The sequence below is a fragment of the Somniosus microcephalus genome, unplaced genomic scaffold (genome assembly GCF_052327205.1).
Source record: "Somniosus microcephalus isolate GS21.2 unplaced genomic scaffold, FLI_Smic_1.0 unresolved_chr4, whole genome shotgun sequence".
Lineage (NCBI taxonomy): Eukaryota > Metazoa > Chordata > Chondrichthyes > Squaliformes > Somniosidae > Somniosus > Somniosus microcephalus.
Genome location: NW_028225182.1, coordinates 1,740,597 through 1,812,685, shown reverse-complemented (window position 1 = coordinate 1,812,685; position 72,089 = coordinate 1,740,597). Strand labels below are relative to the sequence as shown.

The window sequence follows — 72,089 nt, the reverse complement described above, 5'->3', positions numbered from 1 at the left end:
GCTCGCGGTGTCCTGGTCTCTCTCCCTCGATGTGACTCTCTCTCCCTCGATGTGAACCTCTCTCTCTCACTCTCTCTCTGTACCTCTCTCTCTCTCTCTCTCTCACTCTGTAGCTGTCTCTCTCTCTCTCTCACTCTGTACCTCTCTCTCTCTCTCACCTCTCTCTCTCTCTCGGACTCTCTCTCTCTCTCTCGGACTCTCTCTCTCTCGGACTCTCTCTCTCTCTCTCTCTCTCACTCTCTCTCTCGGACTCTCTCTCTCTCTCTCTCGGACTCTCTCTCTCTCGCGGACTCTCTCTCTCTCTCGGACTCTCTCTCTCGGACTCTCTCTCTCTCTCGGACTCTCTCTCTCTCTCGGACTCCCTCTCTCTCTCGGACTCCCTCTCTCTCTCGGACTCCCTCTCTCTCTCGGATTCCCTCTCTCTCTCGGATTCCCTCTCTCTCTCGGACTCCCTCTCTCTCTCGGACTCCCTCTCTCTCTCGGACTCTCTCTCTCTCTTGGACTCTCTCTCTCGGACTCTCTCTCTCTCTCGGACTCTCTCTCTCTCTCTCGGACTCTCTCTCTCTCTCGGACTCTCTCTCTCTCTCGGACTCTCTCTCTCTCGGACTCTCTCTCTCTCTCGGACTCTCTCTCTCTCTCGGACTCTCTCTCTCTCTCGGACTCGCTCTCTCTCTCGGACTCTCTCTCTCTCTCGGACTCTCTCTCTCTCGGACTCTCTCTCTCTCGGACTCTCTCTCTCTCTCGGACTCTCTCTCTCTCTCGGACTCTCTCGGACTCTCGGACTCTCTCGGACTCTCAGACTCTCTCGGACTCTCTCTCTCTCTCGGACTCTCTCTCTCTCGGACTCACTCTCTCTCACACTGTCTCTCTCAGACTCACTCTCTCACATACTCTCTCTCTCTCTCTCTCAGACTCAGTCTCTCACACACTGTCTCTCTCCGACTCACTCTCTCCCACACTGTCTCTCAGACTCACTCTCTCACACACTGTCTCTCTCCGACTCACTCTCTCACACACTGTCTCTCTCTCAGAATCACTCTCTCATACACTGTCTCTCTCAGACTCACTCTCTCACACACTGTCCCTCTCAGACTCACTCTCTCACACACTGTCTCTCTCAGACTCACTCTCTCACACACTGTCTCTCTCAGACTCACTCTCTCACACACTGTCTCTCTCAGATTCAGTCTCTCACACACTGTCTCTCTCAGACTCACTCTCTCACACACTGTCTCTCTCAGCCTCAATCTCTCACACTGTCTCACTCAGACTCACTCTCTCACACATATATAAGATAGGAGCAGGAGTAGACCATTCGGCCCCTCGAGACTGCTCCGCCATTAAATGAGATCATGGCTGATCATCCAAATTCAGTACCCTGTCCCTGCTTTCTCCCCATATTCCTTGATGCCTTTAGCCTTAAGAAATATATCTAACTCCTTCTTGAATATATTTAATGAATTAGCCTCCACTGCCTTCTGTGGTAGAGAATTCCACAGGTTCACCACTTTCTGGGTGAAGAAATTCCTCCTCATCTCAGTCCTAAATGGCTTACCCCTTATCCTTCGCCTGTGACCCCTGGTTCTGGACTCCTTGGCCATCGGGAACATCTTCCTGCATCTAGTCTGTCCAGTCCTGTTAGAATTGTATATGTTTCAATGAGATACCCTCTCGTTCTTCTAAACTGCAGCGAGTATAAGCCCAATCGATCCAATCGCTCCTCATACGTCATTCCTGCCATCCCAGGTATCAGTCTGGTGAATCTTCACTGCGCTCCCTCCATGGCAAGAACATCCTTCCTGAGATAAGATGACCAAAACTGCACACAGTACTCAAGGTGAGGTCTCACCAAGGCCCGGTACAACTGCAGCAAGACATCCTTGTTCCTGTACTCGAATCCTCTCACTACGAAGGCCAACATACCATTTGCCTTCTTAACTGCATGCTGCACCTGCATGCTTACCTTCAGCGACTGGTGCACAAGGACACCCAGGTCTCCTTGCACTTCCCCTTCTCCCAATCTATTGCCATTCAGATAATAATCTGCCTTCCTGTTTTTGCCACCAAAGTGGATAACCTCGCTTTTATCCACATTGTACTGCATCTGCCATGCTTCTGCCCAATCACCCAACCTGTCCAAATCATACTGGAGATTCTCGGCATCCTCCTCACAGCACACATGCCCACCCAGCTTTGTGTCGTCTGCAAACTTGGAGATAATACATCTAGTTCCCTCGTCTAGCTCATTTATATATATTGTGAATAGCTGGTCTCTCACGGTCTCTCTCAGACTCACTCTCTCACACAGTCTCTCTCTCAGACTCACTCTCTCACACACTGTCTCTCTCAGACTCACTCTCTCACACACTGTCTCTCTGAGACTCACTCTCTCACACACTGTCTCTCTCAGACTCACTCTCTCTCACACTGTCTCTCTCAGACTCACTCTCTCACACACTGTCTCTGTCAGACTTACTCCCTCACACACAGCCTCTGGGTCTCTCTCTCACACACGGTCTCTGTCAGACTCTCACTTCTTAGGCAGTCCCTTGGAGCAGAGGATGATTTGCTTCATTACTGATAATTAGTTCTCAAGTAACTGATGAGTCCAATGCAGGACCTACAGTCTCTGTCACAGGTGGGGCAGATAGTGCTTGAAGGGGTGGGTGGGTGTGGTGCCTGGGTTGACGTGCACTCCTTCCACTGTTTGCGCTTGGCTTCCGCTTGCTCCCGTCGAAGAGACTCGAGGTGTTCGGCGCCTTCCCGGATGCTTCTCCTCCACTTTGTCTGGTTTTGGGCCAGGGATTCCCAGGTGTCGGTGGGGATGTTGCACTTTTTCAAGGAGGTTTTTAGGGTGCCCTAGAAGCGTTTCCTCTGCCCACCTGGGGCTCCCATGCCGTGTCGGAGCTCCGAGTAGAGCGCTTGTTTTGGGAGTCTCGTATCGAGCATGCGGACGATGTGGCCCATCCATCGGAGCTGATCGAGCGTGGTCAAAGCTTCAATACTGGGGATGTTGCCTGATCGAGAACACATACATTCATGCGCCTATCCTGCCAATGGATTTGCAGGATCTTGCGGAGGCAGCGTTGGAGGTACCTCTCCAGGGCTTTGAGTTGCCTGTTGGACATGGTCCATATCTCTGAAGCATACAGGAGGGCGGGAATCACGACTGCTCTGTAGACCATGAGCTTGGTGCCGGGTTCGACGTCCTGGTCTTCAAACACTCTCTTCCTCAGGCGACCGAAAACTGCACCGGCAAACTGAAGGTGGAGTTGGACTTCATCACCTGCCTCTGAGTCTCACTCTCTCACACACCATCTCTCAGAGTCACTCTCTCACACACTGTCTCTTTTAGACTCACTCTCTCACACACTGTCTCTCTCACAGTCTCTCTCAGACTCACTCTCTCACACACCATCTCTCAGACTCACTCTCTCATGCACTGTCTCTTTTAGACTCACTCTCTCACACACTGTCTCTCTCAGACTCACTCTCTCTCAGACCCACTCTCTCTCAGAAGGTTGTGATTTCAAGTCCCATTCCAAAGACTTGAGCACATAAAGCTATGCTGACACTCCAGTGCAGTGCTGAGGGAGTTCTGCACTGTCGGAGGTGCAGTCTTTCAGATGAGACGTTAAACCGAGATCCCGTCTACTCTCTCAGGTGGATGTGAATGATCCCATGGCACTATTTCGAGGATGACCAGCGGTCCTGGCCAATATTTATCCCTCAACCAACATAACAGAAACAGATTATCTCGTCATTATCACATTGCTGTTTGTGGGAGCTTGCTGTGCACTAATTGGCGGCTGCGTTTCCCACATTACAACAGCAACTCCACTTCAAAAGTACTTTCTTTGTTATTATAGCGAGTGTCAGATATTCCTATCGCACTTTTGCCCTGAATTACATTGAATTTACAGCACAGAAACTGGCCATTGGGTCCAACTGGTCTATCGTGGTGTTTGTGATTGACACAAGCCTCCTCCCAGCCCTCTTCACCTCACCTTTCAGCATCTCCTTCTATTCCTTTCACCCTCAGCTGCTGATCAAGCTGCCCCTCAAATGGGCCTGTGCTGTTCGCCTCAACCGCTCCTTGTGGGAGCGAGTTCCACATTCTAACCACGCTCTGGGCAAAGAAGTTTCTCCTGAATTCCCGGTGGGATTTATTAATGGCCAGCTTGTATTTATGGAGCCTAGTTCTGGTCTCCCCCCACAAGTGGAAGAATCTCTCCACGTCTACCCTATCAAACCCTTTCATAATCTTATAGATCTCTGAGCTCACCCCTCAGCCCTCTCTTTTCTACAGGCCTGTTCTGCCTTTCCTGATAATTATAGCCTCTTAGTTTTGGGATCCTCCTTGTAAATCTATTTTGCATCTTCTTCATTGTCTCTCCATCCATTTTATAATATGGAGACCAGAACTGTGAAATTAAAGTAAAATGTGGTCTAACCAAGGTTCAATACAAGTTTAACAAATCTTGTCTGCTTTTCAATTCGATCCCTTTAGAAACTAACTCAAGGGCTTGGTTTGTTTTTTTTGACCTTATTAACCTGGGTCGCTACTTTTAGTGATTTGAGTATCTGTCCCCCAGATCACTTTGATCATCTGCCCCAGTTAGACTATTAATTTCCAAGCAGTCTGTGGCCTCCTTATTCTTCCTTTGAAAATGTAAAATCTCTCGCTTATCTATATTGAAATTAATTTGACAATTACACGTCTATTCTGCAAGTTTATTAATGTTCTCTTGTATTTTCTTGCAGTCTTTCTCAGTATTAACTAAACTCCCCCAATTTGGTGTCATCTGCAAATTTTGAAATTGTATTTCCGTTTCCCGAGTCCAAATCGTTTGTGTAAATTGTGAACAGTGGTCCCAGCACTGATCCTTTTGGAACACCACTTCCCAACATTTTCCAGTCAGGGTAGCTCCCCTTAACCCCGACTCTCTGTTTTCCATTCTGCAGCCAGCTTGCTATCCATTCTGCTACCGGTCCCCTGACTCCACATGCTCTGACCACAGTCATGAGTCTACGATGCGGTACCTTATCGAAGGCCTTTGGACAATCCTAATCTATTACATCTACTGTATTATCCTTGTCTTCTCTTTGTTACTACTTCACAGAATTGAATAAGGTTAGTCATGCATGACCTTCCCTTTTGAAATCCATCCTGACCATTCTTTATTACATTTTCTGTTTCCACATGTTTTTCTACTGTGGGTACATTGCAGGATATTGTCATACATCCTTATTGGCCGTATGTGGGGGTAACATAGATATTGTTGACATGAATCAACTGAGCGGCCTGCGGTTGGCGCTGTCCAGGGAGAGTATGAAAACTCGGGCACGGGCCCAACTTGCGCAGGACATACTTAACAGGAACTAGTGAAGGACACAACTGGACCTCCATCTTGTAAAACATTTGATTAAAGCTTTGTTTAATGCTTAGACCAAGTGCCCAGTAGTTTTCTTACGTCAATTATCATATTGCTTTCCCTGTTCTGTGGGGGTATTGTATGATATGGGATATACCTCAATCATCCATTGCCTTTATTACCTCTAGACTTAACGATTCCAATGCTCTCCTGGCCAGCGTCCCACCTCCCCTCCGTAAACTTGAGGTCATCCAAAACTCTGCTGCCCGTGTCCAAATTGCACCAAGTCCCGTTCACCCATCATCCCTGTGCTCGCTGACCTACATTGACTCCCGGTTAGGCAACGGCTCAGTTTAAAATTCTCATCCTTGTTTTCAAATCCCTCCCGGGCCTCACCCCTCCCTATCTTTGTAATCTCTTGCAGCCCCACAAAACTCCCTCCGAGGTATCTGTGCTCCTCTAATTCTGGCCTCTTGAGCATCCCTGATTTTAATCACTCCTCCATTAGTGGCCGTGCCTTCAGCTGCCTCGGCCCTAAGCTCTGAATTTCCTCTCTAAACCTTTCTACCTCTCTTTCCTCCTTTAAACCTTTGAACAACATTTTGGCCATTTACCCTAATGTGGCTCGGTGTCAAATTTTGTCTGAAATGCTCCAGTGAATCATCCTGGGAGTTTTTACCATTTTTACTACGTTAAAGATGCTTTATAAATACAAGTTGTTGTTGTATTGCCCTCATGTCAAAGCTTTGTAGAATATTGTCATATATCCCCATTGCCCTTATTGTGGTATTGGAGGATATTGTCATATATCCCTATTGCCCTTATTCAGGTATTGGAGGATATTGTCATATATCCCTGTTGCCCTTATTGAGGTATTGGAGGATATTGTCATATATCCCTGTTGCCCTTATTGAGGTATTGGAGGATATTGTCATATTTCCCTGTTGCCCTTATTGAGGTATTGGAGGATATTGTCATATATCCCTACTGCCCTTATTGAGGTATTAGAGGATATTGTCATATATCCCTACTGCCCTTATTGAGGTATTGGAGGATATTGTCATACATCCCCATTGCCCTTATTGAGGTATTGGAGGATATTGTCATATATCCCTATTGCCCTTATTGAGGTATTGGAGGATATTGTCATATATCCCTATGGCCCTTATTGAGGTATTGGAGGATATTGTCATATATCCCTATTGCCCTTATTGAGGTATTGGAGGATATTGTCATACCTCCACATCAGGGCAATAGGGATATATGAGAAACACAGGACATAGAAACAGGAAGAGGCCCTTCAGCCCATCGAGCCTGTCCCTCCATTCAATGAGATCGAGGCTGATCTGTGTCCTAACTCCATCCACCCGACTTAGCTCCAGATCCCTTAATACTCTTGGCGATGATAAATCTCTCGACCTCAGATATGAAATTATTATTTGAGCCGACATCGACTGCTGTTTGTGGGAGAGGGTTCCACACTTCTACCACCCTTTGTGTGAAGACGTGTTTCCTAAATTCTCTCCTGAATGGCCTGGCTCTGATTTTAAGGTTATGACCCCTTGTCCGAGACTCCTCCACCAGTGGAAAAAGGTTTTCTCTATCTATCCGATCAATTCCTTTCAAAATCCTGGAAACCTCAATCAACTCGCCCCTTAACCTTCTATATTCCAGGAATAGAAGCCAGGTTTCTGTAATCTCTCCGTATAATTTAACCCTTGGGCCCTGGTAACAATCTCCAAGGCCAGGATATCCTTCACAAGGTGCGGTGCCCAGAACTGTACACAGTGCTCCAGATGTGATCTAACCAGGGCTTTGTATAGATCGAGCAATCCCCCTTGTATTCTGGCCCTCTCGATATAAAGGCTCACATTCCATTGGCTTTGTTGATTATTTTTTGTACCTGATCACTATATTTTAGTGATCTCTTTACACAAACCCCTAAATGTCTTTGGACCTTCACTGTTCCCAGCTTTCCACCATTTAAACAATACTCACATCTGTCTTTCTTTGGTCCAGAATGGATGACCTCACATTTAACTGTGTTGAAATCCACCTGCCTCAGTTTTGCCCACTCAGTTAATCTATCAATGTCTCTTTGTAATTTTATGCTCCCCTCTACACTACTTACTGTGCCACCTATCTTTGTGTCATCGGCACACCTGGATATATGGCTCTCTATTATGTTATCCCTGTCATTAATAAATATAGTGAATAGTTGAGAACACAGCACAGATTCTTGTGGACACCACAAGGCACTTCCTTCCAATTCGAGTACATTCCCATTATCCCTACTCTCTGTCTTCTACCACCTGACCAATCTCCCAACCAGGCCAATAATTTGCCTTCAATTCCATGACCTTTAATTTTAGCTAACAGTCTCTTTTACGGAACCTCATTGAATCCCTTCTGGAAGTCCATATACAACACATCCACAGACATTCCCCTGTCTACTACTTCAGCTAATTCCTCAAAATTAAATGAGGTTCATTAGACATGACCTGCCCTCTACAAATCCATATTGCCTCTCTCTAATCAGCTCACATTTCTCTCCGTGCTCAGTCACTTTGTCCTTGGCTGTAGGAGATTGTCATGTATTCCTATCTCCCGTGTGGATGTATTACAGGATATTGTCAAACATCCTTTTTCTCCAATACAAGTTCAAGGTGAAGGGAAACAGTGAAAAAACCTTTGATTATATCTTTATTGAACCAAGTCAATCAGATACTGAAATATAACCCCTTCCATGCAGTGTATATGAGATATCGGCCCCAATAAAACTCACACACCCCAGAGATACCGGCTTTGCTCCTCAAAGAGTCGATTTGAAGAGTTCCCCTTTTTTATTACTCTGAGCTTCAGATTGCTGTATTCTTATATTTTTCATATTGGGACACGTGTGGGAATCCTAAACCATCACTCCCTCCCTGTGTGTATCCTGATGATACAGTGGTTCTCATTTGTTCGGGAAGCCTTGAATGTTTGATCGCTTCCAACCTTTATTGCAAAGACAACGTTTGTCTCTTCTCCACACGAGCAGTCGAAATTCCTGCTTCACACTCCCCCCTGCTGTGATAAAAGTCTGTCCCTTTCAGTGTGTGTCTTTCTCTCGTGTGTTTTAAACTTGCTCAATCCGGATGGACGACCCGGCATCGAACTCGGCACCAGCTAAGAACACGGCAACGGCACACCCAGCCTCGTCGAACCTGCAAAGTCCTCCTCACCAACATCTGGGGAATTGTGCCAGAATTGGGAGAGCTGTGACACAGACTAGTCAAGCAACAGCCTGACATAGTCATAATCACAGAATCATACCTTTCAGCCAATGACCCAAACTCCTCCATCACTATCCCTGGGTATGTCCTGTCCCACCGGCAGGACAGACCCACCAGGGGTGGCGGCACTGTGGTATACAGTCGGGAGGGAGTGGCCCTGGGAGTCCTCAACATTGACTCCGGACCCCATAAAAGTCTCGTTGCTTCAGGTCAAGCATGGGCAAGGAAACCTCCTGCTGATTACCACCTACCGCCCTCCCTCAGCTGATGAATCAGTGCTCCTCCATGTTGAACACCACTTGGAAGAAGCACTGAGAGTAACAAGGGCACAGAATGTACTCTGGGTGGGGGACTTCAATGTCCATCACCATGAGTGGTTCGGTAGCACCACTACTGGCCGAGTCTGGAAAGACATATCTGCCAGTTTGGGCCTCCGGCAGGTGGTGAGAGAACCAACATGAGGGAAAAACCTATTTGACCTCGTCCTCACCAATCTACCTGTCGCAGATGGATCTTTCCATGACAGCATTGGCAGCAGCGACCACCGCACAGTCACTGAGGAGACGAAGTCCCGTCTTCACACCGAGAACACCCTCCATCGTGTTGTGTGGCACTACCACCATGCTAAATGGGACAGATTCAGAACAGATCTAGCAGCTCAAAACTGGGCATCCATGCGGCGCTGTGGGCCATCAGCAACAGCAGAATAGTATTCAACCACAATCTGTACCACCAAGGCCTGGCCTGGTTCAATAAGGAGTGCAGAAAACCATGCCAGGAGTAGCAGCAGGCATACCAAAAATGAAGTGCTAAAAAGCGGAAGCAGCATGCTATAGACAGGGTGAAGTGATCCCACAATCAATGGATCAGACCAAAGCTCTGCAGTCCTGCCACATTCAGTCGCGAATGATGGTGGACAATTAAACAACTAACGGGAGGAGGAGGCACCATGAATATCCCCATCCTCAATGATGGCGGTGCCCAGTACATGAGCGCAAAAAACAAGGCTGAAGTGTTTACCACCGCGTTTATCACCATCTCACCCCCTCTCTCCTCCCCCTCTCTCTCCCTCCCCCTCTCTCCCTCCCCCTCTCTCTCCCTCCCCCCTCTCTCCCTCCCCCCTCTCTCCCTCCCCTCCCCCCCCTCCCCTCCCCTCTCCCCTCCCCTCCCTCCCCTCTCCCCTCCCCTCTCTCTCCCTCTCCCTCCACTCTCTCTCTCTCCCTCCACTCTCTCTCCCTCCACTCTCTCTCTTCCTCCCCTCTCTCACTATCCCCATCTCATCTCTCCCCTCTCCCACTCCTCTCTCCCTCCCCCACCCCCCTCTCTCTCCCTCACCCCCCTCTCTCTCTCTCCCTCCCCCCCTTCTCTCTCTCTCCCCCCCTCCTCCCCCCCTCTCCTCCCCCCTCTCCTCCCCCTCCCCCTCTCCTCCCCCTCTCCCTCCTTCCCTCCCCCTCCCCCTCTCTCTCCCTCCCTCCCTCCCTCTCTCCCTCCCCCCTTTCCCTCCCGTCCCTCTCTCTCCCTCCTCGCTCTCTCTCTCCCTCCCCCCTCTCTCTCTCTCCCTCCCCCCTCTCTCTCTCTCCCTCGCTCCCTCTCTCTCCCACGCTACGATTCACACTGTTGTCTCCCTATTTTGTCCAGTTTTAGATGTGGCCGTGTATTAATACTGTGTAATGTCGATGTAATGAGTAGACTCTGAGCACAGAGCTTCCTGTGGGGAATTGGGGGGATGAACACCAGCAGACTCTGCAGGAATTCCCACTGGGAGCACAAATTCATAACATCTACTAGTTTATGTCGATTAGATTTGATTGGCTTTCAGGGAAATAATTTTACATCAATTTAAACATCAACTCACAGCTGTATGACGGGGTTAATTATGAGGTCATTATCAGCAGTGAGGTCATCAGCTGGCAGGTCAGGTGACCGCTTGAGCCACAAGGCATCACAACCCGACCTGTGACTGGACTCAGAGCCGAAACCCTGTCACAATGGCCTTTTCAAATCAACTTACTGGCTGCTGGAAAACACAGCCGGTAAACTTTGTGTTTGACCGCGAGGAGAGCGAGTGAGAGATTTACAAAACACAATCACATCGTGTGAAGATCAGTGAGTAAAGGCTGAGAGCTCTGTGCTCCAGCAGACCGTGAGTTTATCAATAGGAGCTAGGCCGAGAAATTCCTTTCCCCGAGAATGGGTGCGGGGATCGGGATGGGCTCGCAACCCAGGCCCGTTCGGAGGACTGCAGGCAGTTTGCCAACTTCATGCTGCCGACACTACTGAGCGTCTGAACACTGAGCACGGGGGGCGAATAACGCCAAGGGCGCGGGTTCGATCACCGGACGGGCCATCAGCCTAATTTTACGGTTTTTGCGAAAATATAAAATACAAACTTTATAAGGAAGCCAATGTACACAGAATCTCACGGGGGATTTATTTGGATTAACATCCATTGCACCTTTGCCACCGGGGCTGAGAGACACATCTTTCTGTTTATTTGTCTTTCTGGGTTTGCTGTTGAAAGTTGAACAGGCGGCCTGTTCCCGATAATGGTCACAGGAAGGTGAGAGACAGACAGAGCGGCTCTGACCCCGCGAGATGGGCAAAAGGCTTCAGTTCAGGACAAATGCATCAATGAATTGTTCGCCCAGCACCGAGAGAGACAACATCCAGAGAAAAACACAGGAGGAAATCGATTTCAAGTGGATGCCTTCCCGCACTTGGTGCCGTGCTTTCGCGAACACGTCTGTTGTGTTCATAAGTAAAAAATATAATTTTGTCCGAACAGTTTGCCTGGCGCGAAATGATCTGAATTGCAAAGGAGCAGGCAGGAAAAACTGTGTTGCTGGCAGGCGGCTTGCTGCAGCTTCCCTGGTGGTCTAGTGGTTAGGATTCGGCGCTCTCACCGCCGCGGCCCGGGTTCGATTCCCGGTCAGGAAACAGTGCGTTTTCGGTCTGTTTGAATTGCCACCACACAACTTTCCACACCACTGCTGAATATCACTCTTCATGCAGCGATACCAAATACACCGGTTTCAAAGTCAGCAGGAATTGATTTCTGTCAACTTTTACACTGGCTGACTTTAAATGTTGCCAACATTTAACTGCAGCTCACAGTGTCAGGGCAGTCACAGTTTTTATCAGTCTTCCGTGTATCTTCTTGCCCACTGCATCTCCCGAACAAACTTACCTTATCACAGGCACGGCTATCAATCAATTCATTGCCAGTGTGAAAAATGCAATATTTGAAACTTAGCAACGTGTGCAAGACTGGAATCAGAGAGTCCGTGGCCCGTGATAACTTGAGCATTAAGATGTTCATTAGCCCTTCCTGTATTGCTCAGTAGCCCACTGTGTGAGGAACTAAGAACCACGGGCATTTTCACTTCTGTGTCGGGCTCAGCACCATACCTGCAGCTGAAGATTGAACTTGATTTGGCTCGTGATCAGTGCGGCTCAGTGAGACTTCGGCCCGTCTCTCCCTTCACAACCCATCAATGTGGAGAAAAGAACAGGGAATTTTACACATGTGTTGTGCTCTGTAACTTTATTTGAACATGTCATTGCATTTCACGCTGTGTCCAACACAGTGAGGTCCCCCGTGCTGTGTCAGCATTGTATCTTTATCAACACTGCAGCTTTACATTAACACAACCTGAGCTCCGAGATCTGGTCGGGTCACATTGCCCGAAGTGAGGAATGAGCGAGAGGGGCAATGCCGCCCAGGGTTAGAGAATGCTCCAAAAGAACGACAGAATAGGGATTTGATGTGAAGCCGAAATAGCTCAGTTGGGAGAGCGTTAGACTGAAGATCTAAAGGTCCCGGGTTTCGGTAGGTTTTAGTTACTTTCTGTCTCTTTCACTACGAGAGGAGCGAATGAGGAGAAATTTTACGCTCCTGATGCCGCGTTTCCCAAACGAATGGGAGTGAAACCACATCGGACATGCTGGATCCGGCTCCAACCGTCCGCTGCAGGTTCGAATCCAGTCGGGGTGCCGCCGTCTGCTCTTATACCGGAGCAGTGTTTGTGGGAGGGGCTGTGGTGCGATAATAAATTTTAGATGATGTTTGTTCGACCATAGAGCTGTCTTTCTGTTACTTTCGATTAACACACTGCCCAGTTGTATAAAGGAACAGTTAACAATGTTTAAGCGATGTGGTGTGTTCAATGTTTGTGCCGTAACTCGGTCACCCAGTGTGAGCTTGAAAGACAATCTCCCAGCCTGGGCTCGAGCCTGCCCAAGCAGAGCATTGTGGCCGGTTAGCTCAGTTGGTGAGAGCGTGGTGCTAATAACGCCAAGTTAGCGCGTTCGATCCCCGTACGGGCCATCGGAACATTTTTATAATTTTACGCTTTTCCCGCACATTTAAAATACAAACGTTATAAGGACGCCAATGCACACAGAATCTCCCGGGGGATTTAATTGGATTAACATCCATTGCACCTTTGCCACCGGGGCTGAGAGACACATCTTTCTGTTTATTTGTCTTTCTGGGTTTGATGTTGAAAGTGGAACAGGCGGCCTGTTCCCGATAATGGTCACAAGCAGGTAAGAGACAGACAGAGCGGCTCTGACCCCGCGAGATGGGCAAAAGGCTTCAGTTCAGGACAAATGAATCAATGAATTGTTCGCCCAGCACCGAGAGAGACAACATCCAGAGAAAAACACAGGAGGAAATCGATCAATCTAAAACGTTATAAATAATTCCCATACTTGATGTCTGTCTATTCAATCGCTAATCCTTCAGTGCCAGAAAATAACTCCTGATTAAATCGTTCAGTTCGAGAATGGCAGCGGAAAGTAACTCGAATGAATTGAAAACTGTCGAATCCCGGGATTGAATCCGGGACCATTATTAAATCTGTGGAGAGAAAAACAGAGTTAACGTTTCAGGTCGATGACCGTTCGTCTGACGTTAACTCTGTTTCTCTCTCTACAGATGCTGCCTGACCTGCTGAGTATTTCCAGTATTTCTGTTTTTATTTCCAATTTCCAGCATCCGCAGTATTTTGCTTTTGTACTTTTATAAATCTTCAAGTCGCTCCTCCCCACTGAGCTATTGCGTTTACGGAGCAACCTACAGTGTGTCATCCTCTCGGAGGGAAAGGGAAGGGTTTGTGTCCTGAACCCGCTGCGTTTACATCAAGCATCGAATTCACCTGCAGGCTGGAGGAGCAGAGGAAGCTGGAGGGAAAGAAGTGATAGGAGCAGAAGGAGAAGACATTGGAAACTGGCAGAATCTTGTGTCTGACTGTTGTTTCAAATGATGCAGGGCAGCCCTGCGTGGATTTGCAGTTTTCCCAGGAGCTGCATTGTTCGGTGCGTGCATTTTAGACATGGAAACATGTACATCAGGAGCTTGTGCTAATAGTTCACCTCACTGCATTTCAGGTAGATGCCTACCCGCACTTGGTGCTGTGGTTGCGCGAACATGTCTATTGTGTTCTCACCTAAAATGTCATTTTGTAGACACAGTTTGCCTGGCGTGATATATTTAAAAAGTGGACTTAGACTGAAATGGACGGGGTTGCTGCGGTGGGTGAAATATGGTGACGATCTATGGTTATTATCCAAGGCAACGCTGCAGGATCCTTTAACGAGCTCCCATGGATCCACTGAAACCAGCCGAATGTGCAGCTTTGAGAGGGGCTTTCTGCACCGTCAGGGTAGGAAACGGGAGTGAGGGCGGGACACTGTCGGCATCTGTGCTGAGTGTGAGTCTGTGCAGCATTGTACAGAGAAAATATACGGGTTCTGCGAGATTTTTCACTTTATTGAAATTTAACCACAAGATCAGTTGTTCCTTTTTTATATATTAATTCAATTTTAATGGGGAACGTTTTCAAAATGTTTCCTTCCGGTTACAAACCGGGTAATTTTCCCGTGTTATGCGACCGTGCTAACCACTACACTACGGAAACTCTGCCATTGGTTGGGCCAAGAACATCACAGAAGAGAACTGCGATCTGCAAACGCAGGTCCGGGATTAACTTTTGCATTAATACACTTTATTATCTGAATTTGACAAAGCTCAATAAACTCTTTAAAAAGGTGAACAATTCTTCTAATTGACGAATCAACTTTCTGTTTCAGACTGAAGGAAATCCTAACATGGCCACCGAGTGACAGGCAAAACTTTCATAAGTGTTTTGTCTTTTGCTTGTGATGAATTTTCACCAGTTCTCATTTTACAGACGGTATTTGAGGAGTTGGTTAAAAATGTTCAGTGTTTGTCACACCGGGAATCTGGTGCAGCCGTTGTTCAGTTTAACAGGGACCGACAATTGTCACCGCTTTTACACAGGGGAAGAAACTCGCCCCTGGAGGTTCACCTGGAGCAAGTTCCAAAATCATTCATCCCGCCCTGGAGCGGAACCGGGGGCATTTCGCGTGTAAGGCGAGCGTGATAATTGCTGCAGTCCCGAAACCTCTGCTCAGTTTGTCAGCCGCGAGTCAGAAGGATGTGTTAAGGGAGAAGGTGACCCGCTGACTCACCTCTCTCTGCACTGATTGAGATTGTGTCGCTTCTCCGTCAAACAACATCACTTCTGTCCCACACTAAAAGCTCTCAATCCTTCTCCTCCGCTCGCTTTCTATTCAAGTAATTGGACAATGAATCAGTAATAAGGTTCCCTCGGGGTTTTGCTGGTGGATTTACTGATAAACCGGGGAACTGAGAGGAAACTGGAGCACAGGCAGGGTCCTTGCGACAGACCAGTCCGGCTAGCCCAGTCGGTGGAGTGTCGGATACTTCATCCCCACGGTGGGGATTTTGCGCTTAAAATTTTTGGGCTGATTTTAAAGGCGATTCCCAGCTCGGTCAATGAGTGTTTCATATAAATGCGGTTCAACAAAATAAGAAAATCTCTCCTTGATTCCGGAATCTTGTCTCTCTCCAGCCGCTCGCTGATAAAGATTGAACTGACTTTAATTTCACCTTGGCTCGGGGTCAGTGCGGCTCAGTGGGACTTCGGCCCGTCTCTCCCTTCACAACCCATCAGGGCCGAGAAAACAACGGGGAATTTTACACACGTGTTGTGTTCTGTAACTTTTTATAAACACTTCAGTGTATTTCACTATGTCCAAGACTGTGAGGTCTTCCCTGGTGTGTCAGCTTCCGGTGTTTATAAACACTTCAGATTTCCTGATAATGTTGTTGAATCGCATTTTTTGAAAGAGTCATTGACCGAGAGGTGCCGGGGGATTTAGAGCTGGGGATCGCCGGTGAAACCAGCCCAATAATTTGAAACACAAACCGCCCCTGAGATTAAGAGTCTCAGGCTCTACCGACTGAGCTAGCCGGGCCGGTCTGACCCCGCGCACTGCTTGTGTTACAAACCATGAACCAGTTTCCCCTCAATTCCCAGCTTTACCAGTAAATCGGCCAACAAAAGCCCGAGAGAACCTTATTACTGATACTTTATCCAATCACTTTAATATGTGTTTTCTGGTTAGCAACACTTCTGCCGCCGGAAAATGTTCTCCTTGTTTACTTTATTAAAACTCTTCATGACATTGAACACGTCGACAAAATCTCCCCTTATCTTCTCTGCTCTGAGGAGAACAACCTCTTCTTCTCCACTACTCCACGGAACTGAAGTCCCGCATCCATCCTAAAGCGCAGTGCCCGAATTACACACAATACTCCAAAGGTTTGAAATAACTTCGTTCCTTTTGCCCTCTATGCCTCTGTCTGTAAAGCCCAGGATTCCGTTTGTTTTTCTAACACAGGACAAAATGCTGCGGATGCTGGAAGTTTGAAATAAAAACAGAATTCGCTGGAAATACTCAGCAGCTGTGAATGGTAGGCGAGTTGGAAAAAAGCGAATTGGCCTCAAAAATGCTGTATAAGGGTTTCATGCTGCAATGGGGAGCATTCTGGACTTTGAATCCAGCGATCTGAGTCTCGGTGGAACCAGGTTTCTTCTTGTCCCAGCTGGGGACAAATAAAACAAATTTTGATCGCAACTGTGTGATTGGCTGCTCAGCAGTGGCAAAGTGTAGACGCTGAAGGTGTGGATGAGAAAAGGCCGGGCCAAAATGGAATGGTGGAGTTAAAATTGTCCAGTTCTTCCAATATTGCTGCTGGACGGGGTTTGCAAGTAGCCTTGAGAGGGCAGTGATGTATCGCCATTGCAGTGCTGGTCCCCGACACATACTCCGTTCCCGAGCCACCGACTTCATCCCAATCCCTGGCCACTGAGACTGAACCAGACAGCTTGCAACCTTGGTATTTGTCCCCGAGATGAGCTTCTGCCCAAGACGGTCTACTTCCACCTCCGTATCATCGCCCGACTCTGCCTCAGCTGATCTGCTGCTGAAACCCTCATCCTTGCCTTTGTCACCTCCAGACTTGACGATTCTAATGTACTCCTGGAAGGCCTCCCATCACCCTCCCCCCATAAACTTCAGCTCATCCAATCCTCTGCTGCCCGTATCCTAACTCGCACCATGTCCCGTTCACCCATCACCCCGGGTCTCACTCGCCTACATTGGCTCCCTTCAGGCGACAGTTCAGTTTTCAAATTCTCGTCCTTGTTTTCAAATCCCTCCATGGACTCGCCTCCCCCTATCTCTGTAACCTTCTCCAGCCCTACACCCTCTGAGATCTCTGCACTCCTCCAATTCTGGGCTCTTACACATCCCCGATTTTAATCCTTCCACCATCTGCGGTGGTGGGATTGTGAGCTCAGGTCTCCAGATCATCATGAAGTCTGCGGCTGAGGAACAGTTTGTGGCGGGACCAGCACTGCAATGGCGATTCATCGCTGCCCCCTCAAGGCAAACTTCTCCACCAGCAAGCACCGGACAATTTTCTCCCCACCATTCCACTATTCCTCTGGAATACTGGTCGAGTAACAAACTCACTCTGCCGCCCTACCTCATAAATAATTGATTGAAGATTCGTTAATGAGCAGCGCAGTCTGAACCAGGATCTGTTAGAACAGTGAATTCAATGTCAAATCAGGCACAGAAAGCGAAATAAATAGAGCGAAATAAAGGTTGGATTTAGAGAGGGAGAAGAAAAATAGAAAAATGTAAAAACATTTTTATTATATAAAAAATATTCAACAACAATTTATATCTGAAGGAATGAGATTCCACACTTATAAAATATATTTTCAGTGCCAGAGAGGTTATTTGGCAGTAATTAAGACTGTTAAAAAGGGCACTTAGACTGAACTGGTCTGAGTTGCGGCGGTGTGTGAAATATGGTAATGACCTATCATTATTAGCAGAGGCGACTCTGCAGGATTATATTAAGATCTCCTGCGGATCCATTGAAACCAGTCGAATGTGCAACTTTGAGAGGGGCTTTCTGCACCATCAGGGCAGGAAACGGGAGTGAGGGAGGGACACTGTCGGTATCTGTGCTAAATTTGAGACTGTGAAGAATGGTGTGGGCTCAGATAATATACGGGCTCTATGAGATATTTTATTTTATTGATATTTAATTACAATATGAATTTTTCCAATTTCATATTTATTCAATTGAAATGGGGAAGGTTTCTTTCCAGTTTTGAACCGGGGTCCATTTATCGAACATAATGCTTGCGCCCGGGATTGAATCAGGGAGTTTGCACTTGTGAGGTGAACGTGATAACCACTACAATATGGAAACCTCTGTTTAGCTAAATATCCAGAAAGAACTGTTCAGCGAGAAGGTGAAATGCTGGATCCCAGATTCTGGATTCATTACCTTTCAGTAACATTTCTCTGGCCGAAACTGCACAAGTCAAGAATGTTCCTTTCAAAGTCATTAAACTCTCGAATTTCCGCGTCGCCCCCGAATCCTCTGAATCAGATGCCTCCAGTTTTTCCACTCAATCAATGTCCCTTTGCAATTCCCTGTTCCCATCCACACTAATTATTGTGCCACTGTCGATCAGTGATAATTGATAGTCAAAGTGATCAGGCCATGCTTGCTCAGTCGGTAGCAGTGCTCCTGGGTTCGTGCCCACGTTGGTTGAAGGTTTTTGTTAAACTTTTTCTTTGTTGCTTTTACGGTAAAGCCTCATGAATTAACCGACAATTTTCTTTGTCACAATGAAAGAAATACTAACTGAGGGAGAGTCAACAGTTCAATAATTTGTACTGTTACCCATATCTCATTTTACACACTGTACTTTAGGAGTCTGGTTTAAAATGATCATTGCTGATGACACCAGGAATCTGGGGAACTTTGGTCAAATTGAACAGGACCAGTTATTTCTACCATGCGCACAAAATAGAAGCAGTTCTGAATTTAAAATCCCATGGTGCTGACATTCAGATTAAACGCAGTCAGCGTTGAAATAAAGTGAAAGAATTTTACAGTGAAAAGATTTGTCAGTAAGTATTTGTGCCTTTAATTAAAGTTTGTGGCTTCTGATTCCCGCTCATGTCTCTTCTTCCTCTGTTGAATAAAAAACAAGGGATTTGACATTTGACTGCACTGCGCCTGATATCTGTGAGCTCATCCTTTATATTGAGCGGTTTTTCACTCCTTGATCGGCGTCAGCTTTAGCTCAGCGGTTACTTCGCAGCACCAACTTAATTCTAAGTTCGAGCCCTGTTTCACCGCGGGCGCTGCCTGGCGTTTTTTTTGTCATTTTCAATCTCCTTATTTTACACCGAAACAAATTGCAGCCGTGATTTTAATTTAGCAGAGTGATATTTTTCGAGGTCACCTTTATATGATTCAATAAGCTATTCTGATCCGTAAGTGTGACCGCGTTCGATTCCCGGTTAGGGAAGTAACTTTGACATCACAGGTTTTAATTAATTAAAGCGAAGAAATTTGAGTAAATAAATAACATGCAACTAATGTGAAAAAATAAGAAATGTTTTAATCGCCATTAATTAACCGACAGCCTTCTTTTGCAGAATGAAAAATATTATAATATGGTGACTGAGTGTCAGTCGAAACTTCAGTCATTTATTTTGCTCTTTGCATGTGCTGAACTGTTAACCCATATCTCATTTTACACATTGTAATTTAGGAGAATAGTTTAAAATGTTCATTGCTTGTGAGAGCAGGGATCTGGGGAAACTTTTGTTAAATTAATCAGGACCGTTTTCTTCACAGAAAAAATATTCTCTGACATAGTTTTTTCAGACCAAACACTGACCGATCTTCCTTAGACCCAAAGTGAATGATCTGACACGTGCCCACATTGAACTGCATTAATCACAGTTCAGGGGAGATTTAATAGAGTTGTTCAAAATTATGGGGGAAACAGTTTCCACTGGCAGGAGGGTCAGCGGGGCTATGGGGGAAGAGCAGCGGAGTGGGACTAATTGGATAGCTCTTTCAAAAATGCTCCATCAATTGTTCATTTTAATCTGCGATTGATAGATTTTTGTTAACCAAAGGTAATAAGGGATGATTCAAGTCAGTGAGACTCTTTATAATTGTTTCAATCATCATTAATCAACCCACAACATTGTGTTGCTCACTACAGGAATTGCTAACAGGTTTACTGGGTGACAGACAAACTGTAATAACTTAATATAGAATCATAGAATCAGACAGCACAGAAGGAGGCCATTCGGCCCATAGTGCCTGTGCCGGCTCTTTGAAAGAGCAATCCAATTATTCCCACTCCCCTGCCCTTTTCCCAAAGCCCTGCAAGTGTTTATTTTTCAATTATTTCCCCTTTGAAAGTTAACATTGAATCTGTTTCCACCACCATGTCAGGCAGAAAAATATTGACATTAATATTATCCAAGTCCCATTTCACACAGTACTTTCCATGCTTTGCATGCCATGAACTTTTATCACTTCTGATTTTACACACTCTAATGTAGAAGATGGTTAAAAATGTTCGGTGCTTGTGACATCAGCCATTGTTAGATTTAAATGGATTTCAGCCGCTTTCCTTGGAAATCTCTGCCCCAAACTGCTGCTGATGCTCATTCGTTGAGTATATTCAAGGCAGAGATCGATAGATTTTTGGACTGTAGTGGAATCAATGGATATGTGGATAGGCAGGAAAGTGGAGTTAAGGTCGATGATCAGCCATTATCTGATTGAATGGCGCAGCAGGCTCGGGAGCCATATGGCCTACTCCTGCTCCTAATTATTTCATTCTTATTTTCTTATGTCCTTTCACAGGAGAGCAAACTCGCCCCTGGACATGCATGAGGAGCAAGATCCAACAAAATGATTCCGCGTATGTGATAGCTCCCACACTGCGGAAACGTCTCCACATTCAGTACCGGGTCAGATGGGAATGCTCAGCGAGCAGGTGAACCGCTGAATCCCACTTTTGAGGGATGTCCCAAAGCGCTTCACAGTGGCGTCAAAAGAAATGAGTTGCACTTAGTAATTAAATATGCAGAATGTCAGAAGTGGGATTTGCACACACGCCTACCAGAAGAGACTGCGACCTAAACGCAGACGCTTTAGACCGCTCCTCAATGCTAGAAAACTCACTTGCTCACTTCTGCATTTAAAATGTTTCAGTCCTGGTGCTTGTTCAATGTTTCTCGAAGGCTCAGTGACTGTGTTATCATCTCCCCTGGGGATTTCCTGAGCCTGTGCTCGGTGTATGGGGAGGTTTGGCCCGGGTCACTGGGGTGGACAATAACAATCTGAGCTCTGGAGCTGGGGAAGAGCGAATAATTAATGGGTTTGTTTCCGTGTCTGAAATGTGCCTTAGATCTGTTGGTGTTAACCGAGGCCGGGGCTGCGAGATATTGCATTTTGTTCACTTTAAATCAGAGGAATATCCGCAGTCAGGAGCTGAAAAGGACCAAGAGCTGAAAAAACACAAGAAAAAAGAGAAGAAATGTCAGCAATTGTGATAAACTCTTCAAAGTGTTTTCTGGTAGTTTAGTGGTTCAATTGCTTTAATCACCATTTATTAACTGATAGCGTTGATTTTGCAGAATGAAATAAATGCTCACACTGAGGGACAGTCGAATCTTCAATAACTAAACTTTAATAATTTGTGAAACTTTATTCATTGATGAAGTTTTATCACCTATCTGATTTTACACACTGTGTATCAATTAATTTCACATAAATAATAGTCTCGAGCATAATGCGCCCGCTCGGGCTCGAAGCGGGGATCTTTCACGTGTTAAGCGAACGCGATAACCGTTAACCTACAACAACTGATACACAACTTCTCCAGAAAGATCTGTTCAGCGAGAAGGTGAAATGCTGAATCCCAGATTCTGGTTTAATTTCCCATCACTAACATTTCTCTGAACAAAACTGCACAAGTCAAAAATGTTCCTTTCAAACTCATTAAAGTCCCTAAATTCCTTCTCCCGAATCTTTTGAATCAGATGCCTCTGATTTTACCCACACAATCTATGTCCCTTTGCAATTTCCTGCTCCCATCCGCACTACTTACTCTGCCACTATATTAGTGTCGTTAACCTTGGTAATATATGCACATAGAAGACTTTTGGATTACCTTTTATGTTCGTTGTCATTCTATTCTCATACCCTGTCTTTTCCCTCTTATTTTCCTTTTCACTTCTCCTCTGAACTTTCTATATTTAGCCTGATTCTCAGATATGTTAGGGTAGTTGAAGCCCCCATTATCACTACTCTATAGTTCATAGTCATAGAGTCAAAACGGCACAGAAGGAGGACATTCGTTCCATCAATTCTGTCCTGGCTCTCAGTGGAGCAATCCAGTCAGTCCCATTCCTGCATTCGATCCCCGTACCCCGGTACGTTTATTTCTCTCAAGTGTCTATCCAGTCTCCACTTGAAAACATTGAGTGTCTCCGTTTCCACCAGTTCTGTCGGCAGCGAATGCCAGGTCCACACCAGTCACTGCATAAAAAAAGTTTACCGAACGTCCCCCCTGTATCTCTTGCCTATTACCTTAAATCTGTGTCCCCGAGTCCATTAACATGAACTAGTGGGAACAGCCTTTCCCCATCTAACCTATACAAGCTCATCATAATCTTGTACACCTCTATCAAATCACCCCATAACCGCCTTTGTCTTTAAATACTCCTGTGCAGCGCCTTGGGAGGAGTTACTACGTGAAAGGTGCTATATAAATATACGTTTTTGTTGTTATAATGAAAACAAATGCAGCTTCTCCAACCTGTCCTTGTAGCTAAGATCCCCCATCACCGTAACCATTCTGGTAAATCCCCTCTGCTCCCTCTCAAGGGCCTTCACATCCTTCCTCAAGTGCAGTGACCAGATCTGGATGCAGTACTCCAGTTGTAGCCTAACCAGTGCTTTATAAAGGTTCCACATAACTTCGCTACCTTTGTACTCATTACCTTTATTTATGAAGCCCAAGATCCCATATGTTTTTTTTAACCACTCTCTCCATATGTCCTGCCACCTTCAACGACCTATGCACATTAACTCCCAGGCTCCTCTGTCCCTGCACACTCTTAAAACTGTGCCATTAAGTGTATATTGCCTCTCACTGTTCCTTCTGCCAAAATACATCACCTCACACTTCTCTGTATTAAATTCCATCCACCACTTGTCTGCCCATTCTGCTAGGCTTTCTATTTCCTGCTGCAGTCGATTGGTATCATCCTCACTGTTTGCTACACACCCACGTTTGGTGTCGTCGGCAAATTTAGAAATTCTACTCTTTATTCCAATATCCAGATCATTTACAAATATCATAAAAGTAATGGCCCCAGCACTGACCCTTGGGGAACCTCCTCCAGTGTGAAAAAACAGCTATTTACCACAACTTGCAGTTTTCTGTCCTTAAGCCAGTTCCTTATCCAAGCTGCCACTGACCACCTATTCCATGAGCATCAATTTTGTTAACCAGCCTTCTATGTGGTACTTTGTCAAACACCTTCCTAAAATCCCTGTGGACAACATCCATTGCATTCCCTTCTGTGCAGTCTTCAGGGAACATCCCCATTTCTGTCCTTATTTTGGATGGAAGGTCATTGATGAAGCAGTTGAAGGTGGTTGGGCCTAGCACACTGCATTTCTTTCTTTTTTAAGCATTTATGGGATCTGGTCGTCGCTGGCAAGGCCAGCATTTATTGCCCATCCCTAGTTGCCCTTGAGAAGGTGGTGGTGAGCCGCATTCTTGAACCGCTGCAGTCCGTATGGTAATAGTGCTCCCACAGTGCTGTTCGGTAGGGAGTTCTAGGTTTTTCACCCAGTGACGATGAAAGATCGATGATATACTTCTACATTAGGAAGGTTTGTGACTTGGAGGGGAACTTAGAAGTGGTGGTGTTCTCATGTGCCTGCTGCCCTTGTCATTCTAGGTGGAAGAGATCGCGGGTTTGGGAGGTGCTGCCGAAGAAGCATTTGCGAGTTGCTGCAGTATATCTTGTAGATGGTACACACTGCAGCCACGGTACACCAGTGGTGGTGGGAGTGAAAGTTTAAGGTGGTGGATGGGGTGCCAATCAAGCGGGCTGCTTTGTACTGGCTGGTGTCGAGCATCTTGAGTGCTGTTGGAGCTGCACTCATCCAAGCAATTGGAGATTATTCCATCACATTCCTTACTTGCGCCTTGTACATGGTGGAAAGGCTTTGAGCAGTCAGGAGGTGATTAACTCGCCACAGAATACCCAGCCTCTGACCTGCTCTTGTTGCCACAGTATTTATGTGGCTGGTCCAGTTAAGTTTCTGGTTAATGGGGACACCAAGATGTTGATAGTGGAGGATTCGGCGATGGTAATGCCATTAAATGTCAAGGGGAGGAGGGTAGACTCTGGCTTCTTGGAGATAGTCATTGCTTGGCACTTCTGTGGCGTGAATGTTACCTGCCACGTATCAGCCCAAGCCTGAACTTCGTCCAGGTCGAGTTGCATGCGGGCATGGACGGCTTCATTATCTGAGGGGTTTTGAATGGCGCTGAACACTGTGCAGTCATCAGGGAACATCCACAAATCTGACCTTATGTTGGAGGGAAGGTCATTGATGAAGCAGCTGAAGATGGCTGGGCCTAGGACACGGCGCTGAGGAACTCCTGCAGGAATGTTCCGGGGCTGTGATGATTGACCTTCAACCACCACAACCATCTTCTTTTGTGCTAGGTATAACATCAGCCAGTGGAGCGTTTTCCCCCTGATTCCCATTCACTTCAGTTTTACTAGGGCTCCTTGATGTCAGACTCGGTCAAATGCTGCCTTGATGTCAAGGGCAGTCAGTCTCACCTCACAATTGGAATTCAGCTCCTTTGTTCATGTTTGGACCCAGGCTGTAATGAGATCTGGACCCGAGTGTTCCTGGCGGAACCCAAACTGGGCATCAGTGAGAATATTATTGGTGAGTAAGTGCTGCTTGATAGCACTGTCGATGACTCCTTCCTTCATGTTTTGATGATTGAGAATAGACTGAAGGGGCGGTAAAGTGCTGGGTTGGATTTGCCCTACATTTTGTGGGCAGTTTTCCACATTGTGGGATAGATGCCAGTGTTGTAGCTGTACTGGAACAGCTTGGCCAGATGCGCGGCTAGTTCTGGAGCACAAGTCTTCAGCACTATTGCCGGGATGTTGTCCGGGCCCATATCCTTTGCTGTATCCAGTGCGCTCAGCCGTTTCTTGATATCACATGGCGTGAATGGAATTGGCTGAAGGCTGGTTTCTTTGATGGTGCGGACCACGGGAGTAGGCCGATATGGATCAACCACTCGGCACTTCTGGCTGAAGTTGTTTGCAAACGCTTCAGCCTTGTCTTTTGCACTCACGTGCTGGGCTTCACCATCATTGAGGATGGGGATATTCTTGGAGCATCCACCTCCCATTAGTTGTTTAATGGTCCACCAACATTCACGACTGGGTGTGGCAGGACTGCAGAGTTTTGATCTGATCTGTTGATTGTGGGATCGCTTAGCCCAGTCTATTGCATGCTGCGTCTGGCATTAAGTCCTGTTTTGCAGATTCCCCAGGTTGGCACTTCATTCTTAGGTACGCCTGGTGCTGCTCCTGGCATGCTCTTCTACACTCGTTGTTGAATCAGGGTTGGTCCCCTGGCTTGGTGGTAATTGTAGAGTGAGTGATATGCCTAGTCATGTGATTACAGATTGTGGTGGAATACAATTCTGTTGCTTCTGATGGCCCACAGCGACTCCTGGAGGCTCAGTTTTGAAATGCTAGTCTGTTCTGAACCTATACCATTTAGCACAGTGGTAGTGCCACACAACACCAAGGTGGGTGTTCTCAGAGTGAAGACGGGACTTCGTATCCACAGTGTTTTAGCGGTGGTCACTGCTGCCAATGCTGTCATGGTCAGAAGCATCTGCGACAGGTAGATTGGAGAGGAAGAGGTCAAGGAGGTTTTTCCCTCACCATCTGTCACAGTCCCAGACTGGCAGTTATGTCCTTCAGGACTCGGCCAGCTCGGTCAGTAGTGGTGCTGCTGAGCCACTCTTGGTGATGGACATTGAAGTCCTCCACCCAGAGTACAATCTGTGCCCTTATACACTCAGTTCTTCTTCCAAGTGGTGTTCATATATTTTGGCCAGTAAAAGCAGCAAACCTGAGGATTAGGAGCAGTTTAGGATTCAGCAAAGGAGGGAAAATGGATTAATTAATAGGGGAATAAAGATTATGAGAGTAAGCTTGCAGGGAACATAAAAACTGACTGTAAAAGCTTCTATAGATATGTGCAGAGAAAAAGATTGGTGAAGTCAAGCATCGGTCCCTTGCAGTCAGAATCAGGGGAATGTATAATGGGGAACAAGGAAATGGCTGACCAATTAAATACATACTTTTGTTCTGGCTTCACAAATGAGAACACAATTACCCTCCCAGAGATGTCGGGCAACATCGGGTCTAATGAGAGGGAGGAATTGACTGAAATCAGTATTTGTAGGGAAATGGTGTTAGCAAAATTGATGGGATTGAAGGCCAATAAATCCCCAGGGCCTGATAATGTACATCCTAGTATACTTAAGGAAGTGGCCCTAGAAATAGTAGATGCATTGCTGGTCATCTTCCAAAATTCTATGGACTCTGGAACAGTTCCCATGGATTGGAGGATAGCTAATGTAACCCCACTATTTATAAAGGGTGGTAGAGAGAAAACAGGGAATTATAGAATGGTACGCCTGACATTGGTAGTGGGGAAAGTATTAGAGTCAATTATAAAAGATGTAATAGCAGAGCACTTGGAAAACAGTGACAAAGTCAACATCGATTTACCAAAGGTAAATCATGCTTGACTAATCCAGTGGAATATTTGAGGATGTAACTGGCAGAATAGATAAGGGAGAACCAGAGGATGTTGTGTATTTGGACTTTCAGAAGGCTTTTAATAAGGTCCCACATAAGAGATTAGCGTGTAAATTTAAAGCACCTGGGATTGGGGGTAAGGTACTGACTTGGATAGATAACTGGTTGGCAGACAGGAAGCAAAGAGTTGGAATAAACGGGTCTTTTTCTGAGTGGCAGGCAGTGACTAGTGGGGTACCGCAGGGATCGGTGCGAGGACCCCAGCTATTCACAATATATATAAATGATCTAGACAAGGGAACTGGATGTAATATCTCCAGGTTTGCAGACGACACAAAGCTGGGTGGGTGTCTCTGCTGTGTGGAGGATGCAGATAAACTCCAGCATGATTTAGACAGGTTAGGTGATTGTGCAGATGCATGACAATTGCAGTATATTGTGGATAAATGCGAGGTTGTCCACTTCGGTGGCAAAAACAGGAAGACAGATTATTATCAGACCGGCAATAGATTGGGAGAAGGGGAAGTGCAAGGAGACATGGGTGTCCTTGTGCACCAATCGCTGAAGGTAAGCATGCAGGTGCAGCAGGCGGTTAAGGTGGCAAATGGTATGTTGGCCTTCATAGCGAGAGAATTTGAGTACAGGAGCAAGGATGTCTTGCTGTAGTTGTTCAGGGCCTTGGTGAGACCACACCTTGAGTATTCTGTGCCGTTTTGGTCGCCTTATCTGAGGAAGGATGTTCTTGCCATGTAGAGAATGCAGCGAAGATTCACCAGACTGATACCTGGGATGGCAGGAATGACGTATGAGGAGAGATTGGATCGATTAGGCATACATTTGCTGGTGTTTAGAAGAATGGGAGGAGATCTCATTGAAACTTATAAAATTCTAACAGGACTAGACAGACTAGATGCAGGTAGGATGTTCCCGATGGCGGGGGAGTCCAGAACCAGGGGTCACAGTCTATGGATAAGGACTAAGCCATTTAGGACTGAGATGAGGAGGAATTTCTTCACCCAGAGAACGTTGAACCTGTGGAATTCTCCGCCACACAGGGAAGTTGAGGCCAATTCATTAAGTATAATCAAGAAGGAGTTGGATATATTTCTTCAGGCTAAAGGGATCAAGTGATATGGGGATAAAGCAGGGACAGGGTACTGAATTTGGATGATCAGCCATGATCTCATTAAATGGCGGAGCAGGATCGAGAGGCCGAATGGCCTACACCTGCTCCTATCTTCTATGTATCTATGTTCAACATGGAGGAGCACTGATTCATCAGCTGAGGGAGAGCAGTATGTGGTAATCAGCTGGAGGTTTCCTTGACCATGCTAGACCCCTCCTGATTTTGAACACATCTATCAAATCTCATCGCTATCTTCTCTACTCTGAGGAGAACAACGAAAACGTCTCAATCTATACACCTAACTGAAGTCCCTCATCCCCTGAAACAAGCTTGTAAATCTTTTCTGCCTTCACATTCTTCCTGAAATGTTGTGCCCAGAATCCTCCAGCTGAGGCCTAACCAATGATATATAAAGGCTCAGTATTACTTCCTTGATTTTGTACTCTATGCCTCTATTAATAAAGCCAAGGATCTCGTGTGCTTTTTAACAGCCTTCTTAACTTGTCCCGCCACATTCAGAGATAGATATTTACACCCCCAGGTCTCTCTGTTCCTGCACCCGATTTAAAATTGTATAATTTAGTTTATATTGCCTCAGTTCAATCATCCCACCAAAATGGATCACTTCACACATCTGCTATGTCTCTGCCCATTTCATTATTTACGACAGTTCTGAGTTTCCTGTCATCTGCAGACTTTGATATTTTGCCCAGTATACCCAAGTCCAGGTAATTAATGTATATGAGAAAGAGCATTGGTCCTAATACCGACCCCTGGGGAACAGCACTGTATATTTCCCTCCAGTCTGAAAAATAACCGTTCACCACTATTTACAACTGACACACGTGCACAGCATCGTACTCATTCTATAAACACCCATTTTATATATAAACACCACACACATATACATAACAACAACTTGCATTTATGTAGCACCTTTAAAGTAGTAAAACGTCCAAAGGCGCTTCACAGGAGCCATTATCAGACAGAATTGTACACCGATCCACATAAGGAGATATTAGGACAGGTGACCAAAAGCTTGGTCAAAGTGGTAGATTTTAAGGAGCGCCTTAAAGGAGGAAAGAGAGGCGGAGATGTTTAGGGAGGGAATTCCAGAGCTTAGGGCCTCGGCTCAGACACACAGTTTATATTTTTACACGGCCTTGTTTGCAGTTATGAATATTGCTTCCAGCCGCAAGTTTAATTGTTTTTCAGAAGCTGCTCGACCAGTTGTGTATTTGTAGCAGTTTCCCAGTTTATTTCCCTGTGATGTGATGATTGTGGGGGCTCGGTGTGTGTAATTGGATTTGCTGCAGTCAGCCGGCAGCAGGTGGTGAAAGCGGGCGTGAGACGGTGAGTGACAGGTGAGCGCTGCTTCTGATGCTGTCTGACACCCGGGGGACTCGAGTGGGCGGGGATTATAAAGCCCGTTCATTACTCCAAGGCAGGAGAAATGAAACAGTGTTTGATGAACGTGTATATAAAGAAACATCGCTGGTTGCAGTGTGGAGCTCGTGGCGCAACGGTACCGTGTCTGACTCCAGATCAGAAGGCTGCGTGTTCAAATCACATCGAGGTCATCGTTTTTTTGGATAATCCCGTAATTAATATTTTCTTTGCTGTTTCACGATAACCAGACCCTTGCTCTAAAGTCTGTCTCACTGTTTCCCCAGTGTCAGGGAGTGAAGCGCCTGATGCCCTCATGTATTTAATTTTGCTATTCACAAATACAGTTATTCGTTCAAAGTCAACCTGCAGGTGGCCACACATAGAATAAACAGAGCCAGAGAGACAGACAGAATCGGGAAACACCGGGAAATCGGCAAGAGATATTGACAAGCAGATGTTTCCGAGACCAGAACCTGTCATCATTGATGAAGAACTGGATCCGGTCCCAAAAACTATCAGCACAGAGCTGGATATACTGGGTTTATAAAGATTGCTGATATTGACAGCCCACCTGTCCTCTCTTGGCACTTGGTTCTACCCATAGCCCTGAATAAAGAAGGTAATGACATGGGGAGTGGATTACCTGAAGAAACTGAAGATGAGAACTCTACTTCTCAGATTGCTGGAAAGATGCCATAGTTTTGTGTCTAAAAGCGCTTTGCGATCAGAACATTGCCTGAAGCCCTGTGGTTAATGAAAGGGCTTTTGATGCTTGATTTTCTTACACACCTTGGAATTCAGGAGAACCTGGTTCATGGTTTGCAGGACAAGTTAAATCCCTGGAGCGGAGCCACCAGGCACCTGGCTGCAAGCAGCGACAATAGACGTTCAAAGTGATCAGACCCGGCGAGCTCAGTTGCCAGAGTGTGAGACTCTTAATTTCAATGTTCGTTAGTTCGAACCCCACGTTGGGCGAAAGCATTTTGATAAACTTTATGTTGCTTTCACGGGAAAGCATCATTAATTAACCAATAATCTTCTTTTGCACAATGAAAGAAATGCTAACAGTGGTAGAGTCGATAGTTCAATAATTTGTACCGTTGCCCATATCTCATTATACACACTGAACTTTAGGAGTCTGGTTTAAAAATGGTCACTGCTGATGACACCATGAATCTGGGGAGCTTTGGTCAAATTTAACAGGACCGGTTATTTCTACCGTGCACAGAAAATAGAATCAGTAGTGAACATAAAATCCCATTGTGCTGAATTTCAGATTCAACGCAATCAGCTGAGAAATGAAGTGAAATTAATTTACAGTGAAAAGATTTGGAAGTAAGTGTTACTCGTATTTGTGCCTTTAATTCAAGTTTGTGGCGTCTGACTCCCTTTCACGTCTCTGACTAAGAAAGGAGGGGCTTGACGTTGACCAGACTGCACGGGCCCTGATATATGTGAGCTCATCCTTTATATTGAGTTGTTTCCCACTTTTTTTATTGGTGTCAGCTTTAACTCAGCGGTTACTTCGCTACTACCTGTTTAAATTTAAGCACTGTCTTACCGCGGGCGCTGCCTAGCGTTTGTATTGTCAGTTTCAATCCCCTTTTACATCGAAACACATTGTAACCGTGATTTTAATTTAGCAGTGTGAAATTTTTCTAGGACAACTTTAAACGATTCATAACCGATTCCTTTCAACACTTTGACCCGGGTTCGATTCCCGGTTAGGGAATTAATTTTGATATCACCGTTTTTAATTAATTAATGCGAAGTAATTTTATTAAATTAATAACATGCATCTAATGTGATAAAATAAGAATTGATTTAATAACCATTATTGAACCAATAACTTCCTTTTGCAGAATGAAATACATTAAAATATGCTTACTGAGGGACAGTCGAAATACAGTGAATTATTTTGCTCTTGCATGTGCTGAACTTTTAACCCATATCTCATTTTACACATCGTATTTTAGGAGAATGCTTTCAAAAGTTCATTGCTTGTGAGAGCAGGGATCTGAGGCAACTTCTGTTAAATTAAACAGGACCAGCTATTTCACAGAAAAAAAAATTCTCTGCCAATGTTTTCAGATCATAGACTGACCGATCTTTCTTAGTGGATGGCTTGACATTTGCCCACATTGACCTCCATTAATCACATTTCAGGGGAGATTTAAGAGAGTTGTTCAAAATTATGGGGGAAACAGTTTCCACTGGCATGAGTGTCAGCAGGGCTATGGGGTGAGCAGCGGAGTGGGACTATTTGGATAGCTCTTTCAAAGGCACAACATCAATTGTTCATTTTAATCTGCGACTGAGAGATTTTTGTTAACCTAAGGTATTTAGGGATAATTCAAGTCAGTGAGACCCTTCATAATTGTTTCAATCATCATTAATCAACCCACAACATTGTGTTGCTCACTGCAGGAATTAATAACAAGTTTACTGGGTGACAGACAAACTGCGATAACTTATTATAGAATCATAGAATCAGACAGCACAGAAGGAGGCCATTCGGCCCATAGTGCCTGTGCCTCTTTGAAAGAGCGATCCAATTATTCCCACTGCCCTGCTCTTTTCCCAAAGCCCTGCAAGTGTTTCTTTTTCAATTTCCTTCCCCTTTGAAAGTTAATATTGAATCTGCTTCCACCACCATGTCAGGCAGAAAAATATTGACGTTAATATTATCCGAGGCCCATTTCACACAGTAATTTCCATGCTTTGCATGTCATGAATTTGTTCCCTTCTCATTTTACACACTTTATTTTAGCAGTTTGCTCTGCAAACCATGAACCAGGTTCTCCTGAATTCCAAGGTGTGTAAGGAAATCTAGCTCACCTGTCAGTCACTGTCTCTGGCCCGCTTTCACCACCTGCTGCCGGTGGACTGCAGCAAATCCAGTTACACACACCGAGCCCCCACAATCATCACATCACAGGGAAATAAACTGGGAAACTGCTCCAAATACACAACAGGTCGAGCAGCTTCTGAACAACAATTCAACTTGTGGCGTATGGACAATATTCAGAACTGTGAACCAGGCCGTGTAAAAATAAAAACAGTGTCATAGAATCATAGATTCAACATTAACTTTCAAATGGGAAATGTAGTTGAAAAAGAAACACTTGCAGGGCTATGGGGAAAGAGAAGGGCAGTGGGACAAATTGAATAGTTCTTTCAAAGAGCCGGCACAGGCACAATGGGGCTTAATGGGTTCCTTCTGTGCTGTCTGATTCTACAAAAATGTTACTAAAGTTTGACTATCACCTGGAAAACATGTTAGCATTCCCTTCAGTGTGCAACAACAAGCAGTGGTCGATTAAGAGAATTATTAAGTGTCCAACAGACTTGAATTATTTTATTAAACAGTTTTGTAAGAACCAATGGGTCGCGGCGATGAGAGCGCCGAATCCTAACCACTAGACCACCAGGGAACATTTGTACAAACAGCAATATCTCGCAGATCCTTGCTCGCTTACTACCAGCAGATCAAAACCGTATTTTAGTTTTGGTCACCTTACCTGTTGAAGGATATACTTGCCTTAGATGGGGTGTGAGAAGGTTCACTAGACTGATTCCTGCAATGAGAGGGCTGTCCTATGAGGAGCGATTGAGTAGATTGGGCCTATACTCCCTGGGGTTTAGGAGAACGAGAGGTGATCTCAGTGAATCAGACAATCATACAGCTACTTATGCAACTGCCTTTTGAAAACCATGATTGAATCTGCCTCCAGCACCCTTTCAGGCAGTGCTTTCCAGATCCTACGATCGATAACCGTAAACCAAGTCTGACAGTGGCACAGTAATTAGTGAGGATAGGAGCAGAAAATTGCAAAGGGACATTGATTGAGTGGCAAAACTGGAGGCATCTGATTCAGAAGATTCGGGGGCGACCTGGAAATTCGAGAGTTTAATGACTTTGAAAGGAACATTTTTGACTTGTGCAGTTTCGGTCAGAGAAATGGCAGTGAAAGGAAATAAATTCAGAATCTGGAATTCAGCATTTCACCTTCTCGCTGAACAGTTCTTTCTGGATGTTTAGCTAAGCAGAAGTTTCCATAGTGTAGCGGTTTATCATGTTCACCTCACAGGCGAAAAGTCTCCGGCTCGATCCTGGGGGGAAGCATTATGTTCTAGAAATGGTGCCTGGTTCAAACTGAAAATAAACCTTTCCTATTGCAATTTAATAAATATGAACAATGGAAGAAAACATATTGTAATTAAATATGAATAAAATAAAATATTTCATAGAGGCTGTACATTATCTGATCCCGGACCATTCTTCACAGACTCAACCTCAGCACAGATACCGACAGTGTCCCTCCCTCCCTCCCGTTTCCTGCCCTGATTGTGCAGATAGCCCCTCTCAAAGCTGCACATTCGACTGGTTTCAGTGGATCCGCGGGAGATCTTTAAAGGATCCTGCAGCGTCCCCTCGGATAATAACCATAATAACCATAGATCGTCACCATATTTCACACACCGTATCAACCCCGCCCATTTCAGTCGAAGTCGTCTTAATTTCCACCAAGCAACCTCCCTAGCACTGAAAATTAACTTTTATAAGTGTGGAATCTCATTCCTTCAGATATAAATTGTCCTGCTTTTTGTAGACAGGACATACTTGGGCAATTTTCCACACAGGGAAAGAAACTCGTCCCTGGGGGTTCACCTGGAGCAAGATCCAATATCATTCATCCCGTCCTGGAGCGGAACCGGGGGCATTTCGGGCGTAAGGCGAGCGTGATAATTGCTACAGTCCCAAAACCTCTGCTCAGTTTGTCAGCCGCAAGTCAGAAGGCTGTGTTAAGGGAGAAGGTGACCCGCTGACTCACCTCCCTGCACTGATTGAGATTGTGTCGCTTCTCCGTCAAACAACATCACTTCTGTTGCACACTAAAAACTCTCAATCCTTCTCCTCCGCTCGCTTTCTATTCAAGTAATTGGACAATGAATCAATATTAAGTTTCCCTCGGGCTTTTGCTGGTGGATTTACTGATAAACCGGGGAATTGAGAGGAAACTTGAGCACAGGCAGGGTCCTTGTGACAGACCAGTCAGGCTAGCCCAGTCGGTGGAGTGTCGGATACTTCATCCCGATGGTGGGGAGTTTGCGTTTAAAATTTTTGGGCTGATTTTAAAGGCGTTTCCCAGCTCGGTCAATGAGTGTTTCATATAAATGCGATGCAACAAAATAAGAAAATCTTTCCTTGATTCCGGAATCTTCTCTCTCTCCAGCTGCCCGCTGCTAAAGATTGAACTGACTTTAATTTCACTTTGGCTCGGGGTCAGTGCGGCTCAGTGGGACTTCGGCCCGTCTCTCCCTTCACAACCCAAGTATGTCCTGTCTACAAAAAGCAGGACAATTCTGACCCGGCCAATTACCGTCCCATCAGTTTACTCTCAATCGTCAGCAAAGTGATGGAAGGTGCCGTCGACAGTGCTATCAAGCAGCACTTACTCAGCAATAACCTACTAATCGACGCCCAGTTTGGGTTCCGCCAGGGCCACTCAGCTCCTGACCTCATTACAGCCTTGGTCCAAACATGGACAAAAGAGCTGAACTCAAGTGGTGAGGTGAGAGTGACTGCCCTTGACATCAAGGCAGCATTTGATCGAGTGTGGCATCAAGGAGCCCTAGCAAAACTGAAGTCAATGGGAATCAAGGGGAAAACGCTCCATTGGTTGGAATCATACCTAGCACAAAGGAAGTTGGCCGTGGTTGTTGGAGGTCATTCATCTCAATCACATGACATCACTGCAGGAGTTCCTCAGGGCAGTGTCCTAGGCCCATCCATAGAAACATAGAAACATATCAGATAGGAGCAGGAGTAGGACATTCGGCCCTTCGAGCCTGCTCCGCCATTCAATGAGATCATGGCTGATCATTCAAATTCAGTACCCTGTCCCTGCCTTCTCCCCATATCCCTTGATCCCTTTAGCCTTAAGAAATATATCCAACTATTTTTTGAATATATTTAATGAACTGGCCTCCACCGCCCTCTCTGGCAGAGAATTCCACAGATTCACCACTCTCTGGGTGAAGAAATTCCTCCTCATTTCAGTCCTAAATGGCTTACCCCTTATGCTTAGACTATGACCCCTGGTTCTGGACTCCCCGGCCATCATAAATATCCTTCCTGCATCTAGTCTGTCCAGGACTGACAGAATTTTATAGGTTTCGATGAGATCCCCTCTCAATCTTCTAAACTGCAGTGAGTATAATCCCAATCGACACAATCTCTCCTCATACGTCATTCCTGCCATCCCAGGTATCAGCCTGGTGAATCTTCGCTGCACTCCTTCCATGGCAAGATCGTCCTTCCTCAGGTAAGGCGACCAAAACTGCACACAATACTCAAGGTGTGGTCTCACCAAGGCCCTGTACAACTGTAGCAAGACATGCTTGTTCCTGTACTCGAACCCTCTTGCTACAAAGGGCAACATACCATTTGCCTTCTTAACCGCCTGCTGCACCTGCATGCTTACCTTCAGCGACTGGTGCACAAGAACACCCAGGTCTCTTTGCATTTCCCCTTCTCCCAATCTATTGCCATTCAAATAATAATGCAATGTGTAAAATGAGATATGAGTTATCAGTTCATGTCTTTCATTCTGCAAAATAAAGTTACCGGTTAATTAATGGTGATTAAAGCAGTTCTTATTTATTCATATTAGATGCATGTAATTAATTTAATAAAATTACATCGCATTCATGAATAAGAAACGGTGATATCAAAATTTCTTCCCTAACCGTGAATCGAACCCAGCCTGCAACACTGATAGGAATAAATTATTGAATCATTTAATGGTGCCTCGAAAAATATCAAACTGCTAAATTAAAATCACTGCTATAACGTGTTTCGGTGTTGAAGGGGATTGAAAAAAGCCCAGACTGCGCCCGCGGTGAGACAGAGTTCGAACTTACAAAGAAGTTGGTGCTGCGAAGTAACCGCCAAGCGAAAGCTGACACCGATTAAAGGATGAGACACCGCTCAATATAAAGGAAGAGCTCACAAACGTTAACTTTCTGTATTCTGTGTAAAAGGACTCTCAAATCCTTGAATATACTCAATGACTGAGCATCCACTGCCCTCTGAGGTTGAGAATTGCAAAGATCACAAGCCTCTGAGTGAAGAAATGTCTCCTCATCTGAGTCTCAAATAGCCGGCCCCTAATCCTCAGACTCTGCCCCCCAGTTCTGGACTCTCCAGCCAGGGGAAACAACCTCTCAGCTTCTATCCTTTCAAGCCCTCCAAGAAAATTGTACCTTTCAATGAGAACACCTCTCGTTCTTCTGAACTCCAGAGATTTTGGCCCAATCTACTCAATCTCTCCTCATAGGACAATCCTATCATCATTGAAAACAATCAGGTTTGATTCCCAGTCAGGGATTTCAGTTCTGACAAAGACCATTGAAGTCTGTGAGAATCTTAATAATTGTATTAAAACCAACAAAAATGTGTGTTGCACACTGAATGAAATTGTAACATGTTTGCCGGGTGAGAGTCAAACTTTAATAACATTCGTCAGAGATTCATAGATTTATAACAAAAGGCGGCTGTTTTATCCAGTGTTTCTGTAGTGTAGTGGTTATCACGTTCGCCTAACACGCGAAAAGTCCCCGGTTCGAAAGCGGGTGGAAACATTTTGTAAATCATGTTCATTTAAATCGTAGAAAAATGGATCAATTCCCATTTGTTATGCAAAGTAACAAAGTCCTGTTACATTTGTGTTATTCTGTACAGTTATGCACACACACAGGACACTACGGTGTCGCTCGCTCACTTCCGTTTCCAGCCCTGACCGTGCAGACAGCCCCTCTCAAAGCTACACAATCCGGCTGCTTTCAGTTGAATTGTGAAAGATTATTCAAGGATCCTGCAGCTTTACTTCGGTTCACAACAGCAGATCGAAGCCGCGTTGCTGCAAACAACAAACCATGTTTTCCAGAATTCCAGGGTGTATACGGAACTCAACCATTAAAATTCCCTTCATTAACCTCAGGGGTTCAGGTAATTTTCTATGATTCTTTTACAAGTTATTAAAGTTTGACTGTCATCCGGTATACATGTTAGCAATTCCTGCAGTGTGCAACAAAATGTTGTGGGTTGATTAATGATAATAGAAACAATTATGAAGTGTCTCACAGACTTCAATATTCCCTTAATACCGTTGGTTGACTAAAAGCTATCAATCGCAGGTTAAAATGAGCAATTCATGATGCAACTTTGAATGAGCTATCCAATCAGTCCCACTCCGCTGCTCTTCCCCCATAGCCCTGCTGACACTCCTGCCAGTGGAGATTGTTTCCCCCATAATTTTGATCACCTCTATTAAATCTCCCCTGACCAGTGATTAATGGAGTTCAACGCGGGCAAGTATCAGATCATCCACTTGGGGCCGAGCAAAGATCGGTCAGTGTGTGGTCTGAAAACATCATGTGAGAGAATAGTTTTTTTCTGTGAAGTAGCCGGTCCCGTTAAATTTTACAAATGTTGCCCCAGATCGCTGCTCTCTCAAGCAATGAACATTTTAAACCATTCTCCTAAAATGCAATGTGTAAAATGAGATATGGGTTAACAGTTCAGGAGATGCAAAGAGCAAAATAAATGAATGAAGTTTCGACTGTCCCTCAGTAACCATATTATCATGTCTTTCATTCTGCAAAATAAAGTTACCGGTTAATTAATGGTGATTAAAGCAGTTCTTATTTATTCACATTAGATGCATGTAATTAATTTAATAAAATTACATCGCATTCATGAATAAGAAACGGTGATATCAAAATTTCTTCTCTAACCGGCAATCGAACCCAGCTCGCAACACTGATAGTAATACGTTATTGAATCATTTAATGGTGCCTCGAAAAATGTCACGCTGCTAAATTAAAATCACTGCTTTAATGTGTTTCGGTGTTGAAGGGGATTGAAAAAAGCCCAGACTGCGCCCGCGGTGAGACAGAGTTCGAACTTACAAAGAAGTTGGTGCTGCGAAGTAACCGCTGAGCGAAAGCTGACACCGATTCAAGGACGAGAAACCGCTCAATATAAAGGATGAGCGCACAAACGTTAATTTCTGTATTCTGTGTAAAAGGACTCCCAAATCCTTGAATATACTCAATGACTGAGCATCCACTGCCCTCTGAGGTTGAGAATTGCAAAGATCACAAGCCTCTGAGTGACGAAATGTCTCCTCATCTGACTCTAAAATGGCCGGCCCCTTATCCTGAGACTCTGCCCCCTAGTTCTAGACTCTCCAGCCAGGGGAAACAACCTCTCAGCTTCTACCCTTTCAAGCCCTCCATGAAAATTGTACCTTTCAATGAGAACTGCTCTCGTTCTTCTGAACTCCAGAGATTATAGGCCCAATCTACTCAATCTCTCCTCATAGGACAATCCTATCATCATTGAAAACAATCAGGTTTGATTCCCAGTCAGGGATTTCAGTTCTGACAAAGACCATTGAAGTCTGTGAGAATCTTAATAATTGTATTAAAACCAACAAAAATGTGTGTTGCACACTGAAGGAAATTGTAACATGTTTGCTGGGTGGCAGTCAAACTTTAAAAACTTTCTTCATAGATTCATAGATGTATAGCAAAAGGCGACTGTTTGATCCAGCGTTTCCGTAGTGTAGTGGTTATCACGTTCGCCTCACACGCGAAAAGTCCCCGGTTCGAAACCGGGCGGAAACATTTTGTAAATCATGTTCATTTAAATCGTAGAAAAATGGATCAATTCCCATTTGTTATGCAAAGTAACAAAGTCCTGTTACATTTGTGTTATTCTGTACAGTTATGCACACACACAGGACACTACGGTGTCGCTCGCTCACTTCCGTTTCCAGCCCTGACCGTGCAGACAGCCCCTCTCAAAGCTACACAATCCGGCTGCTTTCAGTTGAATTGTGAAAGATTATTCAAGGATCCTGCAGCTTTACTTCGGTTCACAACAGCAGATCGAAGCCGCGTTGCTGCAAACAACAAACCATGTTTTCCAGAATTCCAGGGTGTATACGGAACTCAACCATTAAAATTCCCTTCATTAACCTCAGGGGTTCAGGTAATTTTCTATGATTCTTTTACAAGTTATTAAAGTTTGACTGTCATCCGGTATACATGTTAGCAATTCCTGCAGTGTGCAACAAAATGTTGTGGGTTGATTAATGATAATAGAAACAATTATGAAGTGTCTCACAGACTTCAATATTCCCTTAATACCGTTGGTTGACTAAAAGCTATCAATCGCAGGTTAAAATGAGCAATTCATGATGCAACTTTGAATGAGCTATCCAATCAGTCCCACTCCGCTGCTCTTCCCCCATAGCCCTGCTGACACTCCTGCCAGTGGAGATTGTTTCCCCCATAATTTTGATCACCTCTATTAAATCTCCCCTGACCAGTGATTAATGGAGTTCAACGCGGGCAAGTATCAGATCATCCACTTGGGGCCGAGCAAAGATCGGTCAGTGTGTGGTCTGAAAACATCATGTGAGAGAATAGTTTTTTTCTGTGAAGTAGCCGGTCCCGTTAAATTTTACAAATGTTGCCCCAGATCGCTGCTCTCTCAAGCAATGAACATTTTAAACCATTCTCCTAAAATGCAATGTGTAAAATGAGATATGGGTTAACAGTTCAGGAGATGCAAAGAGCAAAATAAATGAATGAAGTTTCGACTGTCCCTCAGTAACCATATTATCATGTCTTTCATTCTGCAAAATAAAGTTACCGGTTAATTAATGGTGATTAAAGCAGTTCTTATTTATTCACATTAGATGCATGTAATTAATTTAATAAAATTACATCGCATTCATGAATAAGAAACGGTGATATCAAAATTTCTTCTCTAACCGGCAATCGAACCCAGCTCGCAACACTGATAGTAATACGTTATTGAATCATTTAATGGTGCCTCGAAAAATGTCACGCTGCTAAATTAAAATCACTGCTTTAATGTGTTTCGGTGTTGAAGGGGATTGAAAAAAGCCCAGACTGCGCCCGCGGTGAGACAGAGTTCGAACTTACAAAGAAGTTGGTGCTGCGAAGTAACCGCTGAGCGAAAGCTGACACCGATTCAAGGACGAGAAACCGCTCAATATAAAGGATGAGCGCACAAACGTTAATTTCTGTATTCTGTGTAAAAGGACTCCCAAATCCTTGAATATACTCAATGACTGAGCATCCACTGCCCTCTGAGGTTGAGAATTGCAAAGATCACAAGCCTCTGAGTGACGAAATGTCTCCTCATCTGACTCTAAAATGGCCGGCCCCTTATCCTGAGACTCTGCCCCCTAGTTCTAGACTCTCCAGCCAGGGGAAACAACCTCTCAGCTTCTACCCTTTCAAGCCCTCCATGAAAATTGTACCTTTCAATGAGAACTGCTCTCGTTCTTCTGAACTCCAGAGATTATAGGCCCAATCTACTCAATCTCTCCTCATAGGACAATCCTATCATCATTGAAAACAATCAGGTTTGATTCCCAGTCAGGGATTTCAGTTCTGACAAAGACCATTGAAGTCTGTGAGAATCTTAATAATTGTATTAAAACCAACAAAAATGTGTGTTGCACACTGAAGGAAATTGTAACATGTTTGCTGGGTGGCAGTCAAACTTTAAAAACTTTCTTCATAGATTCATAGATGTATAGCAAAAGGCGACTGTTTGATCCAGCGTTTCCGTAGTGTAGTGGTTATCACGTTCGCCTCACACGCGAAAAGTCCCCGGTTCGAAACCGGGCGGAAACATTTTGTAAATTATGTTCATTTAAATCGTAGAAAAATGGATCAATTCGCATTTGTTATGCAATGTAACAAAGTCCTGTTACATTTGTGTTATTCTGTACAGTTGTGCACACACACAGAACACTACGGTTTCGCTCGCTCACTTCCGTTTCCAGCCCTGACCGTGCAGACAGCCCCTCTCAAAGTTGCACATTCCGGTGCTTTCAGTTGAATTGTGAAAGATTATTCAACGATCCGGCAGCTTTACCTCGGTTCACAACAGCTGATCTAAGCCGCGTTTCTGCAAACTACAAACCATGTTTTCCAGAATTACAAGGTGTATACGGAACTCAACCATTAAAATTCCCTTCATTAACCACAGGGGTTCAGGCAATTATCTATGATTCTATAAAAAGTTATTGAAGTTTGACTGTCATCCGGTATACATGTTAGCAATTCCTGCAGTGTGCAACAAAATGTTGTGGGTTGATTAATGATAATAGAAACAATTATGAAGTGTCTCACAGACTTCAATGATCCCTTAATACCGTTGGTTAACTAAAATCTATCAATTGCAGGTTAAAATGAGGAATTCATATTGCATCTTTGAAAGAGCTATCCAATCAGTCCCACTCCGTTGCTCTTCCCCCATAGCCCTGCTGACACTCCTGCCAGTGGAAACGGTTTCCCCCTTAATTTTGATCACCTCTATTAAATCTCCCCTGACCAGTGATTAATGGAGCTCAACGCGGGCAAGTGTCAGATCATCCACTTGGGGCCTAGCAAAGATCAGTCAGTGTGTGGTCTGAAAACATCATGTGAGAGAATCGTTTTTTTCTGTGAAATAGCCGGTCCCGTTAAATTTTACAAATGTTGCCCCAGATCGCTGCTCTCTCAAGCAATGAACATTTTAAACTATTCTCCTAAAATGCAATGTGTAAAATGAGATATGGGTTAACAGTTCAGGAGATGCAAAGAGCAAAATAAATGAATGAAGTTTCGACTGTCCCTCAGTAACCATATTATTATGTCTTTCATTCCGCAAAATAAAGTTACCGGTTAATTAATGGTGATTAAAGCAGTTCTTATTTATTCACATTAGATGCATGTAATTAATTTAATAAAATTACATCGCATTCATGAATAAGAAACGGTGATATCAAAATTTCTTCCCTAACCGTGAATCGAACCCAGCCTGCAACACTGATAGGAATAAATTATTGAATCATTTAATGGTGCCTCGAAAAATATCACACTACTAAATTAAAACCACTGCTATAATGTGTTTCGGTGTTGAAGGGGATTGAAAAAAGCCCAGACTGCGCCCGCGGTGAGACAGAATTCGGACTTTCAAAGAAGTTGGTGCTGCGAAGTAACCGCCAAGCGAAAGCTGACAACGATTAAAGAAGGAGACAGCGCTCAATATAAAGGAAGAGCTCACAAACGTTAACTTTCTGTATTCTGTGTAAAACGACTCTCAAATCCTTGAATATACTCAATGACTGAGCATCCACTGCCCTCTGAGGTTGAGAATTGCAAAGATCACAAGCCTCTGAGTGAAGAAATGTCTCCTCATCTGAGTCTCAAATAGCCGGCCCCTAATCCTCAGACTCTGCCCCCCAGTTCTAGACTCTCCAGCCAGGGGAAACAACCTCTCAGCTTCTATCCTTTCAAGCCCTCCAAGAAAATTCTACCTTTCAATGAGAACACCTCTCGTTCTTCTGAACTCCAGAGTTTATAGGCCCAATCTGCTCAATCTCTCCTCATAGGACAATCCTATCATCATTGAAAACAATCAGGTTTGATTCCCAGTCAGGGATTTCAGTTCTGACAAAGACCATTGAAGTCTGTGAGAATCTTAATAATTGTATTAAAACCAACAAAAATGTGTGTTGCACACTGAAGGAAATTGTAACATGTTTGCCGGGTGACAGTCAAACTTTAATAACTTTCGTCAGAGATTCATAGATTTATAGCCAAAGGCGACTGTTTTATCCAGCGTTTCCGTAGTGTAGTGGTTATCACGTTCGCCTAACACGCGAAAAGTTGCCGGTTCGAAACCGGGCGGAAACATTTTGTAAATCATGTTCATTTAAATCGTAGAAAAATGGATCAATTCCCATTTGTTATGCAAAGTAACAAAGCCCTGTTACATTTGTGTTATTCTGTACAGTTGTGCACACACACAGAACACTACGGTGTCGCTCGCTCACTTCCGTTTCCAGCCCTGACCGTGCAGACAGCCCCTCTCAAAGCTGCACAATCCGGCTGCTTTCAGTTGAATTGTGAAAGATTATTCAAGGATCCTGCAGCTTTACTTCGGTTCACAACAGCAGATCGAAGCCGCGTTGCTGCAAACAACAAACCATGTTTTCCAGAATTCCAAGGTGTATACGGAACTCAACCATTAAAATTCCCTTCATTAACCTCAGGGGTTCTGGTAATTTTCTATGATTCCATAACAAGTTATTAAAGTTTGACTGTCATCCGGTATACATGTTAGCAATTCCTGCAGTGTGCAACAAAATGTTGTGGGTTGATTAATGATAATAGAAACAATTATGAAGTGTCTCACAGACATCAATGATTCCTTAATACCGTTGGTTAACTCAAAGCTATCAATCGCAGGTTAAAATGAGCAATTCATGATGCATCTTTGAAAGAGCTATCCAATCAGTCCCACTACGCTGCTCTTCCCCCATAGCCCTGCTGACACTCCTGCCAGTGGAAACTGTTTCCCCCATAATTTTAATCACCTCTATTAAATCTCCCCTGACCAGTGATTAATGGAGTTCAACGCGGGCAAGTATCAGATCATCCACTTGGGGCCGAGCAAAGATCGGTCAGTGTGTGGTCTGAAAACATCATGTGAGAGAATAGTTTTTTTCTGTGAAGTAGCCGGTCCGGTTAAATTTTTCAAATGTTGCCCCAGATCGCTGCTCTCTCAAGCAATGAACATTTTAAACCATTCTGCTAAAATGCAATGTGTAAAATGAGATATGAGTTATCAGTTCAGGAGATGCAAAGAGCAAAATAAATGAATGAAGTTTCGACTGTCCCTCAGTAACCATATTATCATGTCTTTCATTCTGCAAAATAAAGTTACCGGTTAATTAATGGTGATTAAAGCAGTTCTTATTTATTCACATTAGATGCATGTAATTAATTTAATAAAATTACATCGCATTCATGAATAAGAAACGGTGATATCAAAATTTCTTCCCTAACCGGGAATCGAACCCAGCTCGCGATACTGATAGGAATACGTTATTGAATCATTTAATGGTGCCTCAAGAAATATCACACTGCTAAATTTAAATCACTGCTTTAATGTGTTTCGGTGTTGAAGGGGATTGAAAAAAGCCCAGACTGCGCCCGCGGTGAGAAAGAGTTCGAACTTACAAAGAAGTTGGTGCTGTGAAGTAACGGCTGGGCGAAAGCTGACACCGATTAAAGGACGAGAAACCGCTCAATATAAAGGATGAGCTCACAAACGTTAATTTCTGTATTCTGTGTAAAAGGACTCCCAAATTCTTGAATATACTCAATGACTGAGCATCCACTGCCCTCTGAGGTTGAGAATTGCAAAGATTCACAAGCCTCTGAGTGAAGAAATGTCTCCTCATCTGAGTCTCAAATGGCCGGCCCCTTATCCTGAGACTCTGCCTCCTAGTTCGAGACTCTCCAGCCAGGGGAAACAACCTCTCATCTTCTCCCGTTTCAAGCCCTCCAAGAAAATTCTACCCTTCAATGACATCACATCTCGTACTTCTGAACTCCAGAGATTATAGGCCCAATCTACTCAATCTCTCCTCATAGGACAATCCTATCATCATTGAAAACAATCAGGTTTGATTCCCAGTCAGGGATTTCAGTTCTGACAAAGACAATTGAAGTCTGTGAGAATCTTATTAATTGTATTAAAACCAACAAAAATGTGTGTTGCACACTGAAGGAAATTGTAACATGTTTGCTGGGTGACAGTCAAACTTTAATAACTTTCTTCATAGATTCATAGATTTATAGCCAAAGGCGACTGTTTTATGCAGCGTTTCCGTAGTGTAGTGGTTATCACGTTCGCCGATTCGAAACCGGAGGGCAACATTTTGTAAATCATGTTCATTTATGTCGTAGAAAAATGGATCAATTCGCATTTGTTATGCAATGTAACAAAGTCCTGTTATTTTTGTGTTATTCTGTACAGTTCTGCACACACACAGAACACTACGGTGTCGCTCGTTCACTTCCGTTTCCGGACCTGACCGTGCAGACAGCCCCTCTCAAAGCTGCACATTCCGGCTGCTTTCAGTTGAATTGTGAAAGATTATTCAAGGATCCTGCAGCTTTACCTCGGTTCACAACAGCAGATCTAAGCCGCGTTTCTGCAAACTACAAACCATGTTTTCCAGAATTCCAAGGTGTATACGGAACTCAAACATTAAACTTCCCTTCATTAACCACAGGGGTTCAGGCAATTTTCTCTGATTCTATAAAACGTTATTAAAGTTTGACTGTCATCCGTTATACATGTTAACAATTCCTGCAGTGTGCAACAAAATGTTGTGGGTGGATTATTGATAATAGAAACAATTATGAAGTGTCTCACAGACTTCAATGATCACTTAATAACGTTGGTTAACTAAAATCTATCAATCGCAGGTTAAAATGAGCAATTCATGATGCATCTTTGAATGAGCTATCCAATCAGTCCCACTCCGCACGCCGTCCCCCATAGCCCTGCTAACACTACTGCCAGTGGAAACTTTTTCCCCCATAACTTTGATCACCTCTATTAAATCTCCCCTGACCAGTGATTAATGGAGTTCAACGCGTTCAAGTGTCAGATCATCCACTTGGGGCCTAGCAAAGATTGGTCAGTGTGTGGTCTGAAAACATCATGTGAGAGAATAGGTTTTTTCTGTGAAATAGCCGGTCCCGATAAATTTTACAAATCTTGCCCCAGATCGCTGATCTCTCAAGCAATGAAGATTTTAAACTATTCTCCTAAAATGCAATGTGTAAAATGAGATATGGGTTAACAGTTCAGGAGATGCAAAGAGCAAAATAAATGAATGAAGTTTCGACTGTCCCTCAGTAACCATATTATCATGTCTTTCATTCTGCAAAATAAAGTTACCGGTTAATTAATGGTGATTATAGCAGTTCTTATTTATTCACATTAGATGCATGTAATTAATTTAATAAAATTACATCGCATTCATGAATAAGAAACGGTGATATCAAAATTTCTTCTCTAACCGGGAATCGAACCCAGCTCGCAACACTGATAGGAATACGTTATTGAATTATTTAATGGTGCCTCGAAAAATGTCACGCTGCTAAATTAAAATCACTGCTTTAATGGGTTTCGGTGTTGAAGGGGATTGAAAAAAGCCCAGACTGCGCCCGCGGTGAGACAGAGTTCGAACTTACAAAGAAGTTAGTGCTGCGAAGGAACCGCTCAGCGAAAGCTGGCACCGATTAAAGGACGAGAAACCGCTCAATATAAAGGCTAAGCTCACAAACGTTAATTTCTGTATTCTGTGTAAAAGGACTCCCAAATCCTTGAATATACTCAATGACTGGGCATCCACTGCCCTCTGAGGTTGAGAATTGCAAAGATTCACAAGCCTCTGAGTGAAGAAATGTCTCCTCATCTGTCTCTCAAATGGCCGGCCCCTTATCCTGAGACTCTGCCCCCTAGTTCTAGACTCTCCAGCCAGGGGAAACAACCTCTCAGCTTCTACCCTTTCAAGCCCTGCATGAAAATTGTACCTTTCAATGAGAACTCCTCTCGTTCTTCTGAACTCCAGAGATTATAGGCCCAATCTGCTCAATCTCCCCTCATAGGACCTCCTATCATCATAGAAAACAATCAGGTTTGATTCCCAGTCAGGGATTTCAGTTCTGACAAAGACAATTGAAGTCTGTGAGAATCTTAATAATTGTATTAAAACCAACAAAAATGTGTGTTGCACACTGAAGGAAATTGTAACATGTTTGCTGGGTGGCAGTCAAACTTTAAAAACTTTCTTCATAGATTCATAGATGTATAGCAAAAGGCGACTGTTTGATCCAGCGTTTTCGTAGTGTAGTGGTTATCACGTTCGCCTAACACGCGAAAAGTCTCCGGTTCGAAACCGGGCGGAAACATTTTGTAAATCATGTTCATTTAAATCGTAGAAAAATGGATCAATTCGCATTTGTTATGCAATGTTACAAAGTCCTGTTACATTTGTGTTATACTGTACAGTTGTGCACACACACAGAACACTACGGTTTCGCTCGCTCACTTCCGTTTCCTGCCCTGACCGTGCAGACAGCCCCTCTCAAAGTTGCACATTCCGGCTGCTTTCAGTTGAATTATGAAAGATTATTCAAGGATCCTGCAGCTTTACCTCGGTTCACAGCAGCAGATCTAAGCCCCGTTTCTGCAAACTACAAACCATGTTTTCCAGAATTCCAAGGTGTATACGGAACTCAACCATTAAAATTCCCTTCATTAACCACAGCGGTTCAGGCAATTTTCTATGATTCTATAAAAAGTTATTGAAGTTTGACTGTCATCCGGTATACATGTTAGCAATTCCTGCAGTGCGCAACAAAATGTTGTGGGTTGATTAATGATTATAGAATCAATTATGAGGTGTCTCACAGACTTCAATGCTCCCTTAATACCGTTGGTTAACTAAAATCTATCAACATACACTTAAAATTCGTTTAGGTAAATTTTGTCAAGGTTTAAAACTTTAAGTTTTACATTTATATTTCAAAACATTCAATTTGAATTTTAAATCATAGATTGATACGGCACAGAAGGAGGCCATGCAGCCCATTGAGTCTGCGCTGGCACTTTGAAAGAGCTCTTCAAATAATCCCACTCCCCTGATGTTTCACACAGAATCACACAGAAACCCCACAATGGAGATAGAGGCCATTTCGGCCCATCGAGCCTGCACCGACACATATCCCACCCGATTCCCGTAACCCCTACACGAACACATATCCCACCCTATCCCCGTAACCCCACGTATTTAATCCCCCTAACACTAAGGGTCAATTTATCACAGCCAATCAACCTAACCTGCACACCTGCAAATTTCTCCTTTACAATGATTTATTCAATTCTCTTTTGAAAGTTACTATTGTGTCTGCTCCACCGCCCTTTCAGGCAGCGCATTCCCGATCACAACAACTGGCTGCGGTAAAAAAAACTCCTCATCTCCCCTCTGGTACCTTTTGCCGGTTAGGTTCAATCGGTGTCCTCCAGTTACCGACACTCCTGCCACTGGAAACAGATTCTCCTTATTTACTCTTATCAAAACATCTTGTAAATTTACAAACCTCGATTAAATTTCCTCTTAATCTTCTGCGGAAAAACAATTGCAGCTTCTCAGTCGCTCAACATAACTGAAGTCAACTCATCCCTGGGGCCACTCGCTCTTTGTGCTTGTCTCTCTTTTTTGTCTCTATCTGTCACTCTCTTTGTCCCTGCCTCTCTCTTTGTCCCTGTCTCTCTCTTTGTCTCTGCCTCTCTCTTTCTCCCTGTCACTCTCTTTGTCTCTGCCTCCCTCTTTGTCCCTGTCTCTCTTTCTGCCTGTCTGTCTCTTTCTCACTCTGTTCACAGTTAGCTTCTAGTTCTGATCAAACACTGCAGATTTTAGTTCCACGTTAGTATAGTGGTGAGCATTCCCGCTTCTCATGCGGGTGACCGGGGTTCAATTCCCCGACGGGTAGTTGTTTTTTAACAACCCCAATTTTTTAATTTCTTCCCAGTTCCTTGAAATGCTCCTTGGAAAAGTTGAACTGAAAAAGTTCAAGTGAAATAATTTTAAAAGATTTACTGACATAAGAAGAACTGTATAAAAACTTCCTGCACCTCTTCCTCGTTGGAATCGTGCTCTCCCTCTATTTCCCTCTCACTGTTGTGTGGGGCAGAGAGGAGTCATAACGGCACAGAATGAGACCATTGAATGCTTAATTAAATTCATTTATTTTGAATATGTGACCATTTATTCTTACTTCCGTGGTGTGAAATGTTATTTATTTGGAGATTTCTATTATGCTTATGGGATTCCGTACATAAAGCATCATAGGAATCCCCTGTGTGTTTCGTTGGCCTGGCCAACGGATGCTGCCGAACCGTGAGCGCCAATGGTATCCGTGGGCCTTTATGCTTGCGTACGCCAGCAGGCCCAAGACCGCAAGAGTGCGAAGCTCTGGAGACACCAGTTAATTGGGATTTGTTTCTCGGTTCGGAGGTGTAAGCTGGCGCCAAACCTCCGATCGCAATTTCAAGGCCCATCGTATTTTAGGAGGCTGTTTTAAAATGTTTATTACTTAGGACATCAGGAATCTGGGGCAAATTTTGTTCAATATAACCGGCCGGTTATTGCGCAGAATAAAAATGTTCCACTCGAACATATCCACCCGGGCTCGATTTGGGAACTGTTCATGTAGGAGGGGAACATGATCGTCGCTGCATTACGGAAACCGGAGCGTTAGTGTCCACGGAAAAGCGAATCAGCAGCGAGCATAAAATCTGATGGTGATCATTTTCAGATTCAATGCAGTCAGCCATTAAATAAAGTGAATAATTTTACAGTGAAAAGTTTTGGAAGTATTACTCGCATCTGTGCCTTTAGTTAAAGTTTGTGGCGTCTGACTCCCGCTCATGTCTCTGAATAAGAAAGGAGAGGCTTGACATTGACCAGACTGCACTGCGCCTGGTGTCTGTGAGCTCATCCTTTATATTGAACGGTTTCTCATTCATTGACCGGCGTCAGCATCAGCTCAGCGATTACTTCGCAGTACCAACTTAATTGTAAGTTCCAAACTCTCTCACCGCGGGCGTTGCATAGTGATTTTATCGTCATTTTCGATCCCCTTCTTCTGCACCGAAACAAATTGTAGCCGTGATTTTAAATCAATGCTGCGTGATTCATAGCGATCACCTTTAAATGATTCAGAAAACCAGTCCTTTCACCTCCGTAACACGGGATCGATTCCTGATGAGAAACGTAACTTTTATAACACAGTTTTAAAATCAAAATCTGATGAAATTGACTGGATTCAGCTGACGGGAAAATTTAGAATTGTTTTAATTACCATTAATAAACCGACAACTTTCTTTTGCAGAATGAATGAATTAATAGCTTTGCATCATTTAAAAAATATTCTGTTTTTCTATTCTTCCTACCACAGTGAATATCCTCACATTTCCCTACATTATACTCCGTCTGCCGCCTCATTGCCCGCCCAATCACTTAATCTGTCTATATCCCATTGTAGGCTCTTTGTGTCCTCACAGCTTACTTTCCCACCTAGCTTTGGATCATCAGAAAACTTGGATACATTACACTCTGTCCCTTCATCTAAGTCAGTAATATAGACTGTAAATAGCTGAAGCATGCGCACTTGATCCTTGCGGCACCCGACTAGTTACAGCCTGCCAATCTGAAAATGACCCGTTTATCCCTAATCTCTGTTTTCTGTCCGTTAACCAATCCTCTATTCTTGCTAATACATTACCTCCAGTCCCATGAGCCCTTATCTTGTGTAACAACCTGTTACGTGGTGCCTTATCGAATGCCTTTAGAAAATCCAAATATGCTGCCTCCACTGGTTCCCCTTATAGTTCCAATTAATGCCTGAAGCAGAACATCCCGTTGTGCCAATGGAGCCTGTTTGTCGGACAAGGCTACATGTAAGGAAGGAGTGTGGTAAGGAGATAAGTGAAGTGACACTTTGGTAACAAGGTCGGGTAATAAAAATAAAAGTGCTGGAAACACTCAGCAGGTCAGGCAGCATCTGTGGAGAGAGAAGCAGAGTTAACGTTTCAGGTCGAAAATCTTCCATCAGAAGGTGGCCAGTTGTGTTAGGTTACACTATTAAACGTGCAAATTGTCACGTAGTAGAGGTAAGGAAAAGATATCAAAAGTTTGGAACAGATACTTTAGAATTCGATAAAGGTTTGAGCAACTTGTATATCGAACTCGGAACTATAAAGTGTTGGAGTTCCTCGGCTAAAATTCGCAAAGATTTGTTTAAAAGCTGTTGTTAATTATACTTCTAATTGTTGCAGGATTAATAAATCTGACATTTATTGTTGCGAACACTTTTACTGCTCTGCGCGTTTCCCAGCTGTGCTCGGAGCGCCGTCCCCTTCAGTCCATCGCTCACAGGGTCTGTTCCATTCAACGTTTCTATTCTCTGGACCTTGGTGAAATTTCATAGATTGAAAGCGACGCGTCTCAACACCGAGCTCGTCACCGACTCGCTAACCGCTGCACAGCGACCACACTCTGCTCCCGTGAGATGGAGGCCCAGGAGCTGTTTCAAGCTCGAGTGCAGTTACAAGCAGAACTCATTCAAAGAAAGTCCAAGTCATTGAGGCGCCTGATTCTTTGCACCTTCCCAACGTGTTGAGATTCATGTGGGGGTGATTTGGGCACGCCTTTCCCCACATTGCAACACTTCAAAGGTACTTCAATGGTTATAAAGCGCTTTGGGACGTCCTGAGTTCGTGAAAAGCTCTGTATCAATGCCAGTGTTTTTTTTTGCAGAAGTTCGAACAGCAAGTTCATAATTCGCGGGCAAAATAATTGTTCGTTCGGGATTTGAACCGGTAACCTTTCGTCACTTTCAAACTAATAACCCCGAAGCGAGAATCATACCTCTAAAGCAACGAGCCAACTGATAGATAATACTGTAAATAAGAGCAAACCATTGTAAAACCATTTTTTCTGTGTGGTTTTACTTGATGATCAGAGCACTTGAGACCGAGACAATGACTTTGCCTTTTGGACCTGTCTTCTGAAGCGCCGCCCGGTTCCAGACCTACAGTTATTGAACTGTGGTTGAGATATTGGATGTGATAACAATTGTTAAAGAGGAGGTACCAGGAAAGCTGGCTGTATCTATGTCCATAAGTCACCAGGACCAGATGAAATGCATCCTAGGATGCTAAGGGAAGCACAGGTGGAAATTGTGAAGTTACTGGCCAGAATCTTCCAATACTCATTGGATACGGCGGTGGTGCCAGACGTCTGGAGAATTGCAAATGTTACACCCTTGTTCAAAAAGGAGTATAAGGTTCAACCCAGCAACTACAGGCCAGTCAGCTTAACGTCGGTAGTCAGGAAGCTTTTAGACAGGATAATCCTGGACAAAATGACCGGTCACTTGGACAAGTATGGATGAATTAAGGAAAGTCTGCACGGATTTGTTAAAGGCAAATCGTCTTTTACCAACTTGATTAAATTATTTGATGAGGTGAAAGAAAGGGTTGATGAGGGAAATGCGGTTGATGTGGTGAACATGGACTTCCAAAAGGCACTTGATAAAGTGCCGCATAACAGGCTTGCCAGCAAAGTTGAAGCCCATGGAATAAGAGGGACAGTGGCAGCATGGATGTGAAATTGGCTAAGAGACAGGAAACAGAGTAGTGGTGAACGGTTATTTCTCTGACAGGAGGAAGGTGTTCCCCAGGGGTCGGTAAGAGGACCACGGCCCATCTTGACATATATTAATTATTTGGAGTTAGGTGTCCAGGGCACAATTTCAAAATTTGCTGATGATACAAAACTTGGAAGTGTAGTGAGCAGTGAGGAGTGTAGTGATAGACTCCAAGTGGACATGGACAGGCTGGTGGAATGGGCGGACATGTGGCAGATGAAGTTAAATGCAGAAAACTGTGAAGTGATACATTTTGGTTGGAAGAATGAGGAGAGGCAATATAAATTAAAGGATACATTTCCAAAGTGGGTGCAGGAACAGAGAGACCTGGGGGTATATGTGCACAAATCATTGAAGGTGGCAGGACAGGTTGAGAAATCAGTTTAACAAGCTTATGGAACCCGGGGCTTTACAAATAGAGGCATAGAGCACAAAAGCAAGGAAGTTATGATGAACCTTTATAAAACACTGGTTCGGCCACAACTGCAGTATTCATGTTCCAGAAAATGTTACTCTGTGCAATAACCGGCCCTGTTAAATTGAACAAAAGTTGCACAAGACTCCTGGTGACATAAGCAATGAACATTTTAAACCAGACTCCTGAAATACATTGGCCTGGAAATTGCGATCGGGGGCTCGCCACCGGCTAAGGCCTCGGAATCGAAAAACAAATCCGAATTACCTGGTGTCTCCGGAGCTTCGGACTCTTGCCGCCCTGGGCCTGCTGGCGTCCGCCTGCATAAAGGCTCATGGATCCCAGGGGCGCACACGGTTCGCAAGCATCCCTGAGATCACATGGGCCAGACCAACCAATCAAAAAGGGGGGTTCCTATGAGGGTAATGGGGATTCCATTTATGTACAGAAACCCCATAACATAGTCGACATCTCCAAATAAATAACATTTCACACCACGGAAATAAAAATAAATGATGACTTGTTCAAACTTAATGAAATTAATTAAACATTTAAAATACAATTTTTAATTTTATGAAATATATATTTGAACATTTTAAAGCGGGCCAGAGTTTACCTAAACTAATTTAAAATGTATGTATGTGTATATCATTAAAAAAATATTTTATCATTTATTTTCACCCGTGCACTGGCAAAAGATGGTCTTACGCCTGCTATTAGGCTGGATAGCTCTTTCGACCAACGTGGACACGAAGGGCCGAATGGCCACTTTCTGTGCCGTAAATTTCTATGATTCTATTACCAGGTGTAAGGGTTCCCTGGGCATCTGCTGGGCAGTAGTTAGCCCAACTCTGCACCAGCAAAAGTGATGTTGTAGCGGATGCGGTGGCTCTGTCCCAGCGAAACTTGACAGATCACAAGTTCTGGGCTTTCGGGCATGCGGAAACCTGGAACTTGCGGGGTGGTTCTGAAGGCGTACGAGAGCCTTCGCTGTGCATTCGCTGTCGGAAGCACCGTAAAATCCGGGCCATGGTGTAAAATGAGATATGCATAACAGTTCATCACATAGAAAGCACAATACACGTTATTGAAGTATCTTTAGCATTTAATTCATTCTGCAAATTAAGATTATCGGTTAATTAATGGTAATTAAAACATTTGTTCACATTAGATACATGTAAGTAATTTTAACAAGTTAGCTTAAATTAATTAAAGACTGTTACAAAAATTGCTTCCCTGTCTAGGAATCGAAGCCGGGCAGCGGCGGTGCGAGCGCCGCATCCTAACCACTAGACTACCAGTGAACACGGAAAAATAATGCGATAATTGTAAATAGAATGGGTCAATCCTTATTGGATACAAATTCGTTTTGATTGTTTACATCAAAAAGCAATTCATGACACTGCGGCTTACAAATCTAGTTACATGTACCTGAAGCTATGATAAATTGACCCTTAGTGTTAGGGGAATTAAACACGTGGGGTTACGGGGATAGGGTGGGATATGTGTTGGTGTAGGGGTTACGGGGATCGGGTGGGATATGTGTCGGTGCAGGCTCGATGGGCCGAAATGGACTCTATCTGCACTGTGGGGTTTCTGTGATTCTGTGATTCTGTGATTTATTGGGGTGCATTTATCTTCATTCGAAACCTCAGTAAAATGCTCCAACCTCTTCTGTTTCCCTCATACCGGCTGTGCAACAGCCACAACTCAAATGTAACCTCACACGGCGCGCTGGCGTCTTCCAGTTCTATATCTGTACATAGAGAATTAATGACGAAAGGTCATCGACCTAAAGATTACACATACATGTAAAAATATTTATAGCATTCTGGACTCAACATCGAGTTCAACAATTTCAGACCATAACCTCTGCTCCTATTTTTTCAGATGGCAGCTGTTGATGATTCTGCCATTCCCATTTACACCTCCTCTGGTCCCATCTCTCCTTCCTTTACTTGTCCCATTGCCATCTCCTTTTGCCTCGCACCTTCATCCCTTTTGTCATTTAATCTCTCCTGCCTTCCACCTTATCACTAATATTGCCTCTTGCTGTTTCCTCCTCTCCCCCATTTGCCTAAAATCTGTTTCATCTCTAACTTCTCCCAGTTCTGACGAAAGGTCATCGACCTGAAACGTTAACTCTGTTTCTCTCTCCACAGATGCTGCCTGACTTGCTGAGTATTTCTAGAATTTTCTGTTTTTATGTCAGATTCCCAGCCTCTGCAGTATTTCGCTATTGCATAGATTCACATGCATTGATAAATATTGTGACGCTGCAATGCAACGTTCCCTAATGGGTAGGATTCAGCGTTCTCTTGCATTTGATTCCAGGTCAGGGGAGTAACAGTTTTTAATTCGAGACCTGATTTAAATGAATTACATGACTTTCATGTGGAAAAAAGATTAATTGGTTTAAACATCATTTATTAATCCATAAAGTTATTTTGTGGAACTTCAATCATTTAATTAGCCCTCAGCATGTGATGAACCTTTATCCCGAGCTCATTGTATTTTAGGAGCCTTGGTGTAAAATGTTGAGTGTTTATGACACGGACCCAGCCCCAGAATCGCCACTGTGAAAGTAGGAAACTGCTCGAAATACACAACAGGGCGGGCAGTTTGTGAAAAACAATTAAACTTTTGGCGTGTAGACTTTTCACAGAAATGGAACCAGCTTCGTGTGACAATATGAGCTGTGACTGTGTGTACATGGGTGGCATGTCTCTATATCAAGTGAGTGTTTGTGTTCTGATGCGATCCTTTGCATGTCATTGAGTCACAGAGTCATAGCGGCACAGAAGGAGGCCATTCGGCCCTTCGAGTCCGTGCCGGCTCTCTGTGGAGCAATCCAGTCAGTCCCATTCCCTTGTGACCCCACCTCATTGTTCGTGGATGTAATGTTTCCCTGACTGACCTGTTTGGACACCATTCACACCTTTGACTGCTGTGATTATCTCTCTGCCGAAGTGTGATAAATGGTAGTCGGAAATGTTACCTGTAAACATCTGACATGATTCTCTGACTCTATAAGCTGTGTCTTTATGCATTTCTCCACTTCACCTGAAGAAGGAGCAGCGCTCCGAAAGCTTGTGATTTCAAATAAAGCTGTTGGACGATAACCTGGTGTTGTGTGACTTCTTACATTTGTCCACCCCAGTCCAACTCCGGCATCTCCACACCATCATTGTTGTGAGTTAACAAATAATATATTAATTGTCCAGACTGATATGAGCTGTAAAAGGATAGTGACCCCGCCGTGATTTGAACACGCAGCCGTCTGATGTGGAGTCAGACGCGCGACCGTTGCGCCAGGAGGTCTAGACAGCGTTTGTTCTGTATTCAAGTTCATATCTATACAGAAGTATCATACCTGGTTCCTGGTGTTCGAATGAAACTCACCTGCTTTCGATTCTCAATCAAGGAATTTATGTTGACACAAGATTTGGGAACAGTAAATTACAGAAAGATATTTCAAGTCTGTGAGACGAGTGATAATTGCTTTAATCTTGGTTAATAAATCCATTACTTTCTGTTACAGATTTCGGTTACAGACGCTCTTTGCGTGACATTTGTTCCGCGTTTAATTATGCAAACTGGGAGAGATCGCTGATCGCGGGGAGACAGTGGGAGCTTCAGCAGCCCCACTGTCAGGATGTGGAAGGATTCACGTTAGCGGTGTGTGGGGGAATCAGTGACATTTTTTGTAAAGGGCAGCGGGGGATAAGGACTGAGAGCATTCAGTGTGGGACAGAAGCTGTTTAAATTGAGGCAGCACATTGCCGATCAGCACAGAGGGAGTTAACTGACTCAGTGCCCCTCTGCTGCTGCTACAGAGCCGGTGATTTCCACATTGCAGCGGTTATCAGATTCGAGCCCGCGTGGAAATAAATATGTTTTAAACTTGCTGTGGCGAACAAACAGAGGCGAATTTATTCTCCTGTCAAAAGGGCCACAGCGGCTTCTACCTTGTTCTTTAATTGCTCTTTATTTCACTTCACTGAGTTCGATATATTTCTTATGGCTAAAGGGATCAAGGAATATGGGGAGAAGGCAGGGACAGGGCACTGAATTTGGATGATCAGCCATGATCTCATTGAATGACGGAGCAGGCTCGACAGACCGAATGCCCTACTCCTGCTCCGAACTTCTATGTTTCTCTGTTTCTATGAATAGATAACTTTGAGTGAGAGAAAACTGACCCAGAAATATAATCCATTAATCTGCAGGGTGGCCGTCAGTAAGAAGCCTTTTCTCTCTGGATCCGGTAGCGGTTCTGGTTTCAGGCTCAAGATTGCCGGTACTGTCGATAGATTTTTGTTGAGTAAGGGTATTAAGGGTTAAGGAACCAAAGCGGGTAGCTGGAGTGAAGATGCAGACTAGCCCTGATCTAATTCAATGACGGAACAGGCTCGAGGGGCTGAATGGCCTCCTCCTGTTCCTATGCAGTCGCTGCAATGCAATGTACTCGATGCTGGACGGTTTCTGGTGTGTAATAGTTATCGCATTCCGCTAACACACGAAAACTCAATGGTTCGAAAGTGGGTAGAGGCAATTTAATGCCTTTTCTCCATTCAAGATGACTAAATATGAAAACAGGAATAATTTACATGTTTGTACAAATAAAACACGCATTGTCAGGCGAATTATACCTTTCAAATGGCAGCGTTACAGTGAGTGAAGTAATTCTCAATAATATGTCCCATATAGGACACAGTTTGGGTTGCGGTACTGTAAGCAGGGTTTGGGGAAAATTGGCATGATTTAGGGAATCTCCCCCTCGCGTGTCGCTACATTAAAGAGGTTCAGAATGCGGAAGCAAAACAACACAGATTAATAGGAAAACACAGGGTGAGCGACGGGATTCAAAGTGCAGTTTCAATCGGTCTGTCTGGGTGTCCTTTCAATAACTAACAAAGAAAGCGCATCTCCAAAAATGTCCCACACCGTGTTATGATTCAGGAAACTGAGACGGGGGCAGAAATAAGAAAAAAAAACATAGTGATACAGAGAAGAGTAAGAGAGAAGGGGAAAAATACTGTTTCCACGGAGAACTAATGCAGAGACTCCTCTGCTGCGCCTGGGGTGGCCTCCTGCAGCCCGGATACATTAACATCCTAACAGCTCATTAACTGTACGAGTGGGACCGGGCGGCGCTTCAGAAGACAGTGCGAAAAGGCAAAGACACTGTGTCGGTCTCAAGTGCTCTGCTCATCAAGAATAGCCACACACACAAAATGGTTTTAGCATGGTTACCTCTTAATCTGCATTACCGCCAATCAGTCGGCTCTTTGGTCTAGGGGGTATGATTCTCGCTGCTTGAAACTTGCGAGATATTGTGGGTTGAAATCCTGGACGTGCACTACTTTTGTCCACGGATTTTGAACTTGCAGTTGAAACTATTGCAAAGAAAGTCTCCCATTGACACAGCTCTTTTCACGAGCTCAGGACAGCCCAAAGCGCTTTACAAACATTGCAGTATCTTTGAAGTGTTGTAAGGTGGGGAAAGATGTGCCCAAATTCCCCCCACGTGAATCTCAACTCTTTGGGAAGGAGTTTGGTGGAAAGACTCAGGCTCCTCAATGACTTGGACTTTCTTTGAATGAGTTCTGCCTGTAACTGCACTCGAGCATGAAACAGCTTCTGGGCCTCCATCTCACGGGAGCAGAGTGTGGTCGCTGTGCAGCGGTTAGCGAGTCGGTGACGAGCTCGAGGGTGAGACACGTCGCTTGCAATCTATGAAATTTCACCAAGGGCCAGAGAATAGAAACGCTGAATGGAACAGTCCCTGTGAGCGATGGATTGAAGGGGACGGCGCATCGAGCACAGCTGTAGAACGCGCAGTGCAGCCAAAGTGTTCGCAACATTAAATGTCAGAGTTATTAATCCTGCAATAATTAGACATATAAGTAACAACAGCATTTAGACAAATTCTTGCGAATTTTAACCGGAGAACTCAAATACGTTATAGTTCCGATCTCGATATACAAGTTAATCAAACCTGTATTGGATTCTAAAGTATCTGTTCCAAACGTCACTTTTACATCCTTTCCTCGCCTCTTCTACGCGGCCCCTCAAACTATTGCAGCTGTTCAAATGGATGCATCACCTCACCTAATACAAATTCTCGAACTGATACACTATCTCAAATTAATACACCTCAAAAAAATACAGCACCTTAAACTAATACAGCACCTCAAACCCATTCAGCTCCTCAAACTAATGCAGCACCTCAAACTAATCGAGCACCTCAAACAAATACAGGTCAAACTAATATGGCACATCAAATTATTACAGCACCTCAAACTAGTGCACCTCAAAATAATACACTACCTCCAACTAATTCAAATTCTCAAACTAATACACTATGTCAAAATAATACAACACCTCAAGCTAATACACTGTGTCAAAATAATACAACACCTCAAAATAATACAGCCCCTCAAAATAATATCGCGGCTCAAACTAATGCAACACCTCAAAATCATACACCTCAAAATAGTACAGTACATCAAACGAATACAGCCCCTCAAACTGATAAAGCACCTCAAACTAATACAGCACCTCAAACTAATACAGCGCCTCCAACTAATGCAGTGCCTCAAACTAATGCAGCACCTCAAACTAATACAGCGCCTCAAACTAATACAATGCCTCAAACTAATACAGCACCTCAATCTAATACAGCACCTCAAATGAATACGGCGCCTCAAACTAATACAGGACCTTAAACTAATACAGCACCTCAAACTAATACAGCGCCTCAAACTAATACAGTGCCTCAAACTAATACAGCACCTCAATCTAATACAGCACCTCAAATGAATACGGCACCTCAAACTAATACAGCACCTCAAACTAATACAGCACTTCAAACGAATACAGCACCTCAAACTAATACAGAGCCTCAAACTAATACAGTGCCTCAAACTAATACAGCACCTCAATCTAATACAGCACCTCAAATGAATACGGCGCCTCAAACTAATACAGCACCTCAAACTAATGTAGCATCTCAAACTAATACAGCCCCTCAAACTAATACAGCACCTCAAACTAATAAAACATCTCAAACTAATACAGAACGTCAAACTAATACAGTGCCTCAAACTAATACAGCGCCTCAAACTAATACAGCACCTCCAGCTAATACAACACCTCAAACTAATACAACGGCTCAAACTAATAGAGCACCTGAAACTAACACAGCCCCTTAAACTAATACAGTGCATCAAACTAATGTAGCACCTCAAGTCATAGAAAGATAGAGGATAGGAGCAGGAGTAGGCCATTCGGCCCCTCGATCCTGTTCCTTCATTCAATGAGATCATGGCTGATCATCCAAATTCAGTACCCTGTCCCTGCCTTCTCCCCATATCCCTTGTTCCCTTTAGCCTTAAGAAATATATCAAACTCCTTCTTGAATATATTTAATAAATTGGCCTCAACTGCCTTCTGCGGTAGAGAATTCCACAGGTTCACCACTCTCTGGGTGAAGAAATTCCTCCTCATCTCAGTCCTAAATGGCTTACCCCTTATCCTTAGACTGTGACCCCTGGTTCTGGAGTCTCCCACCATCGGGAACATCCTTACTGCATCTAGTCTGTCTATTCCTGTTAGAATTTTTTAAGTTTCAATGAAATCCCCTCTCATTCTTCTAAACTCCAGCAAGTATAAGCCCAATCGACCCAATCTCTCCTCATACGTCATTACTGCCATCCCAGGTAAATCAATAGAGCATGTAAAACTAATAAAGCACATCAAACTAATACGGCACCTCAAACTAATACAGCACCTCAAACTAATACAGCACCTCAAACTAATACGGCAACTCAAACTAAAACAGCACCTCAAACTAATACAGCACCTCAAACTAATACAGCCCCTCAAACTAATACAGCACCTCAAACTAATACAGCGCCTCAAACTAATACAGTGCCTCAAACTAATATGGCACCTCAAACTAATACAGCACCTCAAACTCATAAAGCACTTCAAACTAATACAGCACCTCAAACTAATACAGACCCTCAAACTAATACAGCGCCTCAAACTAGTACAGCAATGCAAACTAATACAGACCCTCAAACTAATACAGCACCTCAAACTAAAAGATCACCTTAATCTAATACAGCACCTCAAAATAATACAGCACCTCAAACTAATACAGCACTGCAAACTAATACGGCACCTCAAACTAATACAGCACCTCAAACTAAAAGAGCTCCTCAAACTAATGCAGCACTGCAAACTAATACAGCACCTCAAACTAATACTGCACCTCAAACCAATAAAGCGCCTCAAACTAATACAGCACCTCAAAGTAATACCGCACCTCAAACTAATACAGCACCTCAATCTAGTACAGCATCTCAAACTAATACAGCACCTCAAAGTAATACAGCACCTCAAACCAATACGGCAGGTCAAACTAATAAAGCACCTCAAATTAATACAGCATCTCAAACTAATACTGCACCTCAGACTAATACAGCGCCTCAAACTAATACAGCACCTTAAACTAATACAGCGCCTCAAACTAATACAGCACCTCAAACTAATACGGCACCTCAAACTAATACAGCACATCAAACTAATACAGCACCTCAAACTAATACATCACCTCAAACTAATACAGCACCTCAAACTAATACAGCACCTCAAACTAATACAGCACCTCAAACTTATACAGCACCTCAAACTAATACAGCACCTCAAACCTAATCAAAAATAAAGAATGTCAGAAATGGGATCTCAACCCACACCTCCAGGGGAGACCGCTCGACCATCCTGACTTGTAAACGTTATGTCGGGGCACCTGCAAGTTGATTCTGAACGAATATTTGTGATCGTGTCTTGTCCACTTATTTAACTGATGCCATCAGGCTCTTCTCTCCCTGACTCTGGGGAAACAGTGAGACAGAATTTCGAGCAAGCGTCTGGTTATTGTGAAACAGCAAAGAAAATATTAAATCCGGATTTATCCAAAAAGGTTGTGACCCGACCTGATTTGAACGCACATCTAACGTTGCGCCATGAGGTCGACAACAACAAGCGGGGATTTTTATACATATAAACGTTCCTCAATAAAAGGGCTTTAAAATCCCACTCCCACTCTGTGTCAGACAGCTGCAGAAGCAGCGCTTACCTGTCACTCACCGGACGTCTTTTGTTAAACTGTGGTCTTTTTTTCACGGGAAAGCATCATTAATTAACCGATTATTATCTTTTGCACAACTAAAGGAATGCTAACGGAGCGAGAATCGATTCTTCAATCAATTGTTCTGTGCTTTGCATGTGAACTGTTACCCATATCTCATTTTACACACTGTGCTTTAGGAACCTGGTTTAAAATGTTCATTGCTGATGACACCAGGAATCTGGGCCAACTTATGTCAAATTGAACAGGACCGGTTATTTCCACCGTGCACAGAAAATAGAATCAGCAGTGAATATCAACTCCAATGGTACTGACTTTCAGATTTAACGCAATCAGATTTGCAATCAAGTGAAATAATTTCACAGTGAAAAGATTGTAAGTGTTACTCGCATTTGTGCCTTTAATTAAAGTTTGTGGCGTCTGACTCCCGTTCATGTCTCTTCTTCCTCCGTTGAATAAAACAGGAGGGGCTGGACGTTGACCAGACTGCACTGCCCCTGATATCTGCGAGCTCATCCTTCATATTGAGTGCTTTCTCGCCCTTTGATCGGCTGCAGTGTGGCGGTTACCGTGGTCGCCTCACACGCGATGGATCCTCGGTGAATCAGTTTACTCTCACTCAAAGTTATCTATTTAGTGAAGTGAAATAAGAGCAATTAAAGAATAAGTGAGCAGTCACTGCAGCCCTTTTGGTTAAAGAATGAACTCGGAAGCAAGCTTAAACATAATGCTCTCGCTCCGGATCAAACCGGGTACCTACTGCGTGCACAGCGAACGTGATAACCACTACACTAAGGGAACCGCTGGCTAAAGACTTTTAACAGAGGGGAACTGACCAGTGAAGCCTCTCTCTGTTGGTTGGTTCACCTTAAACAGCATCACTCATGTAAAGGATGAGCTCACTAATATCAGGCACAGTGCAGTCTGGTTAACGTCAAAACCCTCCTTTCTTATTAAACAGAGGAAGAAGAGACATGAACCGGAGTCAGAGAAAACAAAATTTAATTAAAGGCACAAAAACGATTAACACTTACTAACATTCGTTTCACTGATAAAATCTTTCACTTGACGTAAAAGCTGACTACGTTGAATCTGAAAATGAGCACCGTGGGATATTTTGTTCACTACTGATTCTATTCTCTCTGATCAGCTGTGCAGCAGTGTCCGTAGGGTAGCGGTTATCACGCTCCCCTCACACGCGGAAAGTCCCCGGTTCGAGCGCAACTAAACGCAATACATTTGCAAAAATTTTATTCTGTTCAGTGAATAGTCCTGTTAATTTTAGCAAAAGTTGCCCCAGATTTCTGCTTTCATAAGCAATTAGTACTTTAAACGAGATTCCTAAAATGCAATGTGTAAAATGAGATATGGTTAACAGTTGATTACTTACAAAGGGCAAAATGCGTTATTGAAGTGTGTATCGCCTTTCTTTCATTCTGTAAATTATGGTAATCGGTTATTTAATGGTGATTGCAAAAGATTCAACTGCAGTTTGAATAGTGGCCGGCGACACGAGCGCTCGTTTGGGATTTGGGGCTTCTCTGAAATTTATTCAAACAACCGAAGCGAAAACTCGATCCCCGAGAACGCCGGTTCAAACCCAGCCAGGTGGGGAGCTAACCATTGCAAAACCATTTTGTGTGTGTGGCTATTTTTGATGAACAGAGCACTGGAGACCGAGACAGTGACTTTGCCTTTTCGACCTGTCTTCTGAAGCGCCGCCCGGTCCCACTGCTACAGTTAATGAGCTGTTAGGATGTTAATGTATCCGGGCTGCAGGAGGGCGCTCCAGGCACAGCAGAAGAGTCTCTGCATTAGTTCTCCGTGGAAACGGTAATTTCCCCTTCGCTCTTCCTCCTCTCTATATCCCTGTGCTTTTATGTCTCTATTTCTCCCCCGGCTCAGTTTCCGGAATCATAACACGGTGTGGGGCATTTTTGGAGACGCGTTTTCTTTGTTTCTTATTGAATGGACACTCAGACAGACCGATTGAAACTGCACTTTGAATCCCGTCGCTGACCCTATGTTTTCCTATTAATCTGTGTTGTTTTGCTTCCACATTCTCAATGAGAAAGTCCCCAGCCTCAATTTTTAAATAAAATAAGGCCCACCTCGTCAAATTGCGACACGCGTGGCGGAGATTCCCTAAATCAGCGCCAACTTTCCCCAAATCCTCCTTACAGTACCGCAACCCAAACTGTGTCCTATATGGGAAATACCATTGAGAATTACTTCACTCACTGTAACGCTGCCATTTGAATGGCATAATTCGCCTTTCAATGCGTGTTTTATTTATACTGAACCAATCATGCAAACTATTTCAATTTTCATATTTACTATACTTGAATGGAGAAAATACTTTAAATTGCCTCTGCCCACTTTCGAACCTTTGAGTTTTCGGAAAGCGATCACCATTACACACCGGAAACCTTCAACACTGGGGTACATTGCATTGTAGCGACTCAATTGGAACAGGAGGAGGCCATTCAGCCCCTCGATCCTGCTGCGCCATTCAATTAGATCAGGGTTGATCTGTATCTTCATTTCATCTACCCGCTTTGTTTCCTTAACCCCTAATAACATTACCCAACAAAAAGTTATCGCCAGTAGCGGCAATCTTGAGCCTGAATCCAGCTGCACTCCCGGATCCGGACAGAAAAGGCTTCTCACTGACGGCCACCCTGCAGATCAATGAATTACATTTCTGAACTTCAGGGATTCGGAGATTCCAGGGTTTAAAAGGGAACAAACGATGAAATGGGCCTCACTGTGGATCAGTTTTCTCTCACTCAGAGGTATCTGACTAGTGAAGTTAAATAAAGGACAAGGGAGGAGCCGCTGTAGCCCTATTGACAGGAGAATAAACTAGCCATACATCTCGCACGTTTCCCAATTCTAACAGAACTGTAATCGACTTGAAACGTTCACTCTGTTTCTTTATCCACATATACTGCCTGACCTCTTGAGAAGTTCCACCATTTTCCGTTTCTATTTGAGATTTACAGCATTTGCAATAATTTTCTTTTGTCACTTAAAATAAACCCGCTGGTTGTTCATCCACAGCAACATTAAACACAATGTTCCCGCCCGGGCTCGAACCGAAGACCTTTCGCGTGTAAAGCGAACGTGAAAACCACTACACTACGGGAACTGCTGGGTTCGTATCTTCAACAGAGGGGAACTGACCAGTGAAGCTCCTCTGTGCTGATTGGTTCAGCTGAAACAGCATCAGTCAATGTAAAGGAGGAGCTCACAAATATCAGGCGCAGTGCAGTCTGGTCAACGTCAGCCCCTCCTTTGTTATTCAACAGAGGAAGAAGAGACATGAGCGGGAGTCAAACGTCACAAACTTTTATTAAAGCTACAAATACGAGTAACACATAATTCCAAATCGTTTCACTGAAAACTTCTTTCATTGATGAAATAGCTAACTGCGTTGAATTTGAAAATGTGCACTGGGCAATATTTTGTTCACTACTGATTCTATTATCTGCGGGTTATGCCGCAGCGGTTGGCGTAGTGTACATGTTATTATGCTCGCCTCGCACGCGAATTGTCCCGGGTTCGAGTCCGGGCGGGAAACATTTACATTCGCCAGGATTTCGTTATGTGCAGTGAACGATCCTGTTCGCTTTAAATAAAGTTGCGCCAAATTTCTACTTTCATAAGCAATTAGCAATTTAATCGAGATTCCAAAAATACAATGTGTAAAATGAGATATGGTTAACAGTTGATAACTTACAAAGGAGAAAATGCGTCATTGAAGAGCGTTTACGCCTTTTTTGCATTCTGTAAATTATGGTAATCGGTTATTAAAGGGTGATTGCAAAAGATTCAACTGCAAGTTGAATAGTGGCCGGCGACACGAGTGCTCGTTTGGGATTTGAACCGTGGGCTTCTCGGAAATTTAAACAAACACCGAAGCGAAAATCGGACGACCTAGAATGCCGCTTCAAAGCCTAGCCAGGTGAGGAGCTAACCATTGTAAAACCATCGTGTGTGTGTGGCTATTCTTGATGAGCAGAGCACTTTAGACCGAAACAGTGACTTTGCCTTTTCGACCTGCCTTCTGAAGGGCCGCCCGGTCCCACTCCTACAGTTAATGAGCTGTTAGGATGTTAATGTATCCGGGCTGCAGGAGGCCACCCCAGGCGCAGCAGACGAGTCCCTGCATTAGTTCTCCTTGGAAAAAGTATTTTCTCCTTCGCTCTTCCTCTTCTCTATATCCCTGTGCAGTTTCCTGAATCATAACAGGGTGGGGACATTTTTAGAGACGCGCTTTTTTTATTACTTATTGAAAGGACAGCCAGACAGGCCGATTGAAACTGCAATTTGAATCTTGTCGCCGACCTTGTGTTTTCCTATTAATCTGTGTTGTTCTGCTTTCCACATTCTCAATGAGAAAGTCCCCAGCCTCCATTTTTAAATAAAATAATACCCAGCTCGTCAAATTGCGACACGCGAGTGGGAGATTCCCTAAATCAGCGTCAACTTTCCCCAAATCCTCCTTACAGTACCGCAACCCAAACTGTGTCCTTTTTGGGAAATATTATTGAGAATTACTTCACTCATTGTAACGCTGCCATTTGAATGGCATAATTCGCCTGTCAATGCGCATTTGATTTATACTGAACCAAGCATGCAAATTATTCCAGTTTTCATAATCACTAAACTTGAATGGAGAAAAGGCATTAAATGGCCTCTACCCACTATCGAACCATTGAGTTTTCGTGCGTTAGCGGAATGCGATAACCACAACACACCGGAAACCCTCCAGCACTCGGGTGCATTGTATTGCAGTGACTCCATAGGAAGAGGAGAAGGCCATTCAGCCCCTCGAGCCTGTTGCGCCATTCAATTAAATCAGAGCTGATTTGTATCTTCACTCCATCTACCCGCTTTGGTTACGTATCCCTGAATACGCTTACCCAACAAAAATCTATCGACAGTACCGGCAATCTTCAGCCGGAAGCCATCACCTCTCCCGGATCCAGACAGAAACGGTTTCTTACTGACTGCCACCCTGCAGATTCATGGATTCCATTTCTGAACTTCAGCGATTCGGAGACTCCAGTGTTTAAAAGTGAACATAAGATGAAATGGGTCTCACTGTGGATCAGTTTTCTCTCACTCGAAGTTATCTATTCAGTGAAGTGAAATAAAGAACAATTAAAGAACAGGGGAGAAGCCGTTGTGGCCCTTTTGACAGGAGGATAAATTCGCCTCTGGTTGCTCGCCAAACCTCGAATGTGACAACCGCTACACTGCGGACACCCCGGCTCGATAGCAGCAGCAGAGGGGACCTGACTCAGTGAACTCCCTCTGTGCTGATCGGCAATGTGTTGCCTCACTTTAAACAACTTCTGTCCCACACTGAAAGCTCTCAGTCCTTCTTCTCCGCTGCCCTTTACAAAAAATGTCACTGATTCCCCCCGCACACCCCTAACGTGTTCTCTTCCGCACCCACACAGTGGGGCCGCTCAGCCTCCCCCTGCCTGATCACGATCAGCCATGTCACCCAGTTTGTAATATTAAACCCAGAACAAGCGCCCCGCAAAGAGAGTCTGTAACCTAAATCTGTAACAGAAAGTACTGGGTTTATTAACGGTGATGCAAGCAATTATAACTCGTCTCACAGACTAGAATTACTTTTATACAGTGAACTGCAGCCAAATCTTTTGTCACTCTGAATTCCTTGATTAAGAATCATAACCGGGTGAGTTCCAGTCGACCACCAGGGACCAGCTATGATTCTTGTATATATATATATATATATATATATCAACCTGAATATGATTGGGAGCTGTCTAGACCTCGTGTCGCAACGGTAGTGCGCCTGATCCCGAGGCTGCGTGTTCAAATGACGTCGGGGTCATGGTTGCTTTGCAGCTCATATGAGTCTGGATAATTAATATATTAATGGTTATCTCACAACAATGAGAACATGAATTAGATGTATTTTATTAGATTGGTTTCTGGGATGTAGGTCTCGCTGGCAAGGCCAACATTTATTGCCCATCCCTGAGGTGCTGGTCAGCCACTGTAGTCGCCTTTCACCACTTACAGAACTACATCATAGAATCAGAGAATGGATACAGCATAGAAAGAGGCCATTCGGCCCGTCCAGCCCCTGCCGGCTCTCTGCAAGAGCTCTTCAGCTAGTCCCACTCCCCCGTCCTTTCCCCGTAGGCCTGCACACTTTATTCCTTCAGTTACTTATCCAATATTTACATGTATCGGTATTATTTATTCATTTATTTGGGTGAAGCTGTCTCATTCAAAAATATGTTCTGGCTATTTATTTCTGTCTTACTTTTAAATTACACGCAAATGACTTTATGCAGAACACCGATACACACAAATACATTGATCAATAACACACAGATACATTCACATTTATTCATCACCAGCGCAATGATACACCCAAAATCCATTTAGAAGAATCAGTTTCAAACACAGATATTTATATATTAATATCCTGAAGTATGTTATAAAAATAAAGAAAATAAATGTACAACTGACTCCAATATTTTTACATGTATGTGTAACCTTTAGGTCGATGACCTTTCACCATTAATTCTCTATATACATATATAGAACTGGAAGATGCCAGCACGCCGTGTGAGATTACATTTGATTTGTGGCTCTTGTACAGCCGGTATGATGGAAATAGAAGAGGTTCGAGCACTTTAATGAGGTTTCCAATGAAGATAGATGCACCCCAATAAATGAAAAAATATTTCAGATATAATGTAACTAGATCTATAAGCCGCAGAGTCATGAAATGCTTTACATGTAAACACACAAAATTAATTTGTATCCAATACAGATTGACTAATTCTAATTGCGATTATTGCGTCACTTTACTTCAGTGTTCCCTGGCAGTCTCATGATTAGAATTCGACACTCTTACTGCCCGGGTTCAATTCCCGGTCAAGGAAGTTATTTTTATAACAGTTTTTTATTAAATTAAACTAATTTTGTTTCAACTCTAACACGCATCAAACCTGGAAAATTGTCTTAATTATTATTAATTAACCGATAATCTTAATTTACAGAATGACATAAATGCTAAAGATACTTCACTAACATATATTGTGCTTTCTATGTGATGAACTGTTATGCATATCTCATTTTACACCATGGCCCGGATTTTACGGTGCTTCCTGCAGCGAATGCAGAGCATAGGCTATTGTACGCCTTCAGAACGACTACACAAGTGCCAGGTATCCGCACGCCCAGAATTTGAGATCTGTCAATTTTCGCTTTGACAGATTCACCGCATCCGCTACAACATCACTTTTGCTTTCACAGAGCTGGGCTAACTACTGTCCAGCGAATGCCCAGGAAACCCTTACACCTGATAATAGCAGGCATAAGGCTTTCTTTTACCATCGTAAGGGTTAAAATCAGTATTATTATTTTTTGTTAAAGTGATATAAACATACACTTACATTTAAAATTCGTTTAGGTAAATTTTGTTACGTTTTAAAATGTCACATTTATATTTCAAAACATTCAATTTGAATTTTAAATCATAGATTCATAGAATCATAGATGATACGGAACAGAAGGAGGCCATGCAGCCCATTGAGTCTGCACTGGCACTTTGAAAGAGCTCTTCAAATAGTCCCACTCCACTGCCTTTCCCCATAGTCCTGCAAATTTCTCCTTTACAATTATTTATACAATTCACTTTGGAAAGTTACTATTGTGTCTGCTCCACCGCCCTTTCAGGCAGCGCATTCCCGATCACAACAACTGGCTGTGGTAAAAAAAACTCATCTCCCCTCTGGTACTTTTACCGGTTAGGTTCAATTAGTCTCCTCCAGTTACCGACCCTCCTGCCACTGGAAACAGATTCTCCTTATTTACTCTTATCAAAACATCTTGTAAATTTAAAAACCTCGATTAAATTTCCTCTTAACCTTCTGCAGGAAACAATTCCAGCTTCTCAGTCTCTCAACATAACTGAAGTCAACTCATCCCTGGGACCATTCGCTCTTTGTGCTTGTCTCTCTTTCTTTGTCTCTATCTGCCTCTCTCTTTGTCTCTGCCTCTCTCTTTGTCCCTCTCTCTCTCTCTGTCTGTCTGTCCCTTCTGTCTCTTTCTCACTCTGTTCACAGGTCCATTCTAGTTCTGATCAAACACTGCAATTTTCAGTTTCTCAGTGGTATAGTGGTGAGTATCCCCGGCTGTCAATGAGACGACCGGGGTTCAATTCCCCGACGGGGAGGATTTTTTTTTTTTTAACAACCCAATTTTAAATTTCTTCCCAGCTCCTTCAATGCTCCTTTGAAAAGTTCAAGTGAAATAATTTTAAAAGATTTACTGGCATATGAAGAACTGTAGAAAAACTTCCTGCACCTGTTCCTCGTTGGAATCGTGCTCGCCCTCCATTTCCCTGTCACTGTTCTGTGGGACAGAGAGGAGTCATAACGGCACAGAATGAGACCATTGGATGCTTAATTAAATTCATTTATTTTGAACATGTGACCATTTATTCTTACTTCCGTGGTGTGAAATGTTATTTATTTGGAGATTTCTATTATGCTTATGGGATTCCGTATATAAAGCATCATAGGAATCCCCCTGTTAGATTGGTTGGCCTGGCCAACGTGAATCCAGGGATGCTGCCGATCCGTGAGCGCCAATGGTATCCGTGGGCCTTTATGCAGGCGTATGCCAGCAGGCCCAAGGCCGCAAGTGTGCGAAACTCCGGAGACACCAGTTAATTGGGATTTGTTTCTCGATTCGGAGGCACAAGCCGGAGCCAAACCTCCGATCGCAATTTCAAGGCCCATCGTATTTTAGGAGGCTGGTTTAAAATGTTCATCACTTACGACATCAGGAATCTGGGGCAAATTTTGTTCAATATAAATGGACCGGTTATTGCGCAGAATAAAAATGTTCCACTCGAACATATCCACCCGGGCTCGATTTGGTAACTGTTCATGTAGGAGGCGAACATGATAGTCGCTGCACTACGGAAACCGGAGCGTTAGTGTCCACGGAAAAGCGAATCAGCAGCGAACATAAAATCTCATGGTGATCATTTTCAGATTCAATGCAGTCAGCCATTAAATAAAGTGAAATAATTTTACAGTGAAAAGATTTGGAAGTGTTATTCGTATCTGTGCCTTTAATTAAAGTTTGTGGCGTCTGACTCCCGCTCATGTCTCTGAATAAGAAGGGAGGGGCTTGTAGTAGACCAGACTGCACTGTGCCTGATGTTTGTGAGCTCATCCTTTATATTGAGCGGTTTCTCGTTCTTTGATCAGCCTCAGCATCAGCTCAGCGGTAACTTCGCAGCCTTAACTATAATTGTAAGCTCGAACTCTCTCTCACCGCGGGCGTTGTATGGTGATTTTATAGTCATATTCAATCCCCTTCTTCTACACCGAAACAAATTGTAGTCGTGATTTTAAACCTATGCTGCGTGATTCATAGCGATCACCTTTAAATGATTCAGCAAAACCAGTCCTTTCACCTCCGCAACACGATTTCGATTCCTGGTCAGGAAAGTGACTTTTATAATAATGTTTTTAAATCACAACCTGATGAAATTGACTACATTCAGCTGATTTGAAAAAATTAAAATTGTATAAATTACCATTACTTACCCCATAACTTTCATTTGCAGAATGAAAGAATTAATAGCTTTGCACCACTTAAAATTATTCTCTGTGTCTATTCTTCCTACCAAAGTGAATAACCTCACATTTCCCTGCATTATATTCCATCTGCCACCTTCTTGCCCGCCCACTCACTTAATCTGTCTATATCCCATTGTAGGCTCTTTGTGTCCTTCTCACAGCTTACTTTCCCACCTAGCTTTGTATCATCAGAAAACTTGGATACATTACACTCTGCCCCTTCATCTAAGTCAGTAATATAGACTGTAAATAGCTGAAGCATGCGCACTTGATCCTTGCGGCACCCCACTAGTTACAGCCTGCCAATCTGAAATTGATCCGATAATTCCTACTCTCTATTTTCTGTCCATTAACCAAACCTCTATTCTTGCTAATACATTACATCCAGT

General features: G+C 43.9%; 7 non-coding genes across 7 annotated transcripts; 6 read left to right on the top strand and 1 right to left on the bottom strand.

The window, feature by feature from the left end:
• Nucleotides 1-11,515: 11,515 nt before the first annotated feature.
• Nucleotides 11,516-11,587, top strand: trnae-cuc (transfer RNA glutamic acid (anticodon CUC)). The gene has a single exon. It is a non-coding gene; the product is annotated as a tRNA-Glu (tRNA).
• Nucleotides 11,588-36,865: 25,278 nt separating this feature from the next.
• On the top strand, nt 36,866-36,938 carry trnav-aac (transfer RNA valine (anticodon AAC)). Its single transcript has one exon. It is a non-coding gene; the product is annotated as a tRNA-Val (tRNA).
• Nucleotides 36,939-38,914: 1,976 nt separating this feature from the next.
• trnav-cac (transfer RNA valine (anticodon CAC)) lies at nt 38,915-38,987 on the top strand. Its single transcript has one exon. It is a non-coding gene; the product is annotated as a tRNA-Val (tRNA).
• Nucleotides 38,988-40,963: 1,976 nt separating this feature from the next.
• On the top strand, nt 40,964-41,036 carry trnav-cac (transfer RNA valine (anticodon CAC)). Its single transcript has one exon. It is a non-coding gene; the product is annotated as a tRNA-Val (tRNA).
• Nucleotides 41,037-43,012: 1,976 nt separating this feature from the next.
• Nucleotides 43,013-43,085, top strand: trnav-aac (transfer RNA valine (anticodon AAC)). Its single transcript has one exon. It is a non-coding gene; the product is annotated as a tRNA-Val (tRNA).
• Nucleotides 43,086-47,092: 4,007 nt separating this feature from the next.
• On the top strand, nt 47,093-47,165 carry trnav-aac (transfer RNA valine (anticodon AAC)). The gene has a single exon. It is a non-coding gene; the product is annotated as a tRNA-Val (tRNA).
• Nucleotides 47,166-65,122: 17,957 nt separating this feature from the next.
• Nucleotides 65,123-65,195, bottom strand: trnav-uac (transfer RNA valine (anticodon UAC)). Its single transcript has one exon. It is a non-coding gene; the product is annotated as a tRNA-Val (tRNA).
• Nucleotides 65,196-72,089: the final 6,894 nt, after the last annotated feature.